Raw genomic sequence first — 72,089 nt, forward strand, 5'->3', positions numbered from 1 at the left:
TTTAGACGGTACCCTCAATGTCTCGAAGTATAGACTATGGAGGATGCTCGTTTTAGCAAGTAATTTACAAAACCTTCAATTTCAATTAGAAGTTTGCTATATATGTGAGTCTGGAGAGCTTCCTACAACCCAACTGCTAATTTTTCCACTGTATAAGGATTTATTTAAAGAAATATGTAGAGAAGCATCATAAAGTTGGAACACATAAAACTGCTCTAACGACTAGGTGATGGTACATGGTAAAGAAACTGGGAAATGTGACTTGAGAATGTTTCGGTTGTATGTGTTTCAATGTTGCATTGCGGTCACGAAAGGTCTCTATTCAATTGAAAACCTTACGTTGGCAATATGGGGTTCTAACCTTGACTTTTTTTAACAGAGAATGTCACAGAGAGAAAAAAAGAGTTACAGACTTTCCAAAATGGGGCTTTCATATATAAAAGCTGGGATCCCAAAAGCGTGGGAGGCCTCGTCACAGACTAGAGTCAAAGTAAGATTAATTGTTTGAAAAAGTTTGGCTGGTTGAATTTTCTGAGGTGATTGATCCAGATCAGATTAGCCAAAAAGAGCAAACGATTAACATTATAATTCTGAGCCACCTGCTCCAAGTTCATGCTTTGCCTAATTTGGCACCCAGGTGCTGGCTGCTAGTTCCATCATAACTCCGGCAAGGGTAAGACCCTTCCGCAAAAGATAGTGAAAGTTGCCACGGTTATTTTGCTTTTCAAATAAATGATGTTGTGATGGATTGAAGTTTTTTAGCAATGTTTGTGGAATATAGGAGTAGCAATCTAGAATTATTTTAACAGTGGTTCAAAATTAGTGGCCCATATCTGATCTAATTCTTTTGGAGCTTAATAGTTAGATAGCTAGCATTAACTAGGCTAGATTCATGGACAAACTAGTAGTTTCCTTTGAGCATGGCACTATTCAGTTTAGAGCCGGAGCAAACACTAAACTCCTCTGTCAATCTTGAAATAGCAGGAAAAGTGGCGTGGTTGGTGCAGGTAAGAGCGGCGGGGCAGGGTGGGGGCTAGTCGACAGATGACGGAATAGGGAAAATAAAATAAACAATTAAATAAAACTACTTACCTTGCTGTCGCGGCATCGGCGAGTCAGCGATGTGACGAGCGCAAGGTAAGTGGTTTTATTTTTTTTATTTTATTTTTCCTATTCCGTCATCTGCCGACTATCCCCCTGCCTCACCACTCTTACCTGTACTGGCCGTGGCTGCAAATTGCAGTTCAGACCATATTGCAGTCCTCATCTTTCAAAGGTGAGGACTGCAATAGGGTCCGCACAGGCAATTAATGTTGTGGTGCTGCTCAGGCAGCTGATACATAAAAAAAATGAGGGTTGCATATATGAAGAAAAGAATGCTGATAATAAAGCACACCTGCTGTGTACCCCACTAAACCTACAGTCCACAGGAAATCTCAACATCCCTTCTCAAATACAGACTCTATGTCAAAGAAAATGAGTGGCACAGAGGCCTCCTCTACATGGTCAGTGTTTATAAGAGTAGTAATCATATTAGTGTGAGCAATAGTCCTTCCGCTGATAACAAAACCATGCTGTTCAGCCACAGCATGCTGGGCAAGAAAGAGCTGATCAGATTAGCTACACCTGGAGCTATACTTTCCCACCACATTGAATGGGTAAGTAGGCAGTGGACTCCTCAGACCTCCTTGATCTATGGTTTGGGATATAGTTTTCAACAGAAATGGTTGGTGTCAGGCTATCCACTAATTTTTGGTAGAATTGTGTGGGAAACTCTTGTTTGGCAATTACTATGTTTCTTGAACTTACTTGTAGTGTGTCATTCTAAAGTGATAAGAGATTGAGTTAGCATCTCCTGTGTTTTGTGTAATAACAAAGGTCGGTATATTGGCCGGTTGTGAACACCTTCTCTAAATACTACCTGGGCTCAGAGGAAAGCAACTACCACTGTGGATGATATAGATCAGTGTTAACGTGCAAGAACAAGGAATGGATTGTGGAAGACTCATCATCGTTCGTGCCTTATTCACCCTTCATATATTTAATTACACCAATAGCTTTTATTTCCATAGAGATTACTGCCAGGACCCAGCTGAGTTTTTGCTTGATCCATAGGCTGTTGTGGCTGAATGAAGCACAATGGTTCTTCAACGAGGCTTATTTAAGACCCTCTGGAAGATGGGTTCTCATTCCTTTGACTTGAACGAGGACTACATCTGTAGCTTATGCAAAGAGTCTGTGTGCTGAATTTGTAAGCACCCCATTCTATGTTAACTACAGAGCTTCTGAAGCTACTTGACACGTAGGGGTCGATTTCTGTGTGCAGGTGGAAGCAAACATGTGTTCCTCTGACCCAGTCATGATTGGTGGTCCCTATTTATTTTAATGCAATGTCTTTGACACAAACTCAAACATCAATTACTGCATGATCCTTTATGATAATATGGTATAAATATCTGCGAAAGATGTACTACTGCTTCCCTGAATTATTATTAAATACAAATCCTCGAGGAAGCATTACTGCAGTGGGAGCAATAGGCCTACTTGAGCTTGCTTGAATTTTGAGCCTTCCAGATGTCCATCAAATTAAAATTAGTCATGACCTTTTGGTTTTAAGAGTACAGGCCCTTCATGGGTCATTCCTCTGTTTGTTAAGAAAAGATCTATCCAGTAAGAGGTCAGGAGAAACACTAAAGTCCCCATATAATTAACAACCCCAATGAAGTTGTCTAGTTCTGTTATCAAGATAGTTCACATGGAGTTGTCCTCTGCGTCCAGCCCATAGATCCAGTACACAGAGAATTATGTTCCATCAGTACAACACTGCAAAATGACAAAGCTGCCAATAGAAGCTGCAGAGTGTCTGGAGATAGATTTCAATATTAAAATAGAGATACATCGGGTATTAGTTGTTTGAAATTTCACCAAAATATGTGAAGCAGAACTTATTTAGAAGTAGTATTTTTCTATATTATGTGTGACTTTTATGCATAAACAAAAAACATGCTTATAGTTTTTCAGATGGAGAACGAACTGCCAGCAAACGCTTTAAGCCGAGCATATTGAATTACCAGCTAGTACGTATATCGTGTGGAACATCTGAGTCTGGATATAAAGCTCAAACCACCATGCAAAATCTTCTGCAGAAGAGAAAAGTATTGTACCATTTCCACTGCTAGTTGTTAATCCTCAATGCATGTTCTGATTTGCCCCAGTGCTCAGTAATCATAGCACATTTTCAAATCAAATCTAAATGTCTTTATTCGGATGCTGAAAACAACCCATAAAAGGACAGAAAATAATTAAAACCGTCCTCCTTAACATACAGTAAAATATAGGTGAACCGGCAATAAAAATCCTATTAATGTATGCCACAAAAATCTTAAAAAGTAAAATGAATACAGTCGTAAACGTATTAACGCTATAACACATTGGTAGCAATTGAAATGCATATTATTACTTCTTGAGCGAACAGATATCTTCAAAAAGGACCCCACACGGTGGCAACAATCAACATCCGACAATGGGTGAAGATAACTAAAAGCTACTTTGCGCTGCTGAGTGTTATGCTTGCTTATCAATGGAATTGAAATTAGTTTAGTATAAGGCAGGTCAAATTTAGAAAAGAAGAGATGCAGCGGGGACGGTGGGAAATCATCATCACACCAGCAAGGACCTGCTGAAAATTCTTTGGAAAACCTGAAGGGAAAACAAAGTAAGGCAGAGCAGCAACGACCTTTCCCAGTGCCCTTGAGATGTAAATAAGACATGCTCTAGTCTCCAGGAAGACTTTAAATACATATGGGCAAGGACAGGTGATTTTTTAAGTTCCTTAATTTTTCAGGCCAAAGTGAGCGAGTTCTAAATATTTGACCTGTAGTAAATTTGTAATTTCACTAGGGGGCATATTACCAACAACTAGCGATAATTATCGCTATGTTGGTTTAGCAGCGATATTTTTATCGCCGAGCTGCGGCGAATTTTATTGTTTAGGAACCTTGCTATTATCAAGGTTTTATCTCTCTTAAGCGATAAAAATCAGCCGAAATGCATGAATATCGCTGAAAAGTCAGCGATATTCATGCATTACCGAGCTAATGCTCTTAGCCATGTTATCCACCTACCATGGCACGCCCACTTTGCATATCATTAGTGATAAATATCACTGACATGCAAAGCGAGGCCCAAGATGGTCGCTATCTCCTACTAGCTGTCGCTAATTGGTGTTAGCGACAGCTAGGTAATAGGGAGATAATTTTTTCTACGCTTTCTTGGCTTTTAAAGCCAAAAAAGCGGAGATAAACCCCCTTGATAATATGCCCCTAGATTCAGTGGTATAAGCAATAGGATGTGGGCGCCTATAGGTAATTACACTATGTATTCTGAAAAGGACCTTTTTAGTGACGGTGCTCAAGGGTTAGAGAGAACCACCTGCCTCCCTAGGTTCTGTGGCAAAAGCAACAAGACATCATAAAATGTATACCCAAGCACACATAAAATTCAACTGGTAGTTTCAGCTGTTAATCACACATAAAACACAAGAAAGCAATCTGTTTTTTTCTCTTTTTTTCTTTCCTTCTTTTTAATTGGTCTTTGAGCTTTCAATAAGTGAACAGTTCCCAAGCCAGCACGTGTTTCGTCGCCTATAGTTGTACACGTGACTTGTTCACAGCTGAACAGATTCACTGTATTGAGGTTTAAAGTGCGGCGATAATTCTAAGCCACACTACTCCTGTGGCGTGAGGTGAAATCCCGGTACTCGCATTGTGGAGTCCGGCGTGAGGAGAAGAGTTTGCGTATCGGCGGTTCGAATTTCCATTCTCCAGAATCGGAAACTTAGACTGCAGAGTAACGGAATACTGTCTGGAAACTGGCCCAGCAGTCCTTATCAGGATTTCACCTCACGCCACAGGATTAGTGTGGCTTGGAATTATCGCCACACAAAAAGATTTAGTATTTTTTGTGGATGCTGAAGGGACTAAATTGTCCCAGTTCTTGATATTAAACTCTATGCCCATCCTTTCAACCGCTGTTTTATACAGCCTGCGAGATACAGTTACTTCTGAAGGATATCTTGGTTTAGCTGAGAGAGCCTTCCTTAGTTGTCTAATTCCTGTGGAACATGCTTTATTGAACCACCTAGGTGTATCGAATTGGTTCCATACTGGTTTTAATAGGGCGTTTTTAATACAGTTACTCAGATTTTCAAATGAAAGAACAACTAACTCCCTCCCTCACTTTTGAGGCAGCTTATAATGGATTTCCGGTCCTCCCTAGTAGAAGTTCTAAAAACTGGGAGGGATGTTGAGGCCTTCATACACGCCTAAGCCCATGAGAAGTTGGTTGAGGATGGGGAACTGCAACCAAGGGACTTTGTGCCTTAGTTATCAGTCGGGTCAAAGTTGCCACAATGGGGTTGTGATCACCATATGTAGATTCTAAAGTCATGTAATGTCTAAATAGTTGAGAAAACCTCTGGATAAAAAGATGTAAACAATTACAGAGGTGCAGTGTCCTCCTCGAAATAAGGATGTGGGATTTATGCTGCTTCCCATATACCCCTGTATTTTACACAGATCGTGAGCCGCTTAGTAACCGGTCAGTTCTATCCCTCTCAGATCTTTATCACCCAGTGGGGGCTGCAAATGCATACTGGTCTCAACGGTTATGCATTCTCCCAGTTTAGCATGAAATCCCCTGTAATGATCAAATAGAACACTTGGCCCAGGGCACTGAGCCTATCCTTAAGGGATTCCATGAAACTACAGTTTCGAGAATTTCGTGTTTGGCATGTTCGCAAAATCATTATTGTAAAAGTTAATCAAACACAAAAAAATCTAGAGTTTCCCTTAACAGTCTCTGTTTGTAAATCACTGCTGTTTCTATTATATGAGGCCTAACTTTCTGGGGCAAATTAAAACATATGAACAGGTTCCCCTTTGAAGAATGACTGTGCTAAGATGGCGTGGCCAGTACACAAAAACATTAATAACCATTGATAGCCATGGATATGAAGGCCCCTGTCTCTTGAAACGGTGTAATGTCAAAGTCAATAATTAAGGATTTCCAATCAGGCTCGCACAGTTAAATTTAGAATGTATTACTGCAATATTCCAATTAAGGAGTCTGAGGTAGATAGTGGAAAAATCGACCTTGTTGCTGGTTCCATAGAATGATAGCAAGGGGCAAGTTGCTTCTAATTGTCTCAGAGTTGCACTGCCACTGAAGGATAGAATTGATGTTGGATCTGATGAAATGTCAAATCTATTCCTGAGGGTCAAACACACAGGCTGTCCCTGTGGCAAGGTGGGACACCATTGAGGTTTCTGAAATGGGCAGCCGACTTGAATGCATCACAGATGACTTGTAAAAGAACCAAAGGGGTGGTAGTGAAACAATCTTACTCCACTGGGACTCGAAGCTCCCCTGGTAGGATAACACATTTCTTTCATAAATCGGGTTCTTGAAGTTTACCACAATGTAGTCCCCTGCAAAATTTGCCTGAAGTCCCCAGCCATCCAACACTTCAGATATTTTTACAATTAGCCATGCTAAATCCTCTGCTATTGCACAGCCAGTGGGTGAGTTTATGTAAAGTTCTTACCAGATTCTGTTTGATAATGCCTCAAAGAAGGGCCCCCTTCCAGCACCACCACACATGGACTGGCAGATGGCGAATGATTGAGGACAGTAGTATTTGAGAGATCATAAATGCACTGGATGTCTGCTGACAAGGTTTTCTCTTGCAGATGTCTCACCTCTGATGCATTATTCTCAGTTTGGGTGTGGTGTGAATTGCAATAATATCCGATTACCAATATCTACTAGTGGAGTGATGGAACCGGGTTTCCTTAAGGGGAAATCCAAATAGTTTGTTGGTCCTTCCAGTACTAGTAGCAGAGTTCTGGGCAGGGGCCTTCATTACTCCCATGAACGCTCGCCGGTATGTGCATACAAACAGTGTTCAATCAGATTCTTTCACTGCAGTCAGGGTGGCCTTAAGGACCTCTAGCCAGAGTTCTATTAGACCCAGTCGATTGAAAAGGGGCTACAATTGGGCTTGATGGTTCAAAGAAAACCTGCTACAGCATCTTTCAAGTAGCATAAGTGTCTGATTCGGGGTTTCTCCAGCAGTATCCCATGGTGTGATAAGACAGCAGCTCTTTTCTTTCATTTAGCTGCCCTTGTGAGAGTCGACAAAACTTCAGAAATTGATGTGGCTCTCCTACGCTGCTTGGTAGAGGCCTAAAAAGAGTAACTAAAAGGAGAAGGGAGCTGTGGGAAATATCAACACACTATATAGCGCTAGACCGAAGACCAGAACACCTACAGGAACGCCATGAGTGAATACCACCAGCGCATAAGAGAAAACCAAGCGGATCTATAACAAGAACAAAATCCACACCAATGCCAGTAATGCAAAAGAACTCAACGCCATACAATAGTTTACCATACCCCCCAGCAGATGTCACACCACCCCAGGACCTCTGCAACAAGCTTAGCTCCTACTTCCATCTGAAAATCAAGGCCCTCTATGACAACCACATCTAACAGACTCCAGACACCACCACCCTCTCCACCACTAACAACCAGCCCACCATCACCACCTGGAAACCAGCTACCACCGAAGACATTGTCACAATCATGAAGTACAACCTCTCACGAGCCCCCACGGATCCCTGCCCACCGCACATCTACCACAGGGCCACCGCCGCCGCTCCCATAACACCCAAACTATGCCGGAACATTTACGCATCCTTCTAATCCAGCATTTTCCCCGACGACTGGAAGAGGGCTGAGGTCAAGCCCTTCCTCAAGAAACCCTCGGCTGACCCGACAGACCTGAAAAATGACCGGCCTATCTCTCTCCTTCCCTTTACAGCCAAAGTCACTGAGAGATTCGTCAATACCCAGCAGACAATCTTCATCGAAGAGAACGCCATCCTCGACTCCTCCCAGTCCGGTTTCCGCAGCAACCATAGCACTGAGACCCCCCTTCCTCGCCACCACTGATGACATCCGCATGCTATTCGACCAGGGCCACACTGCGGCCCTCATCCTACTAAACCTCTCTGCAGCCTTCAACACCATCTCCCACCACATTCTCGCAGCCAGACTCCATGACGCCCTTGACTGTATCTGCTTCTTTCTCACCGACAGAACCTAAAGGATCACCCTTCCTCTCCGAACCCACAGAGACCAACTGCGGTGTACCCCAAGGATCTTCTCTCAGCCCCACGCTCTTCAACATCTACATGGCCCCCCTCACTGCCATTGTTAGACAGCATGGGATCAGCATAGTATCCTACGCCAACAACACCCAGCTCATCCTCTCCCTCACGAAGAACCCCGAAGACACCAGACTCAGCATTCAAGAAGGAATGAAAGATGTTGCAGGCTGGATGAACAACAGCTGCCTTACGCTCAACTCGGAGAAGACAGAGGTCCTCGTCTTTCGAGCCTCCTCCACCACCTAGAAGAACACCTGGTGGCCTTCCGCCCTCAGAAACCCATCCACTCCATCAGACCATGCTCGAAGCCTCGGCATCGTCCTAGACTCCTCTCGCACCATGACCCGCTAGATCAACACTGTCGCTTCCACCTGCTTCAACTCCCTCTGCATCCTCCGTAAGACCTTCAAGTGGATCCCCCCTGAATGCAGAAAGACCGTCACCCACGCACTCATAACCAGAAGACTGGACTACGGTAACGTCCTCAATGCCGGAATCAACAAAACCCTGCTACACAAGCTCCAAACCATCCAGAACACCGCAGCCAGACTTGTCCTCGGAACCCCACGACAGGAGCACATGACCCAGCACCTACAAGACTTCCACTGGCTCCCCATCGAGAAGAGAGTAACCTTCAAGCTACTCGCCAACGCCTACAAATACCTCCACAACATCAGACCCAAATACCTCAACGAAAAAGTCTCCTTCAACGTACCCAAAAGAAACCTCCGCTCCACAGACCTCTATCTGGCAAAGACCCCACGCATCCGAACAACCAGAGCAGACGGAAGAGCCTTCTCCTATGTCACAGCAAAGACCTAGAATGAGCTCCCAGTCAACATCAGAGACTCCCCCACTCTACACACCTTCAAGACCGGGCTATTCAACTGATCCGGAGCTGCACCCCCCCCTCCCAGCACCTTGAGAGGTGAGTAGCACACTTCATAAACCCCTGAGTGATTGATTGATAGGTATACTGTCCTCCTCCTGCTCCTACTGCTCCTTCTGCCCTCCAGCAGCAATATTGTATAGGACTAGTAGTCCTTGACACCTTTGAACCAACTCGGCATCCTACACTGTGGGAACAAATAAAGAGCTATATAGGGCTCCTGTGCTCCTCCTGCAGCAATATCATAAGGCCTGGTAGTCCTTGGCCCCTTTGCATCAACTCAGATTCCTGTACCACAGAAAATATTAACACTCTGAATAGAGCTAGGGCTACAGTGCCCCTTCCTCCTGCCCTTCCAGCCCCAAAGTCATATGGGCCTGGTAGTCCTTGTCCCCTTTAAATCAACTCAGCATCTTGCATCACAAGAAATATTAACACTCTGTATACCGCTAGGGCTACAGTGCCCCTTCGTTGTGCCCTTCCAGCCCCAAAGTCATATGAGCCTGGTAGGCCTTGACCCCCTTGTACCAACTCGGGATCCCTCGCCTCGGGAAATAGCCGTGGGCTATATCGCGCTAAGGTTACTGTGCTCCTCTCATATGTTCCTATTTGCTTCATCATTCAATAATCCTTAATGGATATTCATATTTGCACCAACTCTCTAATCCTCACTGAATGATCACATTTTAAGAATAATTCATTCAACTTTAATGCATCACTGGATTTGCCCCATCATTCAGTAATCCTTAGTACATGTTCAGATTTGCTTCCTCCTTCCACAATACTTAGAATCCTTACACTAGTGCAAGACATCTTCTGAAAAGAAATGTTAGACATAAAACTCTGGTAAAGGCAGAGGAGAGAGAAACAGTGGCTGGCATGGTGTAAGTGTTCTCTCACAACATGAAACCTTTTTTTTTCAATTTTAGGAAACTCCAGCTTAATTGCATCAGTTCTTAGGGTTACTTCGTCTAGTCTTTTAGTCAGCACTTCACAAGAGGCTTGGATGACTTCCTGATTTGCTTCCGAAACCAGAAATCTGCTGGTAATCTCGGCTTGACATTTCAATCTTCAGGGCGAGTAAGATGTCTGCCAAGCAGTGTGTCATGGGGTCTATAGTCACATGGTGACCTGTAGTTTCCAAAGCACTCTGTGGTGTTTCCTGAGAGTCATGTGTAGCCAGAGCAGAATATCTGTTCGAAAGGCTCACTTCTGGGTGCACCGCTGGTGCGCCATAGAAACTCCCTACTGAGTCATCCTGTTGAGCCCTAGGCGTCTCCTCATGTGCTACGCATGTTTTCTTCAGGGGTGACTTATGCCCACCACTGGTGGGCTCAGAGGGCTTGGCACATCTACCGGGGGACTATCTTGGCACACATTCTTTGAGGGGTCACAGCCGGAGGAAGTTGAGGCAGTTGAGGAGGACATGACCTTATAGTATGTCTTCAATGAGGGGGTGATTTTTATTTTTGGAGGTGATGTCTTCTTGCCCCTACCTCTGCCCTTCCTCTTACCAGCTTCTTCCCCCTCTGAAACAGCCCCATCATCCTTCGTGACTCCTTTCTGCTTACGCTGTTTAACAGAAGCTCTTACTTCAGAAACAGTTGGGGAGACTCATGGAGGGAAGATAGGCTTAGTGATATCAATAATATTAGATAAGTGCGCCACTCTCGCCTGCAAAATATACCTATTTATTTTTGGTGGTGAAGTTCCCGCTATCCCTCTCCCTGTTTCACCACTTATCTTCATACAGTTTATGTGGGTCTCCTCCTCTGTGGACGATTTAGTAATTGTAATGGCCGTTTTATAGGGGAAATGTGCATTGCCACCCAGGCCTCTAGAAAAAGAAAAAAGCTTCCTCTCACCTTCCTTCCATCCAGTACTCTCGGGGAGGAAAAGTCTCTGATCTGGGCTCCCTACCTGGGTGTTGAACTCCTGCTCCCACCCACACTCTATGCGAACCCAGGAGCTTATGTATACCCCGAGATCAGTGCTGGCTCTGCCTCCAAAGGCCCAGAGCCGAAATTGGGTCAAATCCTGTCTTCTGAGCCTCAGCGCCGCCTCCTCCCAGCGGCAGCCACCGGCCCCACCACTTTCACTGCAGGTAGCTTGATATGGCCCCCCATCGGGGGAAAGAGGTAAACAATCACTATGCATAACCCCCCTTGAGATGTATAGCGGGGGTAGCATTGGTACGGGTAGAAAAGAATGTCGTTAGACCCGTTGGGACCCAATGCACACATCATTAGCACCCCCCCCCCCCGGAGAGCGGACCACGGCCGTCTAGCTTGCGGCGGCCATGTTCCTCCCAGGGCAGAGGGTTCCTAAAATTAAAGAGACTATGTTTACTACCTCCGCAGAAATTGCTAAGTTATCAGCCCAGAACAAAGAGCTTAAGGAAGATCTTGAACGTTAGAAAACCACTCCAGGAAGAACAATTTGAGGCTCTTGAATGTTTCTGAAGCCCTCGAGGGGTCAGACCTAAAAGGGTTTGTGATTATCCTATTAAAGGGGACTGGTTTGAAGACCTCACCCGGTGTGTGGATCTCGTCCCGAGATACAAAGGGTTCATCGCGATCCCTTCAAGAGGAACTTAGCTAGGCAAAAACCCAGGAAGATCCTGGTTAATTTTTTGTCATACTCTGTCAAGGAGTTGATTTTATCTTTGGCTCTCAAGGAAGACAACATGAAACCATTAATATGCATGTATCCCCAAAGTGAAAGTACTCACCTGCTGCTTCTGTTAGAATGGTTTCACAGTGCACGATCAACACCAACAAATAATGCTGCCCTGCAAAAGGTCCTTCCCGGTTGGAAAAGGCTGAGTACTCAGTGGTGCTTGAACAATTTCAGAGTGGGAGTGCTGCCCTCAATGTTACATCACTGAAATCATGGGGATTGTGAAGATTTCAAGCATCTCACAAAGAATAAGCGTAGCTGGTAGTGCATGATTGAGCATAGAGTTGCAAAGATTACTTTTAAAGCCAGCACATTCTCCATTGAAATTGCCATAAATTTCGCCCTAACATGCAGTTGTACTGAAGAAACCATCGCACACAAATGATAAAGTGTGAACATTCGATTTCAGCAAATATTTATCATTTAAACATTACCAAGTGTTTTAATTTGCTATTCTAACTGTTGATATATCCTAAATTATTTGTACAGTTCATTTACAGGTATTTACATTTTGTTATTTGTTAGAAAAAACTGATATACTACAGCCTTTCCTTTCATACTCCCTGTACCATAGGAAGATTGTCAGAGCACCTTACAAAATGTTCTAACTTTGCATTTAGAGATAGAAAACAGCAATTTGTCAGATGACATAGGTTGACATTGGACCTCTGTCTTCAAACACACCATGAATGTTTTAGGGTAAAAACAAAATTTAAAGGTATTTGTATTGCTCATTCCCCTTGTGACCTCGGACATTGTTGTTTTGGGGGTGCTGCAGCATCCAACCCGCAACCCTACTTCCGGCACCTATGGGAGGACTGCGTGCCCAGTTGAGCTGCAAAAAGGAAGACTACAGATAGAATCAGCTAGCTTGAGAAAATATGGTCTGCCTGACATCTGCAAGTACTTTTCAAATCTGCTTGCTGAGTTCAGGACCCTGGAAAGCTCTCATAGCTGCATAACTGTGCAGCTTCTCCATTGCTCAGACAAACAAGTATTCTCAAAGCCAACATGTCTAGCCTTTGCAATCCGGTGTGACGGTTATTTACTTATTTTTTTTATTTCAAGCAAACGTAACAAAAAAAGTAAACGTCAAGCAGCCACCTAAATATGACTGTCATTCATTAAAACTTTATTTTGACCAGAAAGAATGGTCATTAAAGCATGTACAAAGCAATAGACGTATCCATAAAAAGAATATCCAAATTAAAAATACATATTTTATACAGTAAAAGGCCATAACATTAAAATCAGATAAAACAAATATCAGAACATCATGGAACTGCATAATTTGAAAGCGGAATTGAAAAATAGGCCCACTCTAGAGCAAAGATTTTCTCAACACAATGACTAGTGGTAAAATAGGGCAGTTCAACAGTTATTCATTTTGTATTTCTGAACAGCTGGAAAATAAGTAAGCCCTTAGACAGTTCTCTGTAAAATCTACAAAAAAGCAGTGCAAAATAGTTTGGTCAGAGGACATATCACAGGGGTAGTAGCAGACAGAGGAAGCATTTTACTGCCCAAGGGGGAAACAAAGCTTCCATCTGATAGAGGCCAGTCGAAATCTAGCAAAAAGTGATCTTTCCCATGCATTATTGACCCATTCAAGATATGCTTCTGTCTTAGGACAAGTTTGCATCAGCACGTAATTACTCAGGGATTCAGAACTTGAAATATTCGACTCCCTGTCCTTAGCCCGTTTCCAGATGAAATGCATCTTCACCCACCTCATATCCTCCTTCTTAATAGAAGATTGATCAGTGAATAGGCTAGGTCTACCAAGATTTGAAAAGCTCAGCGGTAGGTACTGAAGCCAAGGCACAGGAAGGCCAGCCTCTCATAACAAACAATCCTCTATTATATACCTAGTGAGGGAGGCCTGCACATTGTACCAAATAGGGCACCAAAGTAACAGGTGAGCTAATTTTCGGAGATCTTCAACATAGTCTAAGCCGGGCTCCTCTTGGAGGAGAAGAAGAATAGGCTTGTTTCCCAAACATGCTGAAACAGTGCTTAATTTGTAAAAAAATGAAGTGCCGGGGCAGAAAATGATGCCAAGGAGGCTACAGCTCACTTCTACCTCCGGTGTGCTCAACTTTCAACACCCGCACTGCCTCAATCTCTATCCTGTAACCATGCTGTGTGTCTGTCCAATAAGACATGTGTTTTACTTCTTTACCTACACCGACAGATGAGTGCGAAAAACAAAATATATACCAAATGAAAATGCTTTTTTTTTAACCTATTAATCAGGGCGGTCTGATTGGGTTTGTTGCAGGTCAGGAGGCTGCTTGAGCAAAGCAGGTCATGTCACTGCTAGTGCTGCCTAGAATTAGTTTGGTCCAGTTATGACGAAGACATAGGCATCCACTGCTCAGCTTGCTGTGACCCTGCCTGCTACAGCAAAAGCACTGTCCCCAACTATAATGCTGCAATGTCTGTGAAGCACACTCAGCAATTACCATGCTTCAAGGCAGCGCACGAAAACTGCAGGCGACTCCGTAGCGCACAAAAGTTGTAGTGGGCCACAGCCGCATCAAGCACGTTGAGGATAGTAGGAATGCAGAGCTGCAGGCCCCCACTACAATGATCTAATGGGAGGCTTAGGCCCAGGCAGTGGCAGGGTGCAGCAGACTCGGGGAATAGAATGTAAGCCATTCGTTAGTGATGTCTTCTTGGATTCATGACAGGTGTGACAACATCATCACTAAAGTGATGATACACAATCATGGCTGCCTGAAAAGATGTATGCCTCCCTATGAAAACATACCAGCTGGTGGCCATGCAAGGTATGTGGTTCTTTTTATTTTAAATTGGCAATTAATATTGAGACCATCACCTGCGGGACCAGAAATCATACCCCCAGCCCTGTGAAAGAAGTGCCGGTACTGAACACCTAAAAGCACCTGCTCAAATTAAGCATTGCGCTGAAACTGTAAAGACCGAATGAATGGCCCACTTAAACCTGATGCTCTTGTTTGCCATGCAAGAAGTCCATCTAAGATTCTCATCAAAAGTAATACCAAGATAGGGAAAAGAACTGACCCTTTTGATAGGCGCATCCCTAATATAGAGTGGGTGAATCTTTGCGGACTTGGGACCACAGACCATCACATACGTTTTTAATAGGGGGTGGGTGAAGAATTCTGCTCCACGACAAAGGTCGCAGAGTTTAGCCCACTCCGCACAGTGCTCCACAGAGTTTTTTCTCTCGAGCGGCTTACCAACATGAAGTTGATTACTTACCTGTGGCTACTAACAAAATATAATTTTCTTAAATCAGTGAAATAAAAGACCGTTATATCCCACCCTTATGCTTAATATTGAACTTATTCCATGATTTTTCCCCCTAGAGGTAATTTCCATTACCAATGCGTCACTGCAAGGGTGAATCGTAGCAGGTGGTGCCAGATTTTGCTCACATCCTGTTCCTGCTGGGAGCCTGGAAGGTACGTGGCGTGAGGGTGAAGTACATGAGGTGGGCATTTTTTTTCTAAGGTAGAAGAGCCAGTCATCCCCTTTGTTTTCTTATTTTCAAATTTTCAAAGATTACCAAAGGTTGAAGCAAACTTAACATCAGTAGAACCAGGCAGGTTTGGCTGCAAATGCCTTGTGTTTTTTTATAAATGGGCTCTGGAAGTAGTTACTTCTGATCTCATTTCTTCAAAGGCCTGCCAGCAATTATTGCCTACCTATTACGCCTACAGTGCCCAGAGGACTTGCTAATGACAATAAAATGAAGCAAAATCTGACAGGCTATTTGCACAGAAAGGGGCAGGTTAACGCAATGCTTCATTGCTGAGGCAAATATGAACATGCATTGTGGTGGAAGTGCATTATGGTTGACAAATGTATTATTAACAGATTTTTTGCCCAGCAATCTGCAATATATGATTTGCATATTTTTTGTCATCGAATAAACGCTCAACAATTTTATTTGGACCAACGTTCAGGAGGCTTGGCTCATGAATATTTCAAAACGCATCGAATACATTAACTTTTATATTCTATAATTATGTCTTCAACGTATATGTTATATATGACATCTGCAATTCGAAATTCCTGTTGCTACTAACAATGCAAAATACGAAAACTTCTTCCTGGCTATTCTGAAAAGACAATTTTCAACAGCTGCAATTTACACAGAATCGCTTATGGTGCAAGCATATGTTACACAACTTGGCATTGCTGAAACGAGATCTTTAAATGCTTTTGGGTACATAATCTGTTTTAGGGAAGCTATTCTAACCAAACTCTATGGGGCAGATTTATAAGCCCCTTGCGCCTCTTTTGCGTCACTTTTCCCATGTTAAAAATGACGCAAACGTGGTGCAAGGGGCTTGTAAATCTGCCCCTATGTTCGGGCGAATGGCTGGTTTTGTGGAACTCCATACAGATTAGGTACCCCCTTAGCAGATCAACCGTTCTTTTTGTGTGTCTCTTTTACGTATTTCCTTCACAAAATTTTCCTTCACAAAATCTAATCGTCATAAGCAGTCTCCACTGACATGTGCACCATGTTTTGCCGCTGTTTAACCGAAATTACCCTGAAAAGTAACACTTTTATTTTAAAAAATAAAGATATCTCAGAGTTCTAGCAGCACGCTCTCCTTTTCCAATTTAAAAACCGCTTGTGCGCTAGGAAAGCGCGGGTGTTGCACGACCTCTGAATCCTGCAGGATTTTCAGACGTTTCTGCTAAATGCTCGCGGCCTCTGTGCTCACACACATTTGAAACGCAGTGTGGTGCTTACTGCTGATCAAATGTGTCCTATACAGAATGTCCTTCCTTTCCTCCGATTGCACAAGTGATTGTATTTTTCTTAGCCCTTGTCATTGCATCTGCATCACTGTCATGACATTCTTTCTGGCCGCCCCAGAAATCTCTTCACAAACCTCCAAGAGTACAAACCCAGGCAGCAAGACTCACTTGAGGTCAAGAAGACCCCTGTCCAAATAATAAGCTCCAGTGGCTTCTGATCAGAAAATGCTGTAAGTGTCAAGAGTCTGGTCATGGCTGCGCAGGTAATTATCTGACACTCTCAGCCCTGTGATCCTAATGGCGTCTGAATTCACTCTTTGTAAACCTCTTGGCTATTCAATCCTGTAAAAAGGACGAAGAACACTCCAAATACGTGGCGTTTCTCTATGGGAATATCCTCCGCACTTCCTTAAGTTCAGGTAAGACAAAAAGACACGTTTTTCGCTCTGAATATGGGCAGGAATCTGCTGATCTCAGCTAAACGTATTACCTGAAACCCTATGTGATTTTTGTCATGTACATTTAGGTATAGCTGCTAGCCGGATACTTACAACTAGCCGACTATTGTGCACACCTAACCTCAAAGACTTCGCAGTCACTGGAGACATTTAGGCTTCATTTTATGAAGTTTACTATGATCTTTCTGACCCATACTCCCACCTCTTCTTGGTACCCGTGGAGGAGCTAGTCATCATGTATTCCTCTTAATTCCATTCATTGCTGCTCTGCAATGGTATCAGCGGTTTGAGCCCTTAAAAAGCTATACTGGTAGTAAAATAAATAATATATGACATTGTATTTTATTTGTGGTATGAGTTCAGAGAGCAAGGCAAACTACTGTAAGGTAGGGCGGGGTCATGTTGTGTGACATCTTCATTTTACGACCCTTCAAAGCCATCACCAAAACCTAGATTGACCCTAAATATATGGTTGGACTCTCATGCCAGCCAGATCCCGTCCACTTGTCATATGGGTGGGCCCCACTTGTGTCTTACCTCCTAAGTCGCAACTCCCAGCGCCCTGCGACCTCTCCTGTGCTCTGCGCCGGCGTTCCGCCCGTGGCGACCGCTGGTGAAGGTCAATGAGATGCTTGTCTCCAGCTCTCATTCCCCTTCGCTCGATCAACATCGCTCCCTTACTTAAGGTGCCTCTTTCCGTGGTTTACCTTACTGTCCTGGTGCTCTCACGATATTTCTTTTTTGTATTGATTTCATGCAGTACGTCTTCGAGGTAAATTACGCTGAAATATATCGTATGCCTGCACATGATGTCTTGATACGGTGCAATATTGTAACTTTGCTATGCAATTTTGTTCAATAAAGGTTTTTGAAAAATGAAAAAAAATATATATATGGTTGGACTCATTGCCCTTGACACAACAATGCCACCTTCACATTCACATACACCTGCATGTAATCACAGATGCTCGCACACATGCACAGACACTCTCATGGACTCTGAACTGCACATTCTGGAGGCAGAGTCACCCTCATCTGCAAGAAGTCCCCGCCTCTGTCTCACCCCTGCACCCAGACACTTAGCCTCTTTCTTGAATCACATTGGAATCACCACTCTCTCATGATGGGAATTCAATTTTTTCTTGTTTGTATCACGCCCCCCGTGGCAGCTGTTGACTGTTTTATGATGACCTTGACACTATCCTGGACTCACTACCTCCTGACATCTTCCATATTCTCTTTAGCAACCATAACCTAAAAATGAAGATTCAGCAGTAAGAAATATCCTTACTGAACTACTGCTGAACCAACACTTGGACTCTATCCTCATCTCTAAACTACTGACTCACTTTCATCCTGCTGTTTGCACTTCTTCCTCTGGCTATGACCTAATTTATATGACTTTTGACTTCCTCCATCACCACTCCCATCCCAAGGGCATCGATGTCCAAAAACAAAATACAGGCTGACTCAATGGAATCTACCTCTTAAATGATACACCACAGTCATCATCATTATAGCTTTATTTGGTTAATACAACCATTAAAGCACACAGAGTATGTTGAAACAATATGATAAAGCAAGTGCAATTCATTAAAAAGAAAGAAAGAAAATAATATAGCCGAATCACATGTGGAAATCAGCTCAAATCCTTTCCGGGCCATCAAAGTGGCTTCCCACGTTACAGAAGCCTTCTCGACTTAAGAGACTGATTATTAAGCATGTTAAAAATTCACACAAGAAAACACAGTCAGTCTTTTACTCTCTGTAAGAACTCCAAAAGCATTCAGCCTTGGTGCCACACCCACAACCCACCTTACACCCATCCTTTACTGCACCAACAGCACTGAGTACAAGAGTACAATTTAAAGCACATTCTTTTTTTTTGTGTTCAAATCATTTTTATTGATCAGAAATGAAGAGAAAGTAAATACAAACAATAATACAAACAAGCATGGGTTTTCCGTGTTGGATCATAGTAAAGTAAAAAAGACAAAATAAGTTAAATACAGATAGAAATACAGATCCACACAGCTCATGGAGGGTAGGCGGTCGATTATGAGAATAGTACTTACATGTGATTTGGTAACACATTCTTAAGTGCCCAACTCCATCTACGCCTCTTCTCATGTTTTGTTTTCTTACATCCATTCCCATCAATCCCAGACACTCACTCTGTTCAGATAATTTACACCGTTTCCTGGTTCCCAAGATTCATCAATCTTCTATTAGCGGCTGCTCATCTTCTTACTTGGCTGCTAATGCTCTTCACACCTTGAGAACGTTGACTTGACACATGGAATTTGGGTAGAAATTGAATATACTCCTATATTAAGCATTTGCACTATGTCTTTGTTCTTGCCATTATTTAGCTCTACGAGACTCGTGATGGTTACACACTTTACAGGAACCAATTAGTAGACCAACATTAACTACACTAGGAAAACTACAAACAAGTGCTCAGCACTTCTTTGTGGAATGGTAATTGGGATCATTGACTCCAGTAAGGCTACCACCATATCCCTCTCCAACTCATGAATGCTTGCTAATAAGTTCTAGCTGACCCTCCATTAAGCAAAAACACGTGTGCCCAGCTATTTGGCCCTGATGATACATTTAGCTCATATGTATCGGAATTAGAAATCCAAATAAAAGTCATGTGCAGATGAAATGCGGCACAGTGACACCTCATTCTACGTGCTAGAAACAAATATATCTCTTTACTACACATACGATACATAGCATGCCTTTAAAACATGGTCGTTAAAATGACTGCGTTGTTACATCGCAAACCATTACATCGCAAGTTTTACAATTACTTTCTGTAGGAGGCACGCTGGATTTAGGAATAGTATAATTTACCATTCCTACTCCAGTTTGTGCAACAGCAGGGAAGGTGTTGGATTGTAAATTGATACTTGTATAGCGCACTACTCATCCGCAAGGGTCTCAAGGCACATGTACAAATACCGCTGTGGAACCCATTCTGGCTTTCCCTGTGAGGCCTCCACTCCTGGGCACCCCCAAGGTGGAGGCCAGGCATCCTTAGCGTTGTGGGGGCCGTTGTGGAGATTAAGCAAGCTATTGCCCAGAGTTGCAGAGTGGGACTCCATGATTGGAATAGGCACCGAGGCGAGAATCGTCAGGTCCGTGGAATTTTTGAGCCCAAGACCCGCCAAGGCGGGGAATTGAACCCTGATCCCGGGCTAGACCTCTGCATCAGGGTCTGCCGCTCCAACCATTGAGCCACACTTCTCCACTGTAAATCCTTGTAAATCCAACACCTTCTGCCCTCTACAGCAAGTCGTTTATGGCGTCTTGCAATGTAATGGTTCGCTATGTAATAACGCAGTCATTGTAAGGACCGAGTTGTAATGGCATGCAATGTCTCGCATGTGATGTGAACACTGTTTCCCACAAGGAACAAGCATCTTGCTCTCTTAAAGAATTTGTATCTAATAATGGAATCTCCAGGGCTGCCCCTTATTTCCATAGAAACTAGTTGCGTTTCCTAGATGTGGTATTGGCTGACAAGAGTCTCATAAATTAAGTGATTGAATCATGCATCACTGAACGTCAGGATAAATGGTCATACTGGAACAGCTTCTGCTCGTAATCACCCTCCCCCCTCAAATGTACTGTCAGAGGCTGGCGCAAACTAACCCAGACAAATGACAGTGTTTCTGGCAAACACCTTTCCAGGCTCTGCAGCGAAGGACACCATTATACCAGATACTGCCATTTCTGCCTGGAAATTTGGAGAAGCTGAATTTAAACTGTAAACTAAGGATAAATAAAGGTAAACCTGTCTTATGATTTACTGCCGAAGTAGTAGCTTTAAATCCATGATTAAGCCCTGGAGCACAAGCTGAGGGAGGCTTATGCTCTTCCACAGCTGAAGGGTTGGAAAGAAACACACTCTAAATACAAACCGTTGTAAGAATATAGGGTCATATGTTTTTCGCCTTGCATTTTAAAAACCCCAAACAAACAACATGTGTTCCTTGCCACATTTAGGTACTTTTCTCCATCGAGTCTAAAGGATAGGCTGTTCACACTTTACCTGAAACAGTTGAGAAACTATTACTTTTTTTCCAGACTTTGAGGCGATGTCATATCGCCTAGATACTCCCTAACTGTTCCTTTTACAGAATACTTTTAATTTAGGATGCATTTACTTTTCCCACCAAACAACAGATGTTCAATCTGATCTGAAACTTTAAATACTGTTCCTCTCTAGGCCCATTGAGTATTTGCATACTTTTAGTATTACAAATATTGGAGGTACATGCACAGCATTTGATCATTCAAGTAAATCTATCAGTATCAGAAGAGAAAGTGATTTACAGTTGGGAATGAGTAATTGTACCCCCTTTAAAAAACACAATGGATCCTGCTAACTTTAATCCAGCCTATTTTCCCTCTGCCCTGGCAAATGTAATGGAATGTGTTGCATCATATAATCCCAACTCATGGTCTGGATGGGCATCAGGTCATGTTGTGCTCCTACCATGAAAAGGAGTCCTTATCAATGGAAGCCTTGCTTGTTCTTAAGTGGCAACCGATAGGATTGGTGTTGCAGCATTGTTCTGCTGTACTATTCATCACATTTTCTACCTTTCACCCTAAGTTTCTTGTTAGTGGAGTGGTGTGGCTCACTGGTTAGAGGCGGCAGACCCGATAGCAGAGGACGGCCCCGGACCAGGGTTCAATTCCCGACACGGCAGGGTCATGGACCAGGGTCAGCGGACTCGATAATTCTTGCCTCGGTGCCTACTCTAACCAGGGATCACACTTGGCAACTCTGGGCATTAGCTTGCCTTATCTCCACAATGGCCCCCCACATACGCCGGGGATGCCTGGTTTCACCTTGGAGATACTCAGCAGGGACTATCTCACAGGGAAAGCCAGGACGGGTTCCCCAGCGGTCTACAGCGCTGAGATACCCCATGGCGAGGTGATACATGCGCTTTACAAGACATCATTACATTACATTAGATGCATCGCTGAGATCTGCATTGGTAAAGTGAAAACTACCTGTTTAACTCCATTTTGAATGTTCAGTCTCTGTCAATAGAGCTCTTTTTATTCAAAAAGGAATAAGAATTTTTGAAATGCGGGTTACCAGGCAACATATCCTACCCTGTACCATATTGAATGTCTGTCTCATGCCAACGGTTCGTCTCATTCATTTGCTGACACTACCAGTAAGCAGACGATACAAAGATCCTGCTGAATTCCTTGGGGTGGTAGCTGTCAGCAAGTCTTCCTTATAATGGCACAACAGGACTTGTTGGGAGTCAATTAGTTGAAAAATAAAAGTTTCAGAACATGGGGATCTGTCTTTACTTCCAGAAACTGTGCATACCCCCAGATTTGAAATTACTTGTCACCAAACTGGGGATCGCCCTCTGTTGAAGGGCTGGAGAAGGTGCCTAGATCACTGTGTGAGCTCTGAGATTCCCATATACGCGTCCAGAGCGTGCCTATAGAAAAACTACAAAATCTGGTCAGAGTGGTGTCAGTATAGGGGACTCCTCCTTGAACCATTTAGGACCCATCTCAAACCATCAATCATGAAGTCACAACTTATTGTAGACCTATAACAGATTAAAAAAAATGTAGGGGTGAGCAATTGGTGGTTGGGCAACGGGATTCTACGATGCAGTTGTTCAATTCTTCCTTTAGCAACCAATATATTCTTAAATTATGGAGTATACTTCATGATGGTTGTTATATATATGCCTAATGTGTCTGAGTCAAAATCAAAATAATGGTTTATTAAAAAAACAGTTGTTGCCTGCCTATATCTACTGAGATTCAGTGTCAACGTGTTTTTCTCCTGAATACCCCCAGGGATGCTGTGCCCAACTCTTAATTTGAAAAGTTGCTGTATTAGTCATAGACAGCTCATAAATCATATACAGAAAATGTGCCATACTTGAGGCTTTCAAATTATTTGCTTCACTATGCTGGAGCCCTGGGATGTATGACGGTACCACGCGTACTTTTACAACGCGTACCGTTACCACGCTACTTTTACCACGCAAGTCATTACAACGACTTGCGTGGAGGGGCGCTGGATAGTAAATTATTTAATTTACTATTCCAACTCTAGTCCCCGTGGACTCTAGGGAAAGGAGTTGGATAGTAAATTAAAGTATTTACTATCCTGGAGCGCCCCCCAGCGCATTTCGTTGTAGTGACCTGCGTGGTAAAAGTAGCGTGCTAACGGTACCGCGTTGTAAAAAATGCGTGGTAACCGTTGCATACCGGAGCCCTGTGGACATCAGGGTGCTGTGAAAGGCAAAGTGCAATGTGTTTCTGAAGTTATGGTAATTTATAAAAGCAATACATAGTTAAATCAATCAACCAGGTTTCATGTAAAGGGAGACTACTCACCCTTAGGGTCTCGAGATGCTGGGGGGGGTCTGTGGTTCAGTCGAAGAGCCAGGTTCAAAGACATTCTTGAATTGAGGCAGCACCTGTGATTGCCTGAGATGTGGAGGTAGGAAGTTCCAGGTCCTCACAGCGAGGTAGGAAAAGGATCTTCCTCCAGCTGTGGTCTTGCAGATCCGCGGGATAATGGCTAGGGCAAGTTGGGTGAAGCAGAAATGACTGGTGGGTGTGTAGAAGGAGAGGCAGTGGTTGAGGTATGCAGGTCCAGCGTTGTGGAGGGCTAAATGTACTGCACAAAGGTTAAGGTGGTGTGAAGAATAAAGTATTGAAAATGGATATGAGGGAGAGATACAAGTAGAACAAAAGGGTTTATATCTGAGGTCCATCTTCCAGAGTTAAGGAACTTGACTGAGCTGTTAGTTAAGCTGGAGTGATAGAGTTTTCCAGATCTATATTGGGAAGATGTCTGAGGTAAGGGTGTGGAAAGGGAAGGCTAAATGTCTTATTTTCATGCACATTTTGTCGCAAGTCTAAGTTGGTTTCTGTAGTGATATTACAAGGCTCACCAAATGATCTTGCATGACAAATGTAATGATGTTCTCAAGTTTGCCATTTTATAACTGATGCAACAAACTTTGAAAGTGATTTGAGCTACTACACCAAGCATGTGGAGTTCTTTGAGGGTCAATAGGATTCTGGTAAATTTCCTGAAAACCTTGATCAGTTGAACAGCTCTGTGAAGGACATCTTTGGAGAGGTGTTATTCTTTTGTGCAATGCTGGAAAGAAAAAAATTGCCTAAGTTGCTGGAATATAAGAAGACAATGGCTTTCAAAAATGGTTTGCTTCTTTCTTTAGGGAAAAAGGTACAGATTGTCACTTTTTTTAGGTGCGCATAATAAAAATGAAGGTTTTATTAGATTACATTTTGAGGAAGTTGTTACAGTGGATGAGTTGGTCGGTGCAGCCATAAAGAGACTTCACCTATTTGTACACATTTTCCTTCTGGGTTGTCTCTGGTAATTATCATAACCTCTGTCTTCAAGGGATTGAGCAGTAAGTATGAGCCCAGGTACAGAAGATTGGAAACCAATCTTTGAGCTAGATGATATCATTTCCTGATATGATTTTTCAGTAGAGCTCAGTGTTCTCCTCACACTGATGAAAGCCCAAAGCACTCTAAGAGGTACCATGTAGCATTTTAAGATTTCTCAACATAGGATGGATGAAAGTTGGATATTTTGGGGACTCTGAATGTCACATCCACTGTGTTGGATCTGGAGATGTTTATCTGGATAGCCTGAGGTCTGTTTTCATGTAAAAGCCCATCTCACTGGTGGCGATGAGGAGTTCCTTCAGACTGGCAGTCTTGAAAGAGAATGTTGATTTTTCGATGGTGCTGATGCTAAATATTTTTTTATGATCAACATTGGGGTTTCTTTGGGATTTATTTGATCATGAGGTTGGGAGGTCTTTATTTATCAGGATCTGTGTATGCTCTTCGAAATAAAATAAGGATCTATTCATTTGTGGTGCATTTGAGAAGATGTGTTTGGTAATAGAATTATTCATGATGTGGAGAAGGGTTTTGCCAAGAGATTGCATTTCCTAATGATACTTAAGCAATCTTGCCTTCATATGATTCAAGTTTCAGTAATTTCAGGCAGTGTATTACAACTCCTCTTGGTTTCTTAACAAAAAGCGAATACTCTATGATTAGACTACCTCTGAGTGAGAGCATTCATTGTAAAGTGTCTTTGTTCTGGTACTCCCATCTCTCCTTCTTGGCAGAAAATTGTTTCCTTTCAGTAAAATAACTTAAAACCTTTCTTTTCTCATTCATGTATTAGGACCTTTTTACTTCATTATCTGTTTCAATCAATTTCATATCCATGGCATTGCTGTGTGCTGTATCCAACTGCCATTTACATCACATAAAAGTTAATTAGGGCTGCTTAGATTCTGGGAAATTAACTTTTCAATACCTTGAAACCTTGCTCCAACTTCACTCTTGTGGCCTACAATAAACACAAATCTGTCTTGCCTCACCTCCTACATTCACAAATGACCCCGCACCTACATCTGGGTCTGTCAACCTCCACTGTGCCTTCTATAATGTCTTCAGCTCCGAGTCATTCAGAACTGGACACTCTCTTCTAGTGTACAGTACTGACTTTCTAAACTCTCTGTCACTCTTTCCAGTCTGACACCTAAGCTCAATGATGGAAATATGTTACTCAAGCATCCATTCATCTCCAATCAACTGTCATTATCGGTTGCTGCTCCCTTTTCTCTCTAAAACACCGAAATGCCTTGTGCTCATGTTTGCTTCTTTCTTCTTTTCTGAATCACAATGTGGACAGGTCTATGGGATTTGAGGTAATCAGATGGACCATACCTTTTGTGCTGTGTCATGTAGCTGTGGGACAAGCCAGCTGGCAAATCCTATAGAGAAGAGGAGCATGTTGCCAACCACCACAAAAGCTGCAAAAAGTATTCTCACTAGAGGAATTACCGGCACCCACACACAACAGTGTAGGCCTTGATTTTCCCTGGTGTCAGAGAGATTAGAAGGAAGCATGTGCTGAAAATTCGTTCCACTCGCGGAATTTGCGGATTTTCCGCAATTTCGCGATTCGTGAAATTGCGGTAAAATCGGCGAATCAGCGGGGACGAATTTTCAGCCAAGCACTTACAGGGTTAAAGCAGCAGGCGCAAAAGTTGAAGCAAATTTTTTGTAATCTTTTACAAAAGGGTTACAAAGAAATTAACTTCAACGTGGGCACCTGCTGCTGTAAGCCTGTAAGTGCTTCCTGGCGCCTCGTTGCCTACTTGCAACTTTTCTCTGACCCTGCTCTGACCCTTGAAGTAGGGTCAGAGAATAGTTACAAGTAGGCAATGAGGCGCCTGTCATGAAAATTAAACCTCAACAGGAAGCACTGACAGATATAAAAACAAGCATTTGCAATGCAATAGGTCTCGCATTAGGAAAGTTTGAGCTATTGGTCTTGTAAATGACAATTTTTTAAATGTATGTGTTGGTTTTGAAAATAGCTAAATTAATAGCTTTGTCATTTACAATGCCAATGTGACACCTATAGCATTTGTAATGCAACATGTTTTGTGTTTACGTGACTTAGCTGCATTGATATTACAAATTACAATGACTTTTAATTTAAAAAAAGAAATAATACTTAAATAAAAGTGATTTTAATTTATAATGGCAATAGCTTAAACTTTTGTAAATAACTTTTGTGAAGATTATGTTCAGTGTATTTTATTGTGATGAAAATCCAAGAACAGAAGTGAAATATTAACATCTTTTTGTGACATTTGTAATAAAGTTTGAAACATTGAGAGAACATATTTGAACCAGTTGTTGTTGAATGGTTGCGCAGATTGATGCTGGGGTGATGCTGAGTGGTGCTGTGGTGATGCTGAGTGGTGCTGTGGTGGTGCTGAGTGATACTGGGATGGTGCTGAGTGATGCTGGGGTGGTGTTGTGGTGGTGCTGAGTGATGCTGTGGTGGTGCTGAGTGATGCTGCATGATACTGGGATGGTGTTGAGTGATGCTGGGGTGGTGCTGAGTGGTGCTGTGGTGGTGCTGAGTGATAATGTGGTGGTGCTGAGTGACGCTGTGGTGGTGCTGAGGGATGCTGTGGTGGCGCTGAGTGGTGCTGTGGTGGTGCTGATTGGTGCTGTGGTTGTGCTGAGTGATGCTGTGGTGGTGCTGAGTGATGCTGTGGTGGTGCTGAGTGGTGCTGTGTGGTGCTGAGTGATAATGTGGTGGCACTGAGTGATGCTGTTGTGGCGCTGAGTGATGCTGTGGTGGTGCTGAGTGGTGCTGTGGTGGTGCTGAGTGATAATGTGGTGGTGCTGAGTGATAATGTGGTGGTGCTGAGTGATGCTGGGGTAGCACTGAGTGATGATGTGGTGATGCAGAGGGTAGAAAGTCACAAAAAGCAGTCTAACAAAGGGCAGAAGGGCAGAAAAACAAGGGAAACACGAGTCTAACAGAGGGCAGAAGGGCACAAAAAACAGGGGGCAGAATGAATCCCGCCCTGCGTGTTTGTCCACGAAGATGCCACCTTTTTGTGCAATACCTCTACTCAACTGGAGTACTTTCTACTGTCTAATCAGTAAGTGCTCCCTCGTTGGCTAAATATATAGGGGCAGTTTTACAATAACTTGCGCATCCCCAGGGATGCGCCAGTTATTGTGCGCCGCAGCTCCACCACCCATGGTGCGCCGCATTTACAATGCGGCGCACCATGTGGCAAAAACGGCACAGATGCGTCACGCATCAGTGCCGTAAAAGCAGCGCATTGCTGGAGCTGTGTCACGCTTGCGACGCAGCTCCAGCAATGCTCTGGGGGACCTATCTCCCCAATGCTGCATCAAGCCTTGCGCCTGCTTCAAGCAGGCGCATGGTTTTGATGCAGCATTGGCCTAAAAGTGACTGAGTGAATTCTTGTAGATTTCACTCAGCCACTTTCAGGAGGCGTTCCTGCGCAGGAACGCCCTCCCCTGCGCCGGAACGCCTCCTGATGGCGCAGGGCTTTACAACGTGACGCATCTCTCAGATGAGTCACGTTGTTAATACCCAGCACCATGGCGCATCTTTTGTGCTGCCGCTGTGTCACAAAAGGTCTCAGGAGAGGGTGGAAGTGGTAAACTAGAGGGTGGCAGGGGTGAACCAGAGGGTGACAGTGCTGAACCAGAGGGTGGCAGTGGTGAACCAGAGGGTGGCAGGGGTGAACCAGAGGGTGGCAGTGGTGAACCAGAGGGCGGCAGTGATGAAACAGAGGGTGGCAGTGGTGAACCAGAGGGTGCTGTGCCCATACACAACCGCATGGGTAACTTCGCCATGCAAGCGGCCCGTGAACACGCAAAAAACCAGCGAACACGCAAAAAAACCAGTGAACACGCAAAAAACCCGGCGAACAAGCAAAAAAACTAAAATCCATAAATTCGCGGATTTTGCGGATTGCGAATTCAATTTTGCGCGAATTCACAGAACGCTAATTCGCAAATTTTGCCCATAGAAGACCCTGAGTGAGATGCAGGATATTTTGACTACCACATCCTCCTCTTATTACCATATATTTCCATTCTCATGCTTTCTAGCATAGACAGCATTCACATCTTAGAGAAATAGTTTCTCGATCCTGAGAAGATCATCACAGATGCACAGAACAAGAACAGTAATAACACAATGAACTACAGGAGTCACATCAGAAGGAGGACACAAATATTACATAAAAGATGTACTTACTGCCCTACTTCTATTCTGGGTCTCTTAAAGCTCTGCAGATGCTCATCCTTACGGCTGCTTACTCAGCTCTGGCCCTCCAGAATCCCCTACCTTCAGTCTGCTCCTTCACTCACTTCTTCAACTCAAGAGCTACCATCTTCTCCCACTGATTGTTGTGCTCTACGGTTAGCTTTGTGCTCTGTCCTTGCAGTCTCCTGTATCTGTGCCTATCTCCTTTCCTTTTTATGAAAAGTGGGGCTGTCTGGCATGAGTGTGAACATTTGTATAGGGTCATAATTTTGTACATTATTGACAATGAGCAGAATAAATTTTCACACTCAATTATGCATGTTTATTAGGATGTATATTAGGATGTATATTCTGATATATCATTATTGTTTTTTAAACAAATTCTCTACAATCTGTAGAAATGTGTGTTTTTCATGTGTGTTAACAATACATGACCTTAAGAGTTTTAAAAACAGCCTTCAATGTCTGGTACAGGGTTAGAAAAAAATGGGGTATCGGCTACTACTCTGAATGTGCTCCCATTTGAGATGCCCCTGGGTTACCCGCATGTTTGGAGGATAGCCTTGCGCTCCCCATTAAAAAGGCCGGTATCATGATTTGGTCTGATCTTATATCTTCAGACGGAGTCCACACTTGGGAGGTATTAAGATCCAAAATAGGAAGCTCTTTTTCAAGATTTAAATATTTACAGCTGGCCTCCTGGTATACACAGAGAAAAAGTTTATTGGTGGAAACGGGGAAATAGAGCTTCTCCTTCAAATGCAAACCCCATAAAAAAGGAGGTTGGGTTTTGGTACAAGAGGCTTTTGGACTCTGATGATACAGATCTTCCTCCACAGCATGCTGTTTGGAACTTGTCAGCCTTGGATACTACATCTGTTGACCTATATGAATCTTCTCTCCAGACACTATATAAATTTGTTAAACCGGCTTCGTTATAAAATAATCATTTCTATGTTATTAACAGACTATCTTATACCCCCATGAAAATAGCTAAATTCACCCCTATTTCCTCCTCAAAATGCCAAAGATGTGAATTCTCCCCAGCTGATGATCTACATATATTTTTCGAATGTGTTATGTTAAAGGGGTTCTGGCAGAATGTGAAATGCGCACTTGGAGCCATCTTTAAAGTTAAGATCAATTTTAATCTCTCCATAGTAATATTTGGTATCAATGATGAATTGAGGAATTCGCTGTTGGTAACACTAAAAGGCTTCCGATTGCATTTGATTCTTATTGCTCAGAGGAAGATCTGCAAATTGTGGAAGGATTCACGGCCCCCACTCTATGAGAATTGGCTGGTGGCCTCACTTGGTCTGGCCCACTTGGACCAGGAACACTTGAACAACAATAGTTTTAACATCGGGTCATGGCTCATAGCATGGGGTAGAGAAATGAGACTAATTCAATCCCCTTAGGTCCAATGATTACACCAAGCTTCATACTAAGAAGCTGGCCTGGTTAGGTCTACAGCCAATGCAGTAGCAGAAGCCTGGGGAGCCCAGGTTGGAAGGATGGCTTTTTGCTTGTATTGCAGACGCTATATGGTGATATGAGGACAGAAAAAAACAAAAAAAAAACATGGCCTTAAGTGTACACATAAACACCATCTTGTCCTGGACCTGGTCCTCTTACTCAAGTTTCTTCACTCCTGCCCATCTTCTCTCCTCTCAAACTCTGCAACATGAGGTCAAGCCTAATTATATTTATTTATGTCCACTGTTATTGATGTCCTGCTCTCAAACTTTTAGTCACAGCTTCAAACAATTACAAGCTACTTCCGTTGATTCACCGTGCTCCAGTGATTCACATAGCACATTATTTTTAATGTATCTAGCATCTCAACATTAGCATAGAGAATGCTGAACAATTATTCATGTAGTGGGTTAGTACTTAGCAGTTCATGCAATGTGACATTTATTTTCCATGAGATTTGATTTGCTAATGAAATGATACATTTGCACACACTACAGTGAGTCATGTGCAAACATAATGTGTAAAAACCCCTTGAATTTGGTGCAAGAAAAATACTTTCCTGTTCAGCTAGAGATGCTCTCTGTTTCTTTCCCGATTTTGCTGCCCACTTGGGTCTTAAAAAAATTTCAGATTTTTGCATTGTCGGCATTACTCTGCAAAGAGATTGTTTATGGAATTGATTCTGAACCGCTTATTTTTGTAATTCGATAATAAAACTCTTTGAATTTTCATTGATCTTAAACTTAGTTATTGAGTGGGTCCATTTAATCTTAACTCTTTTACTCAAAATTGTATAATTGATTTTGATGCGGAATCTTAATGCAGTGGCATATTGCATCTTGAAAGTGAGGTTGAACATCATCCTCAATCCAGTGAAATGTAGGAAATCTTCGAACCTGCCTCTATTTCCACTAGCAATGAGGGAAACGGCACGAGAATTACCCACTCTGACCGTGAGGGGAACAGCCAAGCAGAAACATAAAGCCCCAGCAGGCCTTGCCAGACGCCTGCTGAGGGCGACATCAGAGGGTGCCAGGAGGCGCAGTTACATTTGGAGCCGCCCTCCTGCAGCGCGGGACTCACGCGGGCATGTCCGGGTGCTGCCCAGGCAAAGCTGGGGCCAAGGGCGGGCTCGGACCAGCCCGTCAGTGATCGGAGGAGACTGGGCTGGGCCCCCCTCTGAGTTCCCAATCACCTTAAGGTCAGTCTCCTTAATATATTTATACTCCGTCTACATCAAAGCTTGCAATTAATCAGGACCTCCGAACTGATGAACAAGCGTGAGGGAAAGGGAAGAAGCGCGCTACGCGGTGGAAGTGTGGTGGGGACATTGGATCAATTTTTACTTAGAGCGACCTCTGTTCTCGAACATGAGATAGCAATCACAGAGCGCTGCCTATCCCTTGAACCCCTATTGTCGAAAAGATCATCTCTGGGCGGCCTGGCCTCTGCACGCACCCCCAACCGCTGCCCTAATACTGCGACAGATAATACTAATATGACGAGTGACCTTTTACAGCCTTTCAATTTCTCAATGGAAGTGCCTATCAATCAATCAATCAATCAATCATTACATTTCTAAAGCGCGCTACATACCTTTGAGGGTCTCAAGGCGCTAGGGGGGGGCGCTACTGATCGAAGAGCCAGGTCTTGAGGAGTCTTCTCAAGGCCAGTAGGTCCTGAGTCTGTCGTAGGTTGGTTGGGAGAGTGTTCCAGGTCTTGGCGGCAAGGTAGGAGAAGGATCTTCTGCCGGCTGTGGTTTTCCGAATACGAGGGACTGTGGCGAGGGCGAAATTGGCTGAGCGGAGGCTTTGGGTGGGGGTGTGGAAGCTGAGTCGGTTGTGTGAGATAGGTAGGTCCGGTGTTGTGAAGTGCTTAGTGTGCGTGGATGAGGAGCTTGAATGTGATCCTCTTGTTGATGGGGAGCCAGTGCACAGTATCACACAGTTATCTGCTGAAATCTTGCAAGAGAGTGCTGCAATTAGCCCACTCCAACAAATTTCTACAAGGTCTGCGCCCCTAACTAAAAATAAAAGTCTAGAAGTAATCTCATAGCCCACAGTAAAGAGGAAGAGGGGAGGGGGTCCACTTAGACCAAAAAACACAAAAATTCCCAGGACAAATAAAATTGGAGGAGGCGCCACATTAGATCCACCTACTATAGCAGATAGTGCCCCCCTAACTGCTGGAGATCTGAATTTTCACCCAACAGGCGATGTATGCCCTGAAGTTAATGAGGCTATGTGGAAGAGAATGGAAAACTTACTCCTGGCATCTCTAAACCCTACCATCTACAGACTGAGCCATATTGAGGAAAGACTAAGTATGAGCCAAAAATTTGTTCTGCTCGCGGATTTTCCGCAATTTGGCGATCCGCAAATCTCGCGAAATCGCAGCAAAATCAGCTAATCCACAAGCGGGATGAATTTTGTTCAGAAAGCTCTTACAGGGTTACAGCAGGTGCCCAAGTTGAAGCTAATTTCTTTGTAACCATTTACAAAATGGTTACAAAGAATTTAACTTCAACTTGGGCACCTGCTGTAACCCTGTAAGTGCTTCCTGAGCGGCGCCTCGTTGCCTACTTGAAACTATTCTCTCACCCTGCTCTGACCCTCGAAGCAGGGTCAGAGAATAGTTATGAGTAGACAACAAGGCTCCTGTCACAAAAATTAAACGTGAACAGGAAGCACTTACAGATATAGATAAAGCAGGTGCTCGAGTTGAAGGTCAAATTCAGTCACTCCTTAATCAGCCCCAAAAAATGTGCGCTTTGTCGAGGCTGGGCAGGTGTGCTTTCTTTCCATATCTACAGTCGAAAATTAGCAATGATGCTTCATGGAGGCCTTTGCATCCGTTACTTTCACAGGCGCAATCCCCGTGCAGTTCCTGTGACCAGGAGCTTCTTTCTCACCATCTGCTGCTCTGATCGGTGCCTGTCCTTTTATACACACAAGCGGCATGTGAACTCGCAAAGAAGCCCCCCCCCCGTTTGCCCCCCCACACACTAGCGGCGTGCATCGTCTTCCCTCCCTTTACCCACTACGATGAACAGCACACTCGAGGGACCCCGGCGCCGTTCGGTGCGATGGCAAAGTTAATCAGCCCAAAACAAATGTCCGTTTTGTCGAGATGGGCAGGCGTGCTTTATCCCCATATCTACCATCGAAAATTAGCTATGATGCTTGATGGAAGTCTTTGCATCCTTGACTTTCACGAGTGAAATCCCAGTGCAGTTCCTGTAACCAGTAGCTTCTTTCTCCTCATCTGCTGCTCTGATCTGTGCCTGACCTTTTATACACACAAGAGGCATGTGAACTCACAAAGAAGCTCCCTCGTTTGCCACCCCCCAAACACTAGCGGTGTGCACCGTCTTCCCGCCCTTTACCTACTATGATGGACAGCTCACTCGAGGGACCCCAGCGCCTTTAGGCGCGATGGCAAAGTGAATCAGTCCAAAACAAATGTGCATTTTGTCGAGGCTGGGCAGGTGTGCTTTCTCCCCATATCTACCATCGAAAATGATCTATGATGCTTGATGGAGGCCTTTGCATCCTTGACTTTCAAGAGTGCAATCCCCGTGCAGTTCCTGTAACCAGTAGCTTATTTCTCCTCATCTGCTGCTCTGATCTGTGCCTGACCTTTTATACACACAAGAGGCATGTGAACTCGTAAAGAAGCCCCCCCGGTTGCCCCCCCACACACTAGCGGTGTGCACCATCTTCCCGCCCATTACATACTATGATGGACAGCTCACTCGAGTGTTCCCGGTGCCCTTCGGTGCAATGGCAAAGTTACACACACATGGTCACTGGAGGCAACTCTTCTGGCCCTACGCAGCTGTAGTGCAGGAAAAACACTATACATTTACCCAACGAGGTAGCACTTAATTATTAACCAGTAGAAAGTACTCCAGTTAAGTATGGTGCAAATCGCAAAAGAATCCGCGATTTTGCGGGGAAATCTGCGAATTCGCAGATTTTTTGCGATTACGCACGAATTCGCGGACTGCTGATTCGCAAAATTCGCCCATACTTAGGAAAGACTAAACAATTTTGAACTACAGGCTAAGTCTTATCTCTGTGTCCTTGAGGGACTATTTGCTCAAAGCAAGTTGCCATCAGCGCCTATACATTGCAAGTCAAGTAACATTGTCTCAGTCAAACCCAAATCCACCAAACTATCTGCAATGTATTCTTCACCCTCTAGGAAGACCCTCACCACAGCTTCCTATCTAGATGTTCCTACGGTTGCTATGATTGAGAACGCCGTTGAGACAGGGAACATGTCAAGTGAATTTGCTCAATCCATCACAAGTTCCCCGGGCAATAAACGCTCATCTGCAGTGACAGCAGCTAATAACGCGCCAATGGCAAACCCAAATACTAGCTGCACTATAGTAAGACAGAACAGTTCTTTACCAGAGACATTTGGTCCAGAACCCTTGACGAAGCATGGAATATCGGTTCATAGTACAGCTTTGGAAGGTCCTATGACCCTACACTTTCCTCCAGCAGCCGCTCCGTTGGTGGTGGTCCTGAGGAATGTCCCAATATTGCAGGAAGGACAGACTGAAACCACTGAACAATTATTATTCAAAGTTATGCACTGGTTGACCACACAACTGAAGGGTGTTGGGATTTGGGATGGGAATTATTTATAATCAGATGATCATGGCCAGAAGCTCTGCTTGGATAGGACCCTCCAGGAAAGAATAGAGGGGAGATTGTGTAGTTATCAACTTTAGTAATGTGTATGTTGCTGGACTTCTCTTGGATCGATTTGGTAAAAACACAGAAAGTAATTTCGACAAAATCTCTGTCCTGCCATTGGCGTTCTTTACAGACTCCATCCCCACCCCTTAATAGGGAGGGGCCCTCCAAGTGCAGTGAGACAGCCCTGGGCCCCCCAAAGAAGCATATATAGATCCTTGGATTTAAATCTCGCCAATAGATTTGCCCCCCTTTGCACCTAGATGCATGCAACTGACTACAATCAGTCACCCCGACTCTGGCAAAGAACATCAATATTCAGGCTATTTTCTCTCCCATCACTAATGCGGGGCTACAGATATTAAATTCTAACCATCCAGAGAGTATGGTGACCCCGATACCCCTAGCTTTGGGTGGCACTTCTGTGTCTTCCTCATTAACATTGATATCTTGGAATATTGCCGGCCTACCATCCAATATCACGTCATCTGATTGGTAAAGTTTCATAGAAGGGCATGACATCATTGGTTTCAGGAGACTTGGTCATTGAACATGATTTTTCGTCCTGGTTATCTGGCCTTCGGTAAACTGGCAACTGCTAGTCATAAAGGGCGACCCTGAAGAGTTATTAATCGACAGCCCTGACATTCTGGCCATTAAAGTTAGATCGGAATTTGAGCCAGTTCTTATATTGATCAATGTGTATGCGAGAGGGATAGCAGGTGGGAAAGCATCATCAACTGTCTCCCAATTGGATACCTTTATTGAAGCCATGAAAAGGGGAAATCATTTGGTAATTGCAGGTGACTTCAACTGCACTTTTGAGCCCCTCGGCCATGAAGATTGCAGTCTTAGCAGTGATGAGGATTCTAGCTGGGGGATTCCACTTTTAACGCTGCCCCCAATTAATAAATGGACTGAGGCGGCTCTTTAGCTAAAAAGCTTATCTTTGAGAGGGGTCTAAGGGCTGTTAATGGGACGTCGATATCAGACAGCGAAGGCACCCACACCTTTAATAATGGGATAAGAAGCAGCAGAATTTACTACTTTCTTATTAACTTAGAATTATGGTCAAGACTTCTGGATAGGAAGATCCTACGTAGAATGAAGAGCGACCACAATCTGTTATTGCTAACTCTAAAGATAAAGGGTCAGGATCCGCCATGGAAAAGTACCGAAATAGTGACAGCAGATGTAATTATGTCCCAAGATTGTCGTTGGCTAAAATGGGCAGTGATATCTGTGGTAAATGGTTTCTATGTATTTTCCCTCTCTACCACTTTATCAGAATGTCCTGTGACATCATGGAATGTTAGTGTGCCTCACTGTGTTGAGATTGTCAGTTGGTCATCTCAGGCTGAGGAGCTGGTAGCTCTCTCCTGGTGGGGTTTCTCCTTGTAACTTCCTATCCTGTAACCTGCCACCTAACTACTTGTTAATAAAGAAGAATCTACTTCTACACCTGGACTACGCATCCTTGTTTGTGTACCACATTTTGGCGACGTTTTGAAGCTGATGAATCTACGTGTGAACTAAGAACAAGTGTCTATTTAAGGACTAAGCAATTTAACAGAAGGAACCTGAACCTAAACTAAAAGGTAACGCCCAGCTAACCCCACCAGTGTCCTTTTCAACTTGGACAGCCTCCACCCTGGGCGTATGTTTTGTGAAGGAGCTAACTGCCGTCCTACTGTCATCTGGAGATTGTCTGCCCCCAGCTTAAAAGGTGAGTGTGACCCAGCTGGCCTGATCAACCTGTTGTGTCTCTGTTGCTTTTACACCTTGACAGTTCGCCCTCGCTACATTTGATGTGGGACTGGTGAGACAGCTGTGTTCTCCCAAGTTTCTTCGGTGAGTCATTCCTGTCTTTGTCTTCATGGACACCCTGGGCGCAAGCAGTACTCCCTTCACAACAGCCACCACTATCTGTGGTATCGAACCCGACATGCATCTTTGGAAAACGTGTTAACCTGAGTTTCGTTGAAATTTCCCTTTTTCTACTTTAGTGTTCAACATGACACACGCATTTAGTCAGTTTACTGCCATCTTTCAAACATACCAGCACACGACATATTTGAGGCCGATATCGAAGACGTTAAGCAACTGACTACATTGTGGTGAGACATTAAATCTTTATTATCCGAAAGTGACTGTGTGGAAGACTTGAATGTTCAACTCATCAGCGTATTTTACCCTGAGCGAAAGGTCATGCAATCCATTATGCTGTGTCTACGCTGCCTGCGTGGTTTGATGCGCTCGAGTTTGAAAGTGCATCAAAGTTGACTGTTGTTTACCTGCTTTGGCGTGGGAGTCGCGAGACCGCTCATTCGTTGCCAACGGCACTTTTGTTCTCATCCGCTCTGCACTCCCTGCTCTCTTCTGCCTTACTGATGATGTTTTCGAATGTTCAAGGGAGTTGGTGGAAGGCATTGATGATGCCTATTCTAGCCTCCAATCAGGTGTTTCTACGTGTCTCTTTCTTTCCGAGTGAGGTCACACGCTTGGTTGCGTGCCTTCTACTTATTCCTTTTCTTCATTGTGCACACGTCACGAAGGAAGCCATTTTGGTTACTATAGTAATCTGTTCGAGTTTTTTTGGTCTTCAGTGGGAATCCTACGCCGATCGGTCTTCAAACTCAAGTTTATACGGCGTATCTGTTCTTCAGTATGGTTGTTAAGGAGATCAGAAACTACATCAACACACAATCTTTTCTTCAGCGAAGTGTACACGCTGCTCGTGTGTATGTTAATAAGAATGTCTTTTGTTTCCTGGACTTGCCTGCATATCACCCCACCTTTCCTGTTGTGCAGTCACTCATCGGAACTTTTGGACAATTCTAGCCAAGAAGTCCTCGGGTGAGAAATCGCTCACCGGAGCTGTACTCATTTGTTTTTTTTTCTATATACTTTTGTTCCAGTTTGGTATCTCGATGTATAAAGTGCGCTGGTGTGTGTGGGTTGTGCTTAATGGGTTGTTCCATCCATTTTTGTGACTTTGTTTCCTTTTGTGTATTTTTGGTCAGTGATTCCTAAGGCAATGTTTTAACCCTACGGTGTACCCTTATTTAGGGGAGGGAGTGTGGCCAGTCAATGCCATATTTTGAAACTAGGGGGGTGTTGTACCTTATGGTGTACCCTGTATATTTATATTTAGGGGACGTTTGGTCTCACTGGGTGTGTTTCCTGTGTTTCACCCTGCTTTGCCAGCTAGGGTGTTTGTGTCTAATCAATACCCCATCCATGTACTTAGGGTTAGTACTTATGGTGTACCCTTACTTAGGGGAGGTTGTGGGGTTGTGGTGCCAGTCAGTGCCTACATTTTGTTTCCTAGGGTCTTGTTGTTACCCTTTGGAGAAGTTACGTTGCACACTTTTAACGTGGTGTACCCTTTTATTAGGGGAGGTTGTCTGCATGTAACTATTTTGTTCGAAAGTTTCAAGGATTAGTATCCTTTGTGTACCGTTTTCTGGGGAAGGTGGTGTGCGTTGTCAGCGCCGCCATTAAGTGATGTTGCGTTGAACAATTTCTACATTGTTCAATTGTGTACCCTTTTGTTAGGGGAGTTTGTCTGTGTTGGTCTAAGTTGCATCACTCTTTGTGGGTAGTCGGGTGCGTTGTCAGTGCTACCCCTTGGTGTAGTTGCGCCACTATTGTCAGTGTGTGGCTACTGTGTGCTTTGTTCCAGTGGTGTTAGTATCCTCTGGTGTACCCTTTCCTGGGGAGTTGTTTCGTTCCACAGTTTAAAGGTTGCCTTGTTAGGTGTACCCTTGGAGGGGAGGTTGTTAGTGCATGTCATGCACTAATCTTTATTGCAAGGCATCCCCTTTTTCTGTGTAGGTTGCTAGTTCATCTTATTGTGCTTACTTCCATCTGCACACATTTTGTCATTTTGTGGTTTCACCCTACTTGGTTTTCCAGGTTCGCTACCTTGTTTTATTAAGGAGGGTGGATGGGCATGTTATGTAATTTGCATTCTTGGGTTTTGTCCAACCATGACCATTTGTGCATCTTATGTATATCTTTCTACATGCCTCTTTTTATTTTCCTTTGCTTCTGCTTTCACGCTTGAGTTTCCTGCTTTTCAAATTGTCTGTTTGACTAGCTCTTGTGTCTACAGTCTTCTCTGAATCCTTCTGCTCCGTCTTGACTTCTTACTTGCTGTTGTTCGCTAACGGAAGAGGATGTGTGGTAAATGGTTTCTATGTATTTTCCCTCTCTACCACTTTATCAGAATGTCCTGTGACATCATGGAATGTTAGTGTGCCTCACTGTGTTGAGATTGTCAGTTGGTCATCTCAGGCTGAGGAGCTGGTAGCTCTCTCCTGGTGGGGTTTCTCCTTGTAACTTCTTATCCTGTAACCTGCCACCTAACTACTTGTTAATAAAGAAGAATCTACTTCTACACCTGGACTACGCATCCTTGTTTGTGTACCACAATTTCAAAAGACGATAGCACCTTAGATCAGATAAAGCTATCTCTTCAAAGTACATTAATAACTCTCCCAAATCTAGACACTCATGATGACTCTCTTTCTGCCGTTATGAAGGTACATGAAGACCTCTTTGTTAAGCTGAAAGTTTTTTTTACTAAAAACAAAAGATCTACCAGGCATGGAATTCAAAAATCAGCAAATTGGTATGATGGGCATCCAGGACTGCTTTTAGGCACCTCTCTCAAGCAATCAGGTTGGGAGTACCACAGGAGGTCAATGCAAGACTAGAATATTAAAAATTACAACAACACAGGGCAAAGAAGAACTTTGATGAAAATAGATGGAAGGATTTGCTACATGCAAATAATGTGAAAAACTGGCCACAACTTTGGCAAACAGTTAAATGGGGTAGCGGAGACATAGGGCCTGTGCCAGTCAATAATGTGCTACCAGAACAATGGGTTTTGCACTATCAGGCCCAATTTGCTTCCACAATAGGCACCCCCATATACTACCCTGAAATAACTTCTGATATTGTCTTAATCTTTGGTATAGGGGAGACTGAAAGAGTTTTAGATGGTGTCCCTACAGGCAGGCACTGACCCGGATGGTATCCCTGCCGACATATTTAAACATGACAGGAAGAATTGCAGGATGCAGCCAGCAGAGAGCAGTAGCGAGTAACGAGTAACGAGTTACGAGGTGAGGCGAGGCAAGGCAGAGCCGAAGCTGTGTGAAACGCCATCCAGCCGCCATCGGCCAAATATACCCGGCAAACGCGGCAAAAAGCCCCCGCTCGTGATTGAGACTCCAGCCCCTTCGAGAAGCCCGATGCTCGGCGCATCGTAAGATAGTGGCAGAGGCGGCTGCCTGAGTGAGCTTCTGGGGTGCCGTGAACTAAGGAGAACCAAGGATAGGTGCCGAGAGCTGAGGAGGCGGAGTACCGCCGGGGCCGACGGAGCAAACGGACCCGATCAACGTTTCAAGGCGTTTCAAGGTGTTTCCAGGCAACTCCGGATCAGCGTGTCCCGGCATCTTCGGATCGCGGAGAGTGCCCACGGGGGTCCGCGGGTGTCTGCGGAGCCAGGCGGGGGCGGACTATCGACGGGCCACCGATTACAGCAGACACTTCTCCCAGCTACATCAGGCTCCTCTACCTTGTGGGGCAGGGCTTCGCCAAGCAGCAGGACATTGGACATTGGGTGAGAGGAGTCAGCCTTGGCAAGCAGCGCGATTGCGCTAAAAAGCGTATTTTTAAAGCATTTTTTAAGATTGTTTATTATTGCCTAGCACTGCCTACTGCAGCAGATTAACTATCACTATCACTATCACTGAGGAGAGGAGCACCTGACAAAAGCTGATTAATAGCAGCAGCAGACTGACAGCGTGACATTTAAACATATTTAAACACATTCAAACACAGGAACCACAGGCGAGTCTGTTTTATAGAGCGCAAAGCGAGACTTGGTGCTATAGCGCTCTGTAACACCAGAAAGAGCTGTCACCCCGCCATATACCGCCATATACTGCCATATTCCGCCATATTCCGCAACGTCACATTGCTGTCCCTCCCTGACGGCAGCTGCTCCGACTCTATTCGTTCTTGACCTAGCCGCCCCCCAACTCCTAGTGCCACACCCCAAACCAGGGTTGTTGAAAGCCGAGGTGGTGGCTCGGCAGGGAGCGGATTCACGGCAGGAGTTAGAGGGAGCGGACGGGCTTGGGAGGAGGAGCAGGTAGGAGTGCGGGAAGTAGAGCAGGAGGTGGTGCGGATCTGTATTTACGGATACTAGCAACTCCAGTGACAAAAAGCGGGAGAAGCAGGGCTCGGAGTGTAACCTCAGGACCCGAGCCGCATCAGCACCGTGAGGGTCTTGGGAGGCCCTGTATTTAAAGTAGACCAGAGGAGTGGCACAGAAAAAGAAGAAGAATCCCCCAAATCAGAGAAAAAAGAAAATAAATACCAGGAGAGCCGGGAACACGTAACCTGACAGACCTTGTTAAACAAGCCGGAAAGAATGAGATCCGGGAAAGTGCGGCAGGATACAAGTGTACGGTTACATAGAAACGAAGAAGATACAAACCAAGCCACACTAAAGACTGGTAGAAAAAAGAGGAAGGTCCCACAACAAAGAGAGAGACTAGTGTCAGCACCTGATCCAGCAATAAACAGCCCAAAACAAAACAATATTGGAATTCAGAAATTCTTTTACCTAAAGGACCCTATGGCTGTCATCTACGGGCAAACGCAGGAACAAGCCCTCCTTCCCAGCCCAATATCACCAGCATCAAGGATAAAAGAGAATGAGCAGCTGCAATTAAACAGCATGAAGGAAAATAAAAAAGAAGTGCAAGAAGTGCAAAAATTCTACATTGAGAACAGTCCAACAAATAAAACAATAAACCAGATACAAACCTCTCGGACTGTTGCTAAGCAGAAGAGTAATTCTGGCACTTGCAAATCCATTGTAGTACTAGCCCAGATAAACACGAATGACCCTCAAACGCCTGAAAAAGACAAGAAAATAAAGATTGTGGATGAAGACAAGGACAAGGAAAAATCAATAATGGGAAACAAAATGAGGGCTGGACCCATTACCACACAGGACACATGGCCATCCTCTCTTTCCCTACCTGACGATATATGTCTGGACAGACAAAAAGAGATAGAAAAACAAACTCAATCTCAGTTAGAAGAATATCTAAAAAATAATCAAGCCCTGAAAGCAAAACAAACACTAGAAGAAGACCTAGACCAAGGACCAAGTGGCAATGAAAGGTTGGAATCTACTCCAATACTTATACTCCATTCGGATGACAACCCCAATAAATGGGACGAAAGGCAAGAAAAAAGTAAAAGATGGTCAAAAGGAAATCTAAACCTAGCATCACCAATTACTATATCATCCATGAGTAGGTCAGAAGAAGAGTCAGATGTCCAGGAAATACCGCCCAGAGAGCTCCATAAGGCCCCATGGAGCAAAACACTATTAAACACCTTGGACCAGGCAATTAAGGCTTTGAATTTTCAGTCTGATAAAATGGACGTTCAAATCGACCTAATAAACCTTATTGCTGGTCACATTTCAGGAATTAATACCAGGCTGGACCACATGGCAACCCTGCTATCGAGGAGGGTTGATAAGGGCCCCTACACAGAGACAAACAAACCAAGCTGTGTATGTGGTAAACTAGTGGACAATTTGGCAAACCTACCGGAAATATTAAAAGACATATTAGGGGCAGTACAGTCGTCAGTTGTAACAAAACAAAATAAAAATAATCTGAGTCCCAGTGGGGATAAGAAGGCCGAAGTGGAAATTGGGAGTCCAAAAAAATCAAGAGAACTTAACCAAAACAGCGACCTGGAACAAGAGATAAATATGATAATTGAAGAAAATTCAGACCAGAAAGCCGGCCAAATAGATGACAAAAAAATTATAACTGTCAACACAAAAACAAAGTTAACAAAAAGAGAAAGAAAGCGCGCCAGGAAAGGGAGGGCACAGCTTAAAATGCAACCATCGCCAAGTACTCATACGTATCCTATCTTCCGCCAAACCAATTCAAAGAAAGAGAAATTGGTCCCTGAAGTCAACGTTTCTAAGCATACAGACAAGTCCCAAGACCAATCAGCTCAGCTAAATACAGAGAACGTAAGCAGTTCGATCACTGAATTATCAATCTGTCCCTTATCAGCAAAACCAAAGCAGATACAAGGAAGTAAAAACCTGAATACTCAAAATCAAAAAAACACACAACCCCAGGACAAAGATGCAACTCACGTTGAGGTTGATGAAAGGATTTTAGGACAAGAGGCCCGTGTAAATCGAATAGTCACGATTCACCAGTCAGACGAAAACCAAATACCCGAGGCCAATTTAGTAAACCAAGATACGCGAACCCAAAATAACACAATCAATGAGGATATAAAACAAGACGTAGGCGACAACACCAACCAAAGGCCAATCACAAATAATCCAGACAATAGGGATAAAATAAGAACGCCGATAAAAATAAACTCAAATGACCAGGGGCGTACCTGTAGACTTCAACATATAGACCAAAATACGGCACGCGCTCAGATATCTAAATATACAAATAATGTTAAAGTTGTGGATAAAAAAAATAATAAAGATATTAAGGCAAACACAAGCAGGATCAATGAGCCCATCACCCTTCCTAAAAGAACATTCGAAGCGTCTGCAGAAAGAACATTAAATAAACAAGGGCGAGGGATAACAGCAAATGCAAAGGGTGAAACAACACAGGTTACGCCATGGAGAGAAGATAAAGAAGCAAAACTGGCATCTCAAATACAAGGAGAAACTAACGAAAAATTGTCATTTATACCAGAATATCAGACAACAGGGGGACAAGACTTCCTGAACAGGGGGAATATAATGCGGTTACTGAGGGAAATCCCAGAGTTGGATGACATATCATCCCAAGACCTGCTGTCTGTAGAATTTAAATGCTCAAAAAATAACCCAGAGGTAGAGGAATCGTTAACTACCTGGTCATCCAAGGCCATAGTAGACAGAATAATTGCTACAAGTATGTCTTTTGAGGCATGGGGCATAGAGCTGAGGCGTCATCAACGGAACAAATATCCATTTCCCCTCTTAAAAAATACAACCGCAGGAAAAACTAAAATGGAAGAGGGGAACAGCCAAAAATCATGCCTAAAGAGTGCATGCTCAGTAACTCCACAAAAAATATCACAAAACACAAATAGACAGATAAAATCAGTGGATCGAAGAGGCACTCAGGAACAGATCACCGACTGGTCCTGGGTTGCAAAGGTTTTGAGCAATAAGCATTCCTAGCCAGTCCGAAAACACAAAGGAGACCAACAAATTACATCTACGAATAACAGTTGGTAACCAAAAAGAATCGGGAGGAAAATTAGTAAGCAATATCCAATCCATTGGTTCAAACACACATACAATCAGCCTCTGCTCTTGGAATGTTCATGGCTTTAACAGCATGGGGCAAGACCACGAAACCGCAAATTTCTTGAAACAACACGACCTAATATTATTACAAGAAACTTGGAATTTAAGCCAAGTTTCCATCCCTGGCTACATAGAGTTTCATGTCCTCGCCGAAAAATTCTCCAAATTTGGACACCCGAGAGGAGGCTTAACAACGTACATCACCCAACAATATAGGTGGCAAGTGGAAGAAGTAGAGACTGGGGTAAATTGGTCACAAGTAATCAAACTTACAGATAGACTGAACTCGAATTCACGCATTCACAACTTTTTAGTGCTTAATGTTTATGTACATCCGGAAAAGAAACAGAAAAAGGAAAAACTGATAACACTGATAACCTTGATCAGGGCACTGCAAAGCACTCACGAATCATATTCCATGATCATTGCAGGAGATTTTAATAGCAACCTAACAACAGACGATAAAATAACTCATGATCTCGAAGATCTGGCTCTCTCCATTCTGAACAAAAAAGAAAACGGGGGAAGGGTCATACCCATAACATTCATATGCGGAAATCGGAGGTCATCAATAGATTTCGCAATAGTAAGCAACAACTTGACACCGATGGTAAGCTCATTCTTGGTGGAGCAACGCATAGAAAGCGATCATCTCCCTTTAATTACAAAAATAAAGATTTTGGCCAACAAGACCGAAAAACTAAAGACCATTTTTCAGGATACGGAAAAATTCAATCTACGGAAACTGAAATGGGGCGGAAAGGAGATAAAACCAACTATGGACCATTTTAAAAAAGAATTACTCACACTAACACCGGCGGAAAAAGAAAATCCGATAAAAACATGGGAACATCTATGTGAGGCCTTAACCAGAAACCCCCCAACCACTAAACAGAATATGAGAAGGTATGATACTGGGAAGAAGCCTTGGTATAATATTACCTTGCGAGAGGAAAAAAGGAAAATTACACGTGAAGTCCGGAAGCAGGTAGCAGCAATAAAAAGTGGAAAAATACCAGAGAGGGTGAAATTAAAAGCCATGCAGAAAAAATATAAGATTCTGCTGAGTAACGCAAAAAAATCATACCAAGCCGAAATGTGGACTAAATTACTAATTGCCGGAAAACAAAAAAATGCCCGATCATTTTGGGGTATCATTAATAAACTGACAAAGGCCAATTATTTAAAGCAGGAGGCAGGGATTGGAGAAAGTAAGTGGATCCAGCACATCAAAAACATGTTTATTGATAGGGAGGATGGTCAAAAGTGGCACTGTAAAACAGAGTGCGAAATATGCGCTAGAAACTCTGAACATGCGGAAAAAATTCTGGGAACACGAAACATGCCAGCGGAAGAAACAAAGAAGCCATCTTTGGACGGCAAAAATAGGAATATAGGGAAACCTTTCAACAACCCCACCATGATATCAGACAAACCAGAAGAAACACTATCAGACACACTAGTAACAGCTGGCGAGCTAAAACTAATAATAAAACGCCTGAAAAAAGAGGGTGCAGCAGGTCCCAATGGGCTTCCAAACGCCATCTTCAAACATTCCCCTGAGTTCTGGGCAGAATACTTAACACCACTCTTTAATTCAATCTATAGACAGAACAAGCCGCCTAAGTCCTGGAACGGGAGTATAATCCATCCCATTTTCAAACAAGGTGATCATAACGAGCCGGGGAACTATAGGCTGATATCGCTGATGGACGTTGAGGCAAAACTATATGGGTCGTGCCTATTGTCACACCTGCAAGACTGGATGGAAGACACAAATATCATACCTATGTTCCAAACGGGTTTCCGGCCAAGGACCGGTACATTAACAAACCTGACAACTCTGGCTCTCTTGAAGGACAAAGCAGTAACAAAGAAGACGAGATTGTATGCTTGTTTTATAGATCTGCGAGCAGCTTTTGATAGGGTGAACCGAACCCGACTATGGGACAAATTAAGATCATGGGGCCTTCCGAAGAACTTGTTGGAAGCAATAATAAGCATGTATAGTGACACTTGGGCACGAGTCAAACTGGGAGACGGTAGCAGTATCACGGCGAGAATTGATACACAACAGGGCCTAAAACAAGGCTGTGTATTAGCCCCAAGCCTATTTAATCTGTATATGGCAGATATCGTCAGTCACATGCAGGTCGGGGAAGGACACCCACCGTACTTGTCAAAAAACCCAATTCCCTTCCTGCAGTATGCTGACGATATTGTTGTTTTGAGCCAAACCCCAATAGGCCTGCAAAGGATGATCAACAATCTGGTCACCTACTTGGAACACGAAGGCATGGAACTGAATAAAGATAAAACCAAAGTGGTTCGCATCGTAGACCAGAAAAAACCAACATTCGTATGGTACGCAAACAGCACCCCAATAAAGGAGGAAGTTTCATATAAGTACCTAGGTCTGAAACTGGGGCGAGGCCCAACGAACAAGGAGCATAAACTTGACTTGAAGGCAAAAGCACATTCCCTGATCTATGCATACCGGCAATTACAAAATAAATTGAGATGCCCAAATTACACACACCTGCTGGAAGTGATAAAAGCGCAAACCTTACCTACCTTGTCTTACGCATTGGCGACCTGGTGTGGCAAAGAGGCGGGGCTGTTAAATAGCCTACAAACAAAGATATATAAGGCAGCTTTAAACCTCCCAAAATCTACATCACCAGCACAGGTTCGCTTAGAATTTGGCCTGCTGAACCAGAAGTTTCGCAGCATGGGTACGTTTGTAAAACTCTGTCATAAAGTACGCATGTCAGAAGAAGGCTCACTAGACAACCTGTGTTGGAAAGAAATCGACATCCAGCAGAAACAGCACGTGCCTCACAGTTGGGGAGATTTCCTGTCTCAATCCTTGACCTGCATAGGAATCGACTCAACATGGGATTTGATGCCAGATAGAACTAACTTTGATAAAATTACTAACAATGCGGTCAAATGGAAATCCTACCTGGAAGACAAGTCAAGCACCGCAAAACGACGACACGCGTGGACAGTGATAAACTCTTATTCCGGGATAAAGCCACAGCCGTATTTAGAAAGTCATTTTAATATGCAAATAAAACAAAGATACATAGAACATCGGCTGGGCCTACAGTTTTCAAAGGACTTGTTACCATCCTGGAAAGGTAGTTACACCAACCTTAATTGTCGCCTATGCGGATATCAAAATGAAACATTAACTCATCTGCTATGTGCTTGCCCAGCTCTTATAGACCTAAGGAGACGGCTTTTAAAGAACATTTTTAATAACCTGAATATTCGAACATGCAGGCAAGCAGTAATTCGATGGCTAGATGGATCATCTCCTATGTTAGCTTGTAGGGGGGTTAAATATATGAGGGAAGTACAATCTCTTTTACAACAAGTGGACCCAGGAAAACACGGTGAATAGGAAGTGCACACTTGAAAACTATAGCCAAAAAAGAAATGTGCAATCAAAATGAAAATTTTATATTGTATTCATTGTACGGACTATTGATTTTACCTTGTGAACAACTGAGTACATTATTTTTTAACTTTTATTGTTCACTTCAGATGTATGTTGTAATAATTTTTAATAATTTTAAACAATAAAAATTGACTTGACTTGACTTGACAGGAAGAATTGGCTTAAATACATCCACATCATATCCAATGCCCTGGCCAGAGGTGCCCCCATACCAGAATCCTGTCGTGGGGCAGAAATAATCCCAATATACAAAAAAGAGGTTCGCGCCAGTCCAAGTAATTACAGGCCAATAAGCCTAATTACTTGAAAAGACACTATGGCTCCCACAGCCGACTACAAGTTGAGCACCTCAATCTTAGAGTACCATATATATCAAATCCTGTGCATAAGGCCTCTGAGACCTGCTGCGGTTGGGTCCCACTGGAAATCCAGAGACAAAACTTCAAGAAGCGTGGAGGCAGCACCAGGGATGCAGTCACAGAAGAGCCAAATGTAAACTTTGTCTATATTCTTTTATTCTTCTTCTTATTTTAAAGATAGGACAACAGCCAACGCGTTTCTTTCCTGTTATAGGAATTTCCTCAGGGCTGCAAACAATGTAAAGATATGTATAAATAAACATATATATATAAAATATTTACAGGGCCAACAATACATATATAAAAACAATATACAGAACCAAATGGCACTAACATGAGACAAAAAATATATTTACCATTATACATATTCCCTATAAATAAAGAGAACATTTCTCAATTACATACACATAGTACAGAGAGACCCACATTAATATTTAACATATTTAGATTCACAGTATAACTTCGTTTACTATTACTATCTTCTTAGAAACAGAGAGAAAGAACAATTAATACAGGGGAAGAAGGAGAAAAGCAAGAACAAAAAGGAGGAGAAAAATTCTCCCAAAATAACCAATTCAATAGAAGAACACTTGGACACACAAAAAATGCTCCTCACCGGATAATATAATGGGTGGACCACATAGGATTCCAAGTGATAGGCAATCGGATCAGATGGAGCCTAATCAAGTCCAATTCTAATCAAAACAACAAAAGAATATATATAAAGACCAAATTTCGCTATAGAATCCATATACGATTTGTCCTCTATGTTTAATATACTCATTCTCAATTCCAGGATTAGAGATGAAGATTACGGGACCAGAATTGTACTGAGGTCATACTGACGAGTAGTAAAACACAAATCAAGATCCCCAAGAATAATTTGGCAAATTATAAGTCTAATATTCACAAATCCTCACTAAATACCCTACATACTCCACTATGGAAGAGTTAATAGCTCATGTGTTGTTTGTGTGCCCAGCATATAAGGGCCCTAAATGCAAATGGCTCAAGCTGATTTGTTTAAACTTGCCACAATATCTTGCCAAACAGCATTGCGAATCTTGAAAATTGATACACGTGAAGACGTAGCTATAGCTATGGCGAAGTTTTTGAGCTGGACATGGGCCCTTAGAAGAACCAGGTTGGAGGCTACTGCAGTTACTACTCGGCAATAATTAACCTACATGTATATCTAGTGAGGTGTATCCTCTGTGTACTGTACTCCCATGAATAACCTGCTTTTATATATGGTCTTTTAAATTTTTCTTTAAATCCTAAGGGTATCAATCCTAGGCATTATTTTACCACCATCAAATGTTATTAAATTCTTAATACAGAACGGTACAATTTTTAGCGTAAAATTCCTCTTCTAATGATATTTTTAAGGAATTTTAAATTGCAATGACTATTTCGTAAGGTATTTTATGATATTGCATGTATTGTATCTGTGTTTTTATGATTGAAAATATCGAATAAAGACTAATTTGAAGTTTAATTTGAAGAAATGTAGGAAATCTGAATGAGTTAAATTTGGCTCACCCAGATTTTGGGGTAGACCATTTTGTTCCGACAGTCTTGGTAGCACTGTATGGTTGCACATTAAATAGCACCTCATTTTTCCTTTAGAAAATTCTTTTTTGCCCAGTCTTTAATGCTAGTGGATTTTCCAGTGTGGATTCTCCTGGAGGATTAAGCCAAGATTCAGTGCTGTTCCTGAACAAGTTGGATTGTAAATATGAACTGGGCATAATGATGCTGGTGTTTGTGAATGTTATAAAGAGTGTTATTGTGGTTTCATGTCCTGTGGTGACAGAAGGATCATTATGCTGTGTGTGAGGTTTTTGGTTTTGCAGTGCTTATGCTTATTTAGGTTCAATTGGTGTTGTTCATATATTATTCCTATTTGTGACTTCTGTTATGGAAAGTTTTTTTAATTATAAGTTGGTTTGGTTTGTGATTTTTTTTAAAACCAAGATCTTGAGATTTTGTGGCTTACCTGTCTGCATAAGGTAGTGTGGTTTGCGAGGCACTCCATGCACACTGATAGGGCTGCTTGAATTAACACGTTTTTATTTTCTAGGAGTTTTTATGCCTAATCTAGTTTGGTGTCATTTGCCAATAAGTGCATACGAGAAAGTACATTAGCAAGGGGTAGGCTGCAGCTAGATGGTGGTCTGCTTAGCGTGCATTGGGTTCAAACAGTACCACAAAAATGCTGCTCTTATTTCTATAGTTTGTGAGATTTGTCTTGTTCTAACTTGATCATTTTCCATTTATTTAGGTTGATAAGACAAAGTTTATTTTGTTTATTTAGTGTGAGTTTATTAAGAAAGGCTTTGCAGTTGTTTGACTCATTCATGGAGAAGTAGCTCAATGATTGATAAGTCAGCCCAGGAGCTGCGCTGGGATGTATGAACCATCACCAGTGCTTAATTTGAGCAGGTGCTTTCAGGTGCTGAGCACCTGCACTTCTTTCACAGGGCCGGGGCTACAATTTCTGAACCTGCAGGTGGTGGTCTCAAGAGTAATTGTTCAATTAAAAATAAAAAGAATAACATACATTGCATTGTGACTGGCTGGTAAATGTTCCTAGGCAGGCCGGCATACACCTGTCCAGGCAGGCATGATTGTGTATCACCACATTAGTGATGATGTTATCACGCTGATCACAAATCCAAGAAGTCATCGATAAGCTATGGCTTGCATTCTATTCTCCTAGTCTGCTGCACCCTGCCACTGCCTGAGCCTAAACCTCCCATTGAATAATAGTAGCTGGGGGCTAGATCATGACAGAGTTGAGGCAAGGAAGCTGCAAGAACGCATTTGGAACTTGGGAGTCAGGGCTCTTGAGGAAGAATAAATAAAAATAAGTGTGGACTTTCCACTCGTTGCGTAGCCAGAGTAGAATATCCGGCAGCCCTACATTGCTGCTATTGATGCGGCTGTGGCTCAACACAACTTTTGTGCGCCATGGCGTCACCAGTAGAATTTGTGCGCAGCACCCCAGCATGGTAATTGCTGAGCGTGAGTGATTCCAGTAGGCACCACAGCCATACTTACTGGCATTGGCAGCATTACTGCTGGGGACAATGCCTGTGCTGTAGCAGGCAGGATCACAGCAAGCTGAGCAGTGGATGCTGATGCCATCGCCATCCCTGGACCTACTATTTACAGGCAGCACTAGCAGTGAAATGACATGACCTGCTGTGCTCAAGCAGCCACCTGTTCCGCAATAAACCCAGTCATACCACACTGATTAATATATGCAAAAAAGCATTTTCATTATATTTTTGCACTCGGTGTACGTAAGAAAGTTAAACATGTCATCTTCCGCAACAGGAAAACGCAGAGTTCAAAATAGCAGGGACATGTACAGGCTGATGACAGGGGTCACAGGCAGCAGCAGTGTTAGAGATGAGATATAGCAAGAGTAAAGAGGAGAAGAAACAACAAGAGAGGAGAGAGGTAAGACGGAGCAAAGTAGAAGAAAAGGAGGAGAGCAAATCAGATACAAAGAGAAAGCAGCCACGATGTGAAGAAGAGACTATTAAGAAGAGAGAAGATAGAATGAATGGATGTGGAGTACAGGACAGAGGAAAAAAAGCAAATGAAAAAATGGGGACATAGCTAATCACTGCTAGAGAGTGATAGTAAAGACCCAAGATTGAGGGGAGAGAGAGCAGAGCATGGATAAAAGTGAAGGAAAAAAAGGACAGGGCTAAAATGAATAGAGGGCAAATCAGAAATACAGGGTGTGACAAAGGTGATGCAAAACAATTAGAGAGGTGAGAGGATAGACTCTTGGAGCAAAGACTTAGGTGACAGACAACAGAACAAGGTTAGAAGATCGAGACTGAGGTAGTGAGAGTGTTGAAGTGGAGCTCACCGGAGGAAGATGTGAGCGGTGGCCTCCTTGGCAACAGTTTCAGCACCTGCACTTCTTTTTTTTACAAATGAAGCACTGACCATCACCATATGGCTACACTGTCATTGGTTGCTGACAGAGCAGGGCTGTGATTGGTTGACTTTTGACAGAGCCATGCTAGGACTGGTTGCCAATCACTAACTTATTTTGTGTGATTTTTGGATTGTTTAGAGCAGGAATAATGGGTGATGTGTTGACAAATAATTCCAAACAATCAATTGGGGAAGTATAGAGGAGATGATAGAATCACCCTCCTGAACTAGACTTGTAAACAATGGGATTCTATCAATGTGAGTGGTGACTAATTTTATATGATTTTGTATATTCTCTAAACTCGTGGATACACTGCACTTTGAAAATCAGGCCTCTCTGCGAGTGGCAGAATGAGGACACTGTGTGTTTTTAAAATACCCCTCACACACTAGTTATCCCATAGTGTCATTCTCCCGTCATTGGGGTCGTCCCGTCCCTCTACGGGGCGGGGCGTGCTTCGACCTACGAGTGACGCGGGAGCACTTATATTTTTGACAATAGGCTATGTGATGTGATGAGGATAGTGATATGTGTTGGCGAGTGTAGGGACCTATTTATGTGAATGGTAGTGTAAAAAAGTGTATAAATTCCCTGGCTAGTCAAAAAAATTAACTTTAATGGCTTCGCAAGCTGGGAACATTAAAAGGGGGGTTAGTAAGTAGAATTACAAGTGTGGTCTACTTTGTCGACATGACATGTTTCATAGGCAGACCCCTCCTGCCTACTCATCAGGACCTCTGTTGATCCCTACAAAAAACTCAATTCTAGATTAAATGTTAAATGCCTATGGTCCTAAATCACATCCGTCAACAACAACGGATTCTTTACCTGTGGACACAGTGTAGACGCCTCAACCGGCTTTTGGATCTTCCACTACCACGTCAACGGGCTCGTCGACGTTGCACCATTCTTTGGCCACGGCTACCACCTTCACAGTGGTCACAGCTTCCACGCTGAAACAAGTACCTCTAATACAGCTGAGCCCTTTAAAGAGTGGTTCTACTCTTCCTGACAAATTATTTCAGTCTGGGGAGGAGGACTCCAATGATGATTCAGAGCTGGATAATGTCTTTGGACAAGCGACTAGCCCATCCGAGCTACACATCAAGTGCCAAGATTATGATGAGGAAGAGAACGTCGAAGATGGGACTGATCTATTTCCTGTAGACAGGTCAGAGGCACCTATGACAGAACAAACAACACAGATAATCGCAGATTCCCACTGTCTAGGCCGTTTCTCCAGTGCCGCAACCTCCTCCACAGCCACAAATTTCTGCACCAGTTCCATCAAGGTCACCGGTGCGTACCCAGCATGATACGGATAATGAGGATCAAGACCCTCACAACACGGATCCGAATGATAATGATGAAAATGGCCTTCAAGAGTGGGACGATTACAGGGCTCACACACCTTCAACTCCACCAACATCGCCATTAGCTTTGCCTCCTGTGGACATTGGCAGCTTCCACAACTTGATGGTCCGCGCTGCTAAGAGATTTCATCTCACTCTAGACGTCCAACAGACTGACTGTTTTCTTTACGAATTTAAAGACTTACCTCAAAGGCAAGCTCACACTATTCCAATAATCGACCACATTTGGAATGAAGGTCTCAAATTGATGGAGCGACCAAATTCGATCCCGGCTGTCTTACCAAGACTCGATAAAAAATATAAAGTGCCCGCAGATTCTCCGACATGCCTAGTGTCACAGCCTGAGGCTGATTCCGTCATTACTCAGGCAGCTTAAAAAGGTCTCGCAATCCTGCCACACCTCTCACTTCTCCTCCAGATCAGGAAGGCCGAAAGCTGGATTCCATAGGAAAAAAGTTTACCACCATGGCAGCCACCACTGTAAGGGCGGCTAATTCCTTAGCTATTCTTGGGCGGTATGACCTCCAAATGTGGTCCGAGATTGCAGCATTGCTTCCATAATTACCGGATGCCATCCATGCGGAAGCACAAGCCATCATTCAGGAGGGTGAAAAGATCTCCTCAGAGATCATTGACTGCGCCATTGATATCTCCTCTACGGGGTTCAGGCAATTGGCGAGGGCTGCTGTTTTGAGGCATCAAGGCTTGTTAAAATCGACAGCATTTCGCCCTGAAGTTCAAGCTAAAGTCCTCGATCTACCTTATGACGGTGATTCGCTCTTCGGCAAACATGTCGATGAGGTCCTCGAATCAATCAAAAAAGATACGGATACGGCCAAGGCGTTAGGATCTCTCCAATATAGAAAACGGATATTTCGAGGAGCACGTGGTAGAGGTGGCAACTCTTCCACTTTTCGTGGATCAAATCAATATCGCTTCTACGATGACAAACGGCAAAGACAAACTTACCAGTCCCAAAATCGACAGACCTCCTCCAGACCATACCAGAGGAAAACCACCTACAGAGGTGGTTCAAAAACAAAGAAACAGTGACTGTCCCAGCATCAAATTTCCACCGGCTGTAAAAATTGGAGGACGAATCTCAAATTACATCTTGAATTGGTCCAACATTACCTCCGATCAATGGGTCCTAGACGTGATTTCAAAAGGACATACCTTGGAGTTTGCAAAATTTCCTCCCAATCGCCCCCCTACTGGCCCGCCTCCTCCCCATTTCAAAGAACTATTGACTCAAGTCAAATGAATGATCAGAAAAGGTGCTATCGAGGTCGTACCACAAGGCCAGCACAAGGGGTTTTACTCCCGCTTTTTCTACTCAAGAAAAAGTCAGGAGAGTGGCGCCCCATTTCGGATTTAAGGGCCCTGAACAAATTCATCACGTCAAAAACATTTCAAATGTTGACCTTGCTCCAAATTTTAAATTATCTCAATCCCGGAGAGTTCTTCTCCACAATCGACCTCCAGGACACATAGTTTCATGTGCCGATTCACCCCAGGCACAGAAAGTATCTCCGTTTTACAGTCGGACACCTACATTTCCAATTCAGAGTTCTGCCGTTCGGCCTACGTTCAGCACCGAGGGTCTTTACCAAGATCATGGCCCCGGTAGCTGCTTTTCTGCGCCTACAAGGCATTCAATTTTATCCATACCTGGACGATTGTCTTATAAAGGCTCCGAACCTCCAACTGGCAATCCAGCACACTCAGTCTTGCATCTCTGTTTTTTGAAAATTGGGCCTTTCCATCAATTGCCAGAAGTCACACTTTCGCCCGTCACAGCGGCAAGATTTTCTAGGAGCCTCACTAGATTCTCGGCTAGCAAAGGTTTTCGTCTCCCAGGAAAGACAAGACCGCATGCTCAAGGTGGTACGATTCCTGCAGGTAAAACTGTACGTTTCAGTTCGGATGTTGAAATCATTCCTAGGCATGGCTTCCTTGGCCCTACAGTTGATCCCCCACTGCAGGCTACATATGAGGGTCCTACAAGAGGAATTAGACAAGCAGTGGAAACAGATCTTAGGATCATTCAACGACCGGATCTTTCTCACGCCCCGCATTCAGGTGGCACTGGAGTGGTGGGCTCGCCCTCCGAACATATCCATGGGTCGGGCTTTTCAAGACGCAACTCTGACTCTGACGCTCACAACCGATGCGTCCCTGGAGGGCTGGGGAGCGCATCTCAAAGGAATGCCAGTTAATGGAAAGTGGACTGCAATCCAACGCACTTGGCATATAAACCGCCTAGAGCTTCTTGCGATCTTCCTTGCCCTGAAATGTTTCTAAAGGATAGTACAGGGCCAATCTCTGCTGGTGAGGACAGACAACACCACCAGCATGCATTACCTAAACAAACAGGGCGGCACAAGGTCCCTTCTGCTTTCCCAACAAGCACAGGAGATATGGGAATGGGCGATTCATCATCAAATTTATTTTACAGCCATCCATGTGCCGGGTGTTTCCAATGTTCTGGCGGATTCACTCAGCAGGTCTCTCTCGGACAATCACGAGTGGGAAGTCAACCAACCAGCTCTCGAGTTCATTTTCCGTCAGTGGGGCAAGCCGCAGATGGATCTCTTTGCGACTGCGGCCAACAAGAAATGCCAACGCTTTGCAAGTCTTCATCCCCACAGAGAGTCGAGCGGAAATGCATTTTCGATCAGCTGGTTGAACAAATTCATCTATGCTTTCCCTCCGCTTCCTCTGATTCCGCGCCTGTTGCACAGGATGAGGCTTCAACCCTGTCATATTATCCTGATCGCACCCAAGTGGCCGCGACGCCCATGGTTCTCGGACCTGCTCTTGTTTTCCCAGAACGAGCCAATATTGCTTCATCCTCTGCCTCACCTCCTCACGATGCAGCAAGGGCAGATTTGCCACCCAGATCCAGCATACCTCCAGCTCCATGCCTGGAACCTGAACACAATGAATTTGCACGTCTAACCATCAACGCAGATTACAGAGAGGTGTTAGCGCACGCTCGCGCTCCATCCACCATTAAAACCTATCAGTTGAAGTTGAAGCGTTTCTGTGTCAGGTGCCACACCAAAGCCTTGGATCCAATGACCGCCAAACCAGAACAGATCCTACCTTTCTTCCTATCCCTTGCAAAGTCAGGACTTTCCCACGCCACTCTTAAGGTGTTTTTAGCAGCACTTTCCCGTGTCATCATGATGGTTCCACCTCGCTCTATTCATCTACAATCATCCAACAGTTTTTCAAATGCCTCTTCCGTATGTTTCCACCCATTTGTCGTCCTCCACCTGCTTGGCGCCTCAATCTGGTTTTGTCTCAGCTTCTCCTACCTCCTTTCGAGCCCATCCACTCAGCAAGCTTAAAATTCCTCACGTGGAAAGTCTATTGCTCGCCTTGACATCATCTAGGCGTGTCAGTGACATACAGGCATTCACAATTCAGCCTCCTTTTCTCCAGTTCTCCAATGAGGCTGTTACGCTACGTACTAATCCTAGATTTATCCCGAAAGTCCCTAGTGATTTCCATCTCAATGAACCCGTGATTCTAAAGACTTTCTTTCCTGATCCACAAACTCCTGCTGAACGTTCATTGCATTCCTTGGATTTGAAACGTTGTCTCAAGTTTTACATTCAGCGCACTGCATCATTCAGGAAATCGGATCAATTATTCGTGGCCTATGGCCCGATCTGCACAGGACAATCTGTTACCAAACAGACTATTACTAGGTGGATTTCTTCTACCATTACTTTTTGTCATCAACGGGCTGGCAAGCCTCTTCCTGCTCCAGTATGTGCTCATTCAACTAGAGCTGTGTCAGCTTCTACCGCCCTCTTTGCTGGGGTACCTCTGCGGCACATTTGCAGAGCTGCCATGTGGTCGAGCAGCCATACTTTTAAGAAGTACTACTGTCTGCAATCAACAGACGCCGCAGATGCAGCAGTTGGGCAAGCGGTGCTGCGGAATCTTTTCCAATAAGGTGAGCCTCTGTTGCTACCCGCCTCCAGTCATAAAGGTTTTTTTCTCTTGAATAATGATATGTTCTTGTATGCTTGAAGTTTAGTGTTACCTTTATGACTTGACTTATATGAGGATTCAAGCATGTGAATCTATGAAAGACACCCCTAATACTGGAGAAGAACATACGTTACTTACCTGTAAACTGTGGTTCTCCAGTATTGGTGTCTTTCATAGATTCACATGCGACCCTCCCTTCCTCCCCTCAGAGGCTCTTTTCTCCTCAGGCACTTTTGGTTACTTTTGCTATGAAAATCTGGGGACTTGGACTTCTGAGGAGAAGGTTCTAGAGGGAACTACAGCCTGATTGGCTAGAATGTGGACCAAAACATAATGACACTGATATGTTACTAAGTTGAGTTTCTCCCTTAGGCTTTCTATGAGCCTATTCTGTTCTATGGTACTTTTAAGTTTTGGATACTTTACTGTATTTTATATATGTATATATATATATATATATATATATATATATATATATATATATATATATATATATATATATATATATATATATATATATATATATATATATATATATATAATTATGGTAATTTTTTATTTATATATGCATATATTACTGCTATGTTATGTACCGTGGGACTCCCACTTCGACGACGGGGAATATTCAAGCATGTGACTCTATGAAAGACACCAATACTGGAGAACCACAGTTTACAGGTAAGTAACTTATGTTCTTTCAGTTTACTTCAGAGGGTAAAGCTAGATTTCTTGAGACACACCATGGCTGACAGGAAGCAGTTACCTAGACCTACACAAATGAAGGCATTGAAATAATTTAATTGAATGGTTATTAAGGAGAGAAAGAAAATGTTGAAGCACGTGAAGGGTTAATTTAATTAATGGTTTGAATGCAAGGAAAGATGCAGGAGAGAGGATATAATGGAACGAGTAACAGTTTTTCCAAAATAGTCGAAGAAACAGCAGACAAAAAGAAAGTCGATGAGGGAGAGAGAAAAAAACAAAATCAAGAATTAGATGAGGAGGATAACTTTTTTAATGATCCATTGAATTCCAGAACTCTTCCATATACTGATGAAGTACTGAGACAGGGACATGATCCTGCTCTAATACCTGATATAGGTGCAGCAGGAGTACGGGTGTGCAAATAAAGAGGCAGGTTGCATCTATGCTACATCTAGAATTGCCAGCTAGTAATTGTGATATTACAACTGTCGCTCTAGCTTCATTTGATCCACCGACTATTGTTGATGTCATTGAAGAGACTCCAAAGAAGAGATCTATTAAGCTAGTCTTTTACAAATAAAAGCCTTCTTGAGCGAGTGCTTAGCTGGGCCACTAAGACGGAGGAATTGACATAATTTAAATCATGAAGGGAGATGCCAATAAATACATGATTGGTATGTAAATGCATAACATCCCAGTGATGTAACACAAAACACCTGGAGCCCTGAACCCCCGATTCAAGTGACAATACTGCGAGAAGCACTGTTTACAAGCAGTTTACCGCATACAGTTGCGCTCAGCTGGGGGGGGGCTGGAAGTACCTATATGGCTTTATCTACATTGAGACAACTTGCTCACACCACTGGATGGTACTAGATATTGACACTTCAATCAAACATCCTAAAAAACTCCTCAAGGAGATCCTAGATCTTGAAAACAAAATTAAGGAGTCTAGCCTGGTAAGTGATGCAAAACGCCTATTGGAAAGCATTGAAAAGACCATCTCTGAATGTAATAGATTAGAACAAGGCAAAAAAGAATCCACAAACCGACCAGATACCTTCGATCAGCTTCCCACTGCCTCGCAGACAACCCCTGGATCTATCAATCCAACAGCAGGGGATGCTGTTTCTCGCACCTGGCAGCCAAGGCTTGGAAATATCTCCACTTCGGGACCTCAATTCAGAAGAGAACTAAAGAGCTGGATGTTTGAATGATCAAACCTCCACAGAGCAGCACACAACTCCAGCACTGCAGGACACTCACATATGATTTAATTGATTGATTATGTACTGTACGATTAGAAAAAAAATAATTATTAAAAAATGTCAAACCATTGAAATTCCATGAAGAGCCAAAGATTAGGGATAAGTTATAGTTAGGAAAATTAAACTTAAACTACACAGACATTAGAAATTATGAAGTTATAGTTATAAATTACATTTATAATTTATACCCCACTTTCAAATTGCTATAAGTCATAGTTGCAAATTAAATTAATAAATTACGCACCACCTTCAAAGTAATGTCTCATGCACCTCAGTACACAGTCCTGTCACCTCACTCGCCACACTACATTACCTATAATTCTCCCCTTTTCCATGCACTAGTTATGCCCTTCCACATTACATAACTTATAGCATGTGAAATCATAGCATTCTTTACAAAACTTATGACATCTGAAATCATGAATTGTGAGAGCACCGTACATGGTAGAGTGGCAAGTTTAGGTTACTGTAGTGTGGCGATTGAGTTGACAAGCCTATGTATGGAGTATGCGACTTATAGTTCTTTGAATGTTGTACATAAATTATAAATTTAAGTTGTAGCTATGACTTATAGTATTTGGAAAGGGAAGCATAAATTATGCATTTGAGTTATAACTATAACTACAATTTTTATTGCTTCTGTTATTTAAGCTGGGTTTATATGAAAGTAAGAAATACACTTTTTCTAGCTATAATGTATCCTCAAACTTTGGATTTTTGCTGGTGAATATATATTATAAAATTCACTGAAAAAACAAAGGTTACAGAGACACTACATTTAGGAAAGTAAGTTAAACAAATCCTTAGAAATACACTAAAAGCACAAAGATTACATGGGCATGGCTTCTTCATGCTGGTTACCCTGGAGCTCATCCAGGGCACCCAGTGTACTATGTTGGGGACTGCTGGGAGTCAGAATGCCCCTGTGGTCCCTGCTGGGTCTGCACCACCAGCAGTAGCTGTAAATGCTCCTGCACATAGTGAGCAGCCATAAATGCTGCTCCCTGCATGCAGGAGCACTTCTTTCATCTGTGTTCCTCCCACTTGATAGCAAGTAGGAAAACAGATGAAAATCTGATCCCAGTGCGCAGGAGCAGTTTCCTGCTCTCGCCAGCTGGGAGTGGACTTACAGTTTGCTCTTGCTAGGTGGGAGCTGTCAACACTCTTGCCAAGCAAGAGCAAACTGCTATCTCCCAATGTTGAGAACCTCTGGAGCAAACCCTAGGGAGTGGCGGTCTCTAGGGCCATTATAGGCTCCAGGAGGAGACCACATTGCCTATCTCCTTTCTTAGCACGGGCTGACTCCAGGAAAGCCCAGGAGGAAGGTCGCATGGCCCTCCTCCCACTTCTATTTTAATTTCAGGCCCCGGGGATGTGATGGATCCAGAGCCCGTAGAGTCAGCATGGCCCTCCTCAATTTTCAGAATGTAAACCTTGGGCTCCCCTCAATATTAGATTACTAGCCCTTTGGGACGTGGTGGTCTCTGGGGCTCAATAGAATCCATGGAGGGGGGTCCACGCTGCCCTACTTCAATATATTTAAAAAATCCCCAGGGAGGGGATGGTCTTGAGGCTCAAAGGAGCCTTAGGAGGAGGGCGCAATGCACCTGCTCCTTTTTTGTTTGTATTCCCACATGACCCAGGGACCTGGCCCAACCGGGGCTATACTGTGAACAAGTGCGGGAGATTGTTCATGCTCTTTTTTTATTTTTTGCGGCATATTCGTGAATCTGTCATAATTGTCAGCATGAAAATGTATTTTTTAATGTGTTTGGGCCCTGGCGCGGTCCTGTGGGACCAAACCACCAGGGCTAGAGGGTCAGGGTATTCCTACATGCCCCTTTTTCTCCTCTGGTTTGCCCAGCAACGATGTGATGCTTATATACCCAAAAGGTACCCTCAGGGGTCCTACCTAGATGTGTCATGGTACTGTAGGCAAGTCGGCCAGGGATGATGATAGCTGTGATCCTTGTACAGAGTTATTATGTAGAAGATGGTAATCCTGCTGTGTTACTAAGAATCCTCATGCATAATAACTGAGGCTAGATATTTGAGAAAACCACACATTTATTCAGCGCCTAACTCAACAAAAAAAAGGTCAGAGCCAGAACTGCTTTGTGGAGCAAGGTAGGACAAATGTAGGTAAAAGGTCATGCAACCACCTATGCCTTTATTGGGGCACATTGGGGTTCATAACACCCTCTCGCATTTAAAAAAAAATATTTGGCCCAGGAGATGTGGTGGTGCTCAGGATCCAGGGGGTCTGCACCCCCCCCCCCCATTGTTTTATTTAGTCTAGGGAGGTGGTAGTACGTAGGGTTGGGGGTCCACACAATCCCCCATCAAGGTTTGGTTAGCCCCCAGGAGATGGTGGTCCCCAGGGTTTGGGAGGTCTGTGTGGCTCCCCATCAATGTCTGTTACGCCCCAAGGAGGTGGTGGACTCCAGGCCTCGAGGAGGTCCATACAGCACCCCATCATTGTTTGTGTAGCCATGGGGGGGTGGTGGTCCTTGGGGCTTTTAAAGCCGCAGGAGGGGAGCCCCATGTGCCCCCCTACATTTTTACAAATAAAGCCCTTGAGGTGATAGTCTTCAGGACTCCAAGAGCCTAAAGAGGGTGACCCTGTGTGCCCCCATCCTTTTTTTAAAAACAAAATTCACCCAGAACCTGGCCTACACAGGAGCTCTATTCAAAACAAGCAAGGTAGCCTATGCTTATTTTTTTTAATGAATTTTTTGTTTGCCCTGATGGGTCCCTCTGTGACTCCAAGACCAAGGCATGATGGCCAGGGTATTCCCACCCTGCACCCTTATCTTTTTTCACTTTTTTGTGAGACTCAGCTGAAGCCAAGTCCCAAAATGGCTGCCAACACATCCTGGTTGAAGTGTTGGCAGCTGATTACACTAAATGTATTCCTTGTCTTCCCTACTAAATTCAGCAGAGATGGTCTTATGTTTGCCTGCTGAAAGTGGTTGAGGGGAGTAAACAATTCAGGATTATACTTACAATGTAGTCATATTTCGAAGACCACAGACTCCGAATTTCCATTTATGGATTTTATTATAAGGCCAAAAATAATTGAATATAAACACACCTTAATATCAGCGAATATAGATACATGAAAATCAATACAGAGCCAAATCTATAAATATAATTCATTCAGCATAGAAGGAATAATGTGATGAACTCCAAAATCAAAATGCAGCCCAGAATTGAAGCTGAGACCAAATCCTTTTTCATGAGGAAGAAAAACAAAGGTAATCTTTCCCTACACTGTTCTCACTGAGGGTCCTGCCTAGCCCTTATATCATACCCCTAAGGTGTCAGCACGTGTTGACTTCCTAAGAAGTACTCACGTCAAATGGGTCAGAACGCTTAAGGCTGTGGAGCTCGTTCTAAGATGCTCCTTCTCCTCCTAAAAACTGCAGAAGTCTCCCTACTCTGTCCCTGCGCATCATACAAAAAGACAATGTTCTGACCCTAATACATCACATAAATGTTTCAATCTCCTCTGTCTGTATTTTTCCACAGGAGCCGTGTTGTTCAGCTCCTTCTCTGTGGCCTTGGTTCCCAGATCAACCAGACACAAAAGGCATCCTCCCTTTTCGCCTTCTAGTCTTCTTCAAATACATTCTGGGTATCTCCCTTAATCTAAGTATGATGAGGTTGAATTCCTGCACCTGCAGTAGGATGAAAACAAACTGTCTTTGCATACAAACAGGATTAATTTAATTAATTCTTGGGCAACCAAATAATATGGAAACTAACAACAACTTACAGCTACGGTCTACATTGTAGACAAATGTAACAATACACAGTAACATTATGTGGGTATAATATCATCCTGCACATTATGCATACAGGAATTATAGACTTTTATAACACATACAAAATCCGACTTAAATGTGCACACTACATTACAAATGCTCATGTGACTTGAATAAATGCATTTTATTAAACATAAAACCCTGCAACCGACAGAATATATGTGAGTGCATTTAAAACATGAATTTAATTCACCCATACAATTTAGAGTGCTGTAAGCGCTCTATCACAGCCAATCAGAGATCTGCAATTCCCTGCTAATTAATATTTGCGAATTAGCAGCGATCGCAGATATCCTAATTTGGATTTCCTTACATTTCTCAACAACTACTGACCAGATTTAATCTGGATAAGTGAAAGTGGGATCTGTGATCCAAAATCTACCTTTCTGACAAATTTGGTGTAATTCCATTCAGCTGTTTGGGTTGTAGCTCCTATGGGAATTATCATAGGAAACACACTTATTTTTTACCCCCCCTTTTTCTCAGCCCCCGCTTGACGGATCACCCAGAAACTTTCCATGCATAGAAAGACTCACTATGACACTTTTGTTGGAAAAATTTTGTGAAGATTCGTCAAATGGCACAAAGATATGGGCCAGTCAAAAAATGCTTTTCCTATGGAAACATGGTCCTAGCTATAAATACCCTATAACTAACTACAGATGACCTCCAGTAAGTAATAGATAGACAGATAGACAGGTACATAGATAGAGAGACAGACAGACAGACAGGCAGGCAGGCAGGCAGGCAGGCTGGCAGGCAGGCAGACAGACAGACAGACAGACAGACAGACAGACAGACAGACAGACAGATAGATAGATAGATAGATAGATAGATAGATAGATAGATAGATAGATAGATAGATAGATAGATAGATAGATAGATAGATAGATAGATAGATAGATAGCTCTTTAGTTCAGCACTTTTATCCAGTGTCTGTTCAAATCTTATTCTCACGTTGCTTCTTCCCAGCACAGCATATCATAGAGTACAGCATGAGACAGGGTGAAGCGGATCAGACCACTTCTCCTTTTCAAGTTCTGCATGAAGGCATTTTCACTCTGATCATATCTGGACAGCCACCTAAATAGAAGTGCTTTTCTGTGGCAGGTCTCTGGCAATAATATTATCCCTTAATAGCATAGTTTCAGCACTATCTCCGGTTGTGACATAAGTCCCTAGCTTATACAAATGATTGCTTATTTACCAGTAAAACATTTTGGATACATCATCTAGTACCTAAGAAAGAAATCTGTTGAGTTTGTGTTCACCTCAATTTTAACGGCACAGCTTATATGCGTGTTTCTTTTATTCTAATTGCACTTTGTTCCTAACAAAAGAACGATCAGGGGCGGGGGAGGAGGCAGCCCTTCAAAACCTGGCGGCGTAAAAAACACACGAACATCACAGCGCAGGAGTTCAGCTGATTGTTGTGTTCCCTCATTGTATATGCAAATATAGCATCATTCTGAAGAGCATGAGAAAAATTTGAATAACAATTAAGTAAACAAGGCTCACTCAAACTGGCAGCAATTCCGTGAAAGTACTTTGCAAGTAAATAACATAAATGTATTGGCTAGAGCTGAAATGTAGTTTTTTTTAATACATTCTCATCTGTGCAAATAATGACTTCGTTCCAGAACAGAAGTGAAGCACAAGTGCCATTGAGAGACATTGGCATTAAAAGCACAGATCTATATCTCACCGTGATAAACACGGCTATTACTGCATATAAAACAGAAGCAAAACAAATCTTGCACGTAAATCGTGTCAAAAGTCCTAAGAAAAACTAACATGAAATGTGAGGAATTGAAATGTGGAATAAATAAATTATTATTTACAAATAATTGGACTTGTCAATCGTGTCTCTTGCAAGTCTCTTGAAAGGCCGCGAGAAAGTCATCGTTTTTATCAGAAGAGGTTTTTTTGCCTGTGGCTAGAAATGACTGCTTTCAGGGGACACACATACTGCTATGTCTTTCCCCTTTGATGATGATTGCATCCAGAATAATACTTTTTGGGAGTTTTTCGAGCAGCTCCTCTTATCTTTGGCTCCGACTACAAAAATAAAACCTATCAGCTCAAAGTGCCGCTCGGTAGACTAAGTGCATTTTAAAGAGAAAAATCAAAGCCTCCATGTAGAAACAGAGTCACGCGGGCCGAGGGGCTGCAAAGCATGAAATGAGGTTTGAAAAAAGACATCTATAAAAGATTCAAAGAGACTGAGGGGAACGTCAGAATGTGCTCCTGACTCAGAATGAGCACAGCGCGAGGCTGCTATTGGTTGCAAGTGTGGACAGCCTATAGGTAGTTTAGACACAATTGATCAGGACATGGAGGGAAAAAAGCCTCACAGAGAGACGCTCCAGCGTTCGTAATAGGTAGCAAGAGCATCTGCGCCATGCTTTTTCTGGCTGTGTGAGTACGCAGATTAGACTTTCGGTTCCAACACATGACGCTTAAATGTGTGGGGGCTTATTTACAAGCCCAGTGCGCTGAGTCATCTTCTTTATACACAGCGGCGGCGCAATCAGTGCGCCACACTGCGCCATATCTACAAATTGACGCATTGAGTCCAATGCATCAGTTTGTAAAAACCTGCATCACATTATACCTGCGCCATGTGTAACGTATGCAGAGTAGGCGTTCCCATGCAAAAAAGCCACGTAGGATTGGTGCAATGAAATGTACAATAATTCACTGCATCACTCTATAACTTCACTGCGTCAAAATCCTTACGCCTGCTCTGACCAGGCATAAGGATTGACACAGGGCTTTTACTATGGTACTCGCCTACGTGTTTGGATGCATTTCTGGAGTTGTGTAAGTTTTTTGACCAACTCCAGCAATGTGTCACTTTTGCGCCAACAAATGCATCAGAATTTCTAATGCATCTGTTAATCCTTGAGCCATGGAGCCCTGTATTGTACATACAGTGCATCCAGAGTGCCCGTGGAAACTGATGCAACTGTGCCGATGCCTCTTTTTTTGTAAATGAGGCCTGTGGTATCCAATGTTAAGTGCTCTCAGAGCAAATCATGACAAATGTCCCTAATGCGACTGACAATGTAAAGTATTTGTACATAGGGTCGGCAGTATTTAGTATACCATATGGAGTAAATATATAAATGAAATATTCACTATTATTACTTTCACTTATATAGTTAGTTACTTCCTGACTAAACATAGACTGAGCTAACCCCTCTGACAGACCCAAGAGGTAGAAAATGTCTCACTATAGTAATCCATGTTAGACACCCGTAGGAGGGATTTGCAAATTGTAACCTTGAATTTAATTGTAATTCTATGCATAACATTTTGGGGGATATTCACAAGGAAGTGGTAGAGAGAGGCGTTAGCCTTCTTGACTTTACGCCTCTCTCCGCCACTTCAAAAATGCAAGGCTGCACCATATTCACAAGGATATGGTGCAGCCTTGCGTTTCCCCCTGCGATGGCGCTAATTTTAACTACTTAGCGCCAACACAGGCACTCTTGCACCAGAGTGCAAAGGTGTCTGCAAGCAGGGAGGTTTGTTTATGTACATGAAGGTGTCCCTTCCTGCACATAAACAAACCAAAAATGCCAGTTTGTAACTTACATGTGTGCTGCTTCATGCAGTACACATTCAAGTTACAAAACGGCATTTGAAAAAAAGGTTTATTTATGTACAGGAAGAGACACCTTCCTGTACATACACAAACCATGGCATTTTGCTTTTTCCATGTGTGCTGCACAAGGCAGCACACATGGAAAAAGCAAAAACGAGGAGAAATAAAGCATTTCTCCTCGTTTCGCCAACTTAAGACCAGGGTTTTCCTGGCCTTAATTTTGGTGCTGCCTCCTATATACGCTGCCCTTGTGAATAGGGGGTAGCATCAAAATCAATGGGTGTTGAGGTAGAATGCCCAGCACAACACCCACTGCACGCCCCTTTCACCGTAAACACAGCGGTCCTTATTCACAAGGCAGCGTTAAGACACTTTAAGTGGCTTACCCTGCCTTGTAAATACGGCGAGGCCCCTATCGCCACCACAACGTCATTGAAAGTGACGTTGTGGTGGCGATAGTGGCTTGCGAAAATGCCCCTTAGTTTTTGAGTATTTAAGCATCTTTTCTCTTCTAAGGTAAAAGCACTGGCTTGGCTTTGATAAACCTAGCGTTATTGACGTGCTTGGCTGAGTTATGAGTTTATAGCCTTCAGCACTGCCCCAAGATTTGCAGTGTTCTTGCTCGAAATACTGAGAGCCAAATGCTGATTGCACTTCTATATTACAGAGAAAGGGTCAATTAAGCACTATCCTGTATGTTATGTCAAGAACATGACATATTAGTCATTACAATTCCATATTCGAAATAGTCATAGCATTGTACATTTCAATAACATAGTTGGTCTCGAGACAGGATAATCAAGTCAAAGTCCTTTTATGTATGTTGTTCCATGTATTCATAAATCTCAGAAGCAACACTCAAATAACAGAAGAAACAGCCTATCGCGTTATCAAGCGGACTGGATGCCGTAACTTTGGATTACTGATTTGATACCTCAACATGACTTAAGACGCATAATATCTTTGACAGCTATTTCTTGTTCACTAAACGTACCGGAGTGACATTTTTCCCAGATTCCCGAGCCTCGATTACTTCATTCAATAGATTTTCTGATCCACCGCGCTAGACCTTGTGAGTGATTGTGTCTGGGGATAAAAAGAACAGACATATCTTAAATCTCCCTCGGCCACATTTTCTATCCGTGATTTTACGACTCTCTAAAGGGCTACTGTGATTGGTGCACCTGGACATTATTTTTGCTCGGGTCTGGAATTCTGTATACTTTTTCACGTGCATCATCACTGACAATTTATCTATTTACATCGTGTTCCATTCAACCATCTAGCCTTGAGAAAGTCATGGTACAGACTGTGTACTGACAAAACACGTGTTGGCTGCTGTTTCTTCTGTTATTTGGCTGTTGCTTCTGAGATTTATGAATAAATGGAACAACATACATAAAAGGAATTTGACTTGCTTATCCTGTCTCGAGACGAACTTTGTTATTGAAATGTACAATGCTATGACTATTTTGAATATGGAATTGTAATGACTAATAGGTCATGTTCTTGACATAACATACAGGATAGTGCTTAATTGACCACTTCTCTGTAACTTTGTATTTACAAATCCTTTGGATTTGCTATAGTCACTCTTGGTAGTGTGTGACAGTGACCCCCCTAGCACTCCGATTAGATTATTAACATCTTGCATTAATGGTGTGTCCCAGAATACTATTCCATTTTACACGTAGGTGAAGGTGCGGTTATTCTCTTTCAGGGAACACCACTACCTAAAATTGTTGTTACTGCTGATTGCACTTCTTCGTTTCTAAATTGGAGACCCAAATTAAGTTAGAACCTAGGATAACAAAGGTAAAAGATACGAATTGGACCCAGTAACCCTGACTGCTCATACCAGACTTCTCATGAGGTGTAAAAAGGCCACAACCAGTCAGGGTTGCTTGTTTTCCCATATTGAAAGGACCTAGCCTTGCAGTTTGGGTAGGACTTTTCCGATTAGCGAAGAACCAAGTCTGATTTGCACATTGCTGATTTCTGTCTGGAGAGGCATAGTGGGCAAACAAAATGAAGGACTCGAATTGTGGTTGAATAATTCTCATTGATTGATAAGCATTCAACCTATCAGTTTATTGTTTTTCTAAGTGAGACACCCGAAGTGGAATGCATTTTTCTCACTGTGTCCTAATTAGATCAACCATGTCAAGCTACAATAAACCATGCTATTGTTGGGACATGTAATAATTTCTGTGGTGGCCTGTGTTTAGGTGACTTGGAAAAAGTACACAGTCAACTGCAAAGTGTAATTACATATGTGTAAATTCGTTTATGAACGTTTTTTGGAAAATAAATGAAAATATTTCTGAGGACATTAGATGTGACAGGGAATAATTGTAATATTTTTATATGTGTGGCAAAAGATTTTAAAATAGATTGTTGTTATTGCTTCTTTTTTTAACATATCTTTTTATTTCAACAAAATACTCAGTACCTCTATCTTTTCAAAAAGCAGCCAGAGTGACAATTGCGCCATCCTTTTACCAAGTCACTAATATTCTATGCTATAAGCAGAATGTGACCTATAGAAAAGACAAAATGGTAGTAGTGGTATATAGACATATAAGGACAAGAAAACCTAATGATCATTCTCACCATCATTTTCATATCAGGAAACCTTCAATTATACATAGATTAAGTCCATATATAGGCTGCCGTGAGACGTCTGCTATCACCTGCCAATAATAGAGCAAAAGAAGGGAGGGAAAACATCCCAGCGGAGATATCGCTTGTATTCAGAATCAGTTGGGTAAAAATCTCAGCTTGCACTAAGCCCAGAGCAACTGGCCAGAAAAATAGAAAAGAGCCCCCTTTCCACTAAAATACCTCTTGGTGGTCATGCAATCTGTCAATCAATTGTTCATGAGTGCTGCAGTTGTCAGAGCTCATCTCCAGTCTGTACGGTGAGGTGATATTATAGTCTTCCTTTTCCATAAAATACCTATTTTGGCAATAGACATTGAGGTATCAATCCATCTTTTCCAGTAGTTTGTAACCTCTTTAATGTGTGAAGCAATAGCAAGGACTGAGAATGCTCAAAGTTTAATACACATATTGTACGTAGTGTATTCAACACTTGTCACCAATATGGCTCTATAACATTACAAGACCACAGAATATGAATGATATCTACGCCAGGAATATAACATTTTCAGCAAGCATCTGTGCCACTTAGATGTGACTTGATAAGTTTTGCAGGCGACCAAAGATAATCATGTGGTACCTTCAAGAAATTGCACTTTAATTGAGCCTCCATCACTCCTTTATCATGGGATTCCAATAATGTATGCCAGTCTTTTTTTTACAAGTATTTTATTTTTATTGAACAATAAGAACCTTCTTGTGTATCCATAATCAACTAAATACATCTCACTTTGTAGAAAACTGATGTTGGCATTACAGTATGTTAGTAAGTTTACGATGCAGATATAGCATTACAACATGGCATAACCAGTATAAATAAAATCATTATTCGTTTCCAAAGTGTGGTTGATGACACCCATCTCTCTGACCCAAGTGTTGGTCCACACATAATCCCATTGTTTCAAGTGTTTTATTCTCTTGGATATTTTGAAAGCCGTAAAAGTCCACCCACCAACCCCATATTTTGTGGAATTTAATTTATGTCAGTTTTGATCAGCATAAGTCACTGCGACCTCAGATTGTCATAGCCATTTGAGGAAGGTGAAGCTTGAAGTTCCTCTGTTAACAATGAGTAGAGGCCAGACATTAAACTTTTAAATGTGATCCATCATTGGGAAAAAGGTGGATAGATGATCCTCTCAGCTTCAAAGGCATTGGTGCGAATTTCCTGGTGAGGCAAGGTTTTAATTATAGATACTTCCACTCCTGAATTTCGAGGAGTTCAAAGTCCATTACCAGATCCCAGAAGGACTTCGGTACATTATTTGATATGAAATGTTGTATGGTATTTATGCCAGCAGTTCTCCATGCCCTCCAGTTCAGCATTTTATAGCCAATGACAAGACACACATTATGCCGTAGAGGTAAGTTATGGTGAAGAAAACCATTAATTATAAATTTCAAGTGGACTCTCAGACAGACGCTGTTAAGTATAAGATAACCCGGATCACTGAAATTTCCTGCCCCATAATGTAGCAATGATGAAACTGTGAGTTTCCCTTTAAATGTTGGTTAATAATGGCTACATCCCGGCTTTCCAGCGATGAGGAGAAAATATATGGAAGATGAAATAGGTGACGAACTGTACAATACCGTTTCAAATGTGCCCTCATTGACCTTATGTAGTTGTGTGTATAGCCAGAACACAATTTATGATCTCTGTTCGATGTAATTGGTGAAGATGTAAACGCCTCGGTTAACTCGGAACACAAGCCTTCAGAAGACGTTGCGTTGTCAAAGTACCATTGTAGGGTGGTAGGCCACCTTCACCGGGTTCTTTGTTTGACAGCATCTCCTTGAAGACCTAGGAGGTTTTCTCTTACGTAAGTCATGTCTGTTTCTAGCATTTCCGCAATGCGATCTCCTGTTGTGTTGTGTCTTCCAATTCTGATAATGTTGCTGCAATCGTCTGGCTATGATCAGTGGGACTTCCCACAGGGGGTTTTGTCTTAAAAACCAGGTCGTTTCTCAACTGTAATGCTTCCCTCTGTGCTCATAGATCTTCCGCTTAAAGCGAGTCACATTCCATTCTGTTTTTTGATGTAAACATTAAATGAAGCTGAAATTTAGCCTTAATTATCCTTTTCAGCAAATCGGGAACCAGTCACCTGTGATATTGTTTAAGTCTTTATGTCCGTTTCTAACGAGTATTGCTTTTGTAGCATCTGACGTTTGGCTGTGGCAGCATCTTTTCGTATCTAGCCAGCCATCCAAAGACATGGGGTGTATAGATCATTCAGACTTACAGGCATGTAGACTTTAAAGTAAGTTGGTTGTATCTCTTTGCCAGCCGGGGTCCTATATTTTAAGGTCGGTGTTCTCCATCTGTGGGATTTTGGTCATTGTAAATGAATGTCAATTCTGATTTATAAATGATGAAACATGGTGTTCAATTATCGAGCAGTGAGACACTGTACAGAGCAGGGGTGCACTGATGAGGAAATATTCAATTCTCATTTGCGTGCCAAAAGGAAGGTACATTGTACTGCGATGGGATGAGTAAGTCACCAAATCAGTCTGTGATCAAATCACGGAGGAAACCCCTATCTGGATAAAGTGCCTTGTCAG

The sequence above is a fragment of the Lissotriton vulgaris genome, chromosome 5 (assembly GCF_964263255.1).
Source record: "Lissotriton vulgaris chromosome 5, aLisVul1.2, whole genome shotgun sequence".
In the NCBI taxonomy this organism is placed as follows: domain Eukaryota; kingdom Metazoa; phylum Chordata; class Amphibia; order Caudata; family Salamandridae; genus Lissotriton; species Lissotriton vulgaris.